The sequence below is a fragment of the Schistocerca gregaria genome, chromosome 10, assembly GCF_023897955.1.
Source record: "Schistocerca gregaria isolate iqSchGreg1 chromosome 10, iqSchGreg1.2, whole genome shotgun sequence".
Classification (NCBI taxonomy): Eukaryota; Metazoa; Arthropoda; class Insecta; order Orthoptera; family Acrididae; genus Schistocerca; species Schistocerca gregaria.
In genome coordinates this window covers 184,432,919-184,505,007 of record NC_064929.1, presented here as the reverse complement: position 1 = coordinate 184,505,007, position 72,089 = coordinate 184,432,919, and the positions used below count along the sequence as shown (strand labels likewise).

Below are 72,089 nucleotides of genomic sequence, written 5' to 3'. Positions count from 1 at the left end.
GATCAAGACTTGTATACATGTTGGCGAGGGAACCCTTCCTCATTGAAGACCTTTGAACAATCCTGATGCTACCCAACAGCAGCGCCTTGGAAAGTTTACTTAAAACATTGAAGGAAAAAAGGGAAGACAAACCTCCAGAATTTTAGAGCACAGATGCCATGACTGACTGAACATGGACAAAATAAAAAATTCGAAATGAGACACGTGATCACCAGATTGGCAATCCATGGTTTCCACCACCTTATTTGCAACAGCACATCATACCATGAACCAAAAAAAAAAAAAAAAAAAAAAAAAAAAAAAAAAAAAAAAAAAAAAGTGAGTGTAAACTGTGTTACCAAATGTGCAAACGTTACCATACAGAGCTCTGTACCAAAACGACACGAACAATAAGTGACTATGCAAATCACAATATGTGAAATTTCTAATTTACCTTATTATTATCACTGTACATTGAATTTGTATGGCTATTTGGCTGCAGTATACTTATTATTAAGAATAAATGCCAAGGAAGGCTGACCAATGCTCCATGGCAATTCACCTGTGACAGCCAAATTGATAACCCTAGGCTTCCAACTAGTAAACCATACTCCCTACTCACATGGTCTAGCCCACTAGGACTATTACCTGTTTCTGAACTTGAAGAAACACCTGAAGGGCAACCATTTTCAGGACAGTGAAGAAGCCAAAAAAGTTGGGGAGACTTGGTTTCACGACCAACCACATGACTTATTTGCACGGAGTAGAAAATCTGCAACAGCAATGTAGGACTATATTGAATAAATGGGTAATATTGAAACTCTGGCTTTGTTTTTTCTAGGCAAAGCCAGAAATTTTTCAGCACCACCTCGTATTATGTGTTGACACCGCACAAGAAGGAACAATCAACCACTAAAATATTAAATGCTTGCACTGCTAACTTCTAAGAAACTACCAACAAAGGGCCTTTCATCTTAGTTGTTGAAAATAGAGACAGAAGCTTAGGAAGGCTCCACCTTATGGCATGAATGTGAGCCATTATTAAAGCACATAATCAATATTATCGCAGAAGTGGAAAACTGTGTGAAAATCAAGACTATATTAGAATTAACTGCAAGTAACCAACATGTATTCAGTGTGCTCATGGTGATAATGACCTGTTTAGAACCTGCCCAATGTATCTCAAACACAAGGACATTAAGAGAATTATGTCTCTCAGTACCATTACCTTTTCACAAGCAGCAACTGTGTTTGAAAACAGGCCTTATGCAAACGCTGTAACCTCTTCCCCAAACATTCCCAGCAGAACACCAAAATGCAGTTACTTCTTCCCTAAACTTTCTGACACAGGAGACAATTCCTGGCCCTTCTGACCCAATAGCAGCTCAATGCAAGTATTAGCACTATCACTTATCATCTGCAGTAACCAACTGGAGTCATGATGACAGTGACACAGACATCAGTAACAATGGCTGCAGTGGATTCATCAGCAATACCACTGCCCTCTCCTGTAGAGCATCATGCCCACATACACCACCAGCAACCCCAAAATTCTGCAGACCATAAAGGGCTACAGCAAAGTGTGGTCAGCCAGGAACAAATGTATCAATCACAATTTTGCCTTCGTCTTGGACGAATGGGTCCAAATTCCTACATCACACACTCAACCAACTGAAATGTTAAGAACTATCTTGTTAACAACATTTTTAATACAATTACGGCTGTGATAAATGATATATTGCACTACCAGACTGCTAATGGGGCCACTCCAGTATTACACACAAATTCAATTAGGATGCCAATCAAAAATATGTTGACCCAGTATTTACACCTCAAAATGGCTTATAAAATAATCCAATGGAACACAAAATCACACATAGCAAACAATGACAGCCTAAGCTATTTTCTGTTTGAGACTCCACAGGAGGAGAGTGTATAGAGTCACATCACTACATAAGAAGAATAAATTAAACAGTGCATCTTGGAATAAATGTCAAAAACAAGTAGTCACAGGAATTCTGTGTACTAAAAGCAACTTCTGGTTGCGTCAAAAGTGTGCCAAAATTTGTCTAAAATTTATCAGTGACAATTTTCAGCGGTCATGTTCTGACTTTTTTAGAAGAAGAAAAAGTGTATTTAGCATTGGTAGTGCAGCTGAAAGGTGATGTTAAGCAATGCTGCATTCTGGACATTGAATAATATCAGTCAACTTCAAACTGCACCAACATGCCAGACTTCACCTCAAAAAGCTATCCCACCTTCTCCTAAACTACCTGAAAAGTGGTATTTCCCTTCCTGTCCCTCTGCAGCTACCAAAACAGCCACACAATCAACCACCACTCCTCTCCTACAAATCGAGCTTGACTAACCACCTTGACATCCCACAGGCATCAACACTGCCTCCCAGACCAAGAATTGCCCATAATCCCAAGAACCAGTGACAACAGTACAGTATCCTTAACCTCTCCTGTATTATCTAAGGGCCTTACTTTCAGCCCTAAACTTGCATTTGATCATGCTGCTTTGATGAAGGACCTGTTTTCTTTCACATGTAATATCCATTGGAGATATCACTTTGCAACCCAATCCCAAGAACCTTTCCAACAGCAAACCTGACACTGGACCCTGCCTTGAACAGTTCAGACTAAGATCCCAATGTGATCCACCACACTACCTCAGAATCATCCCTTACAAGCCTTCCAGGAATTCCTCACCTCCAGCATTGCCTCACAACCCTTCCTCAGGTCCCTTCAACATGACCCTAACCTGTCCTCTGCAGATCTACAGGCTCTAAGTTCCCTAAAAGCTGATGACTCCCTCCTCCAGACAAAGGACCTACCACTGTAGCACCTGACAACAAGTAGTATGTTAGTGAAGGTCCACACCAGCTGTCTGACACCTATACGTACAGTGTCTGCCATCAAGATCCCACCCCTGTGACTCAAACTGACCAGCACCAGCAGTCCCTTCTTAAAACCTCAGGCCCTCACAACGACTAACACATCAATCCATAGAACTTCTCACCCCATCCAAACCGCATACCCCCATATTTTACCTTTGTCGTAAGATCCACAAACCAAATCATTCTGGCCATCCTATAGTTGCTGGCTTCAACGCACCCATCGAACTTATATCTACCTTAGTTGGTCAACACCTGCAACTCAAGAATTCAAAAACTCTCCTCCTAAAACAAAGACACCAACTATTTCCTATACTGCCTGAAATTTGTGCCCATCCCCACTCCCACCTCACATCTTGCTTGTTACCATTGATGACACCTATCTCTATACCAACATTTTCTTAAATAAGCTGCATAAAACAAGGTGTGATGATGTAGTATGTGGTGACTTTAACATAGATTTTCTTAGTAAGTGTAAACAGAAAACTGCCCTTGGCAATCTCATTAAAACACATAACCTTACAGCCACAGTTAAATTTGCAACGAGAATAACACCAACCAGTCAGACAGGTTTGGATTAAATCCTGATTGATAAAGAGAAATTGGAGTGGTCAGTAAGAAGTGTTTAACACAGGATACAGTGACCACAAAGCTCAAATACTTACCACCACAAAGGAAGGAAGACTGGTTAAGAATAACTTACTAAAGGTCAACAGAAGGATCTACAAGAAGAAAAGCATTGACCACTTTAACTCACTATTGCATACTGAAGACTGGTCTGATGTCTATGAAAAGCAAAATCTGAATTCAAAATTCAATATTTTTCTACAAAAAATGGTAAAGCATTTTGATACAGCCTTCCCTCAAAAAATGGTAAATGTAAGAGAGAAGACAAGAGGAAAGGGTTGGATTACTAAGGAAATCAGAACTTCTTGCCAGAAAAAAAGGGAGCTCCACATAATCTGCAAAGAAAATAATGCCACTGAGGAAACGCATACTCACTACAAAACATACACTAAAATCTTACAAAAGGTCATTAAACAGGCAAAAAGAATGTACAATGATTACTACATAAATAATTCTACAAATAAAGTGAAAGCTATGTGGGACATCATTAAAAAAGAAACTGGCAAAAATAAGAGAACTGAGGAGAACATTAGCCTAGAGAAAGAGTAAACATATTCAACAAATACTTCACTGGGATAGCTGAAAATTTAATAAAAACTAATTTTAGTTCAACTCAGCATCAAGTGGTAAACAAGTGCAACAGTAATAAATTTTCAATGTTTGTGGACCAAGTAAGCAGGGAGGAGACACTGAAGGCTGTCAGAGAACTAAAGACAACATACTCAGCAGGAATTGATGGTATACCAAACAGAATCCTAAAACTCTGAATCCAAAATATAATTGACCCTCTTACTCACTTATGCAACTGTTCCCTAGAGTAAGGCATCTTTCCAGATCAATTAAAAACATCAAAAGTCATCCCTATTTTCAAAGCTGGTGACAAAGATGAATTAATAAACTATGGTCCCATTACATTAACATCCTGTTTCTCAAAAGTAAAAGGAAAAATTATGTGTAGTAAGTTGTTAAAGTTTATAAACAAAAATAGTGTGCTATCTAATACTCAACATGGCTTTAGAAGCAAGAAATCAACGGACACAGCAATCTATGAATGCATATCTACTGTATTAAAAACAATAGATGAAAAACAACAAACAACAGATATATTTTTGGAATCAACGGAGACAGCAATCTATGAGCGCATATCTACTGTATTAAAAACAATAGATGAAAAACGACAAACAACAGGTATATTTTTGGACCTAACAAAAGCCTTTGATACGGTAAACCACAAAACCCTATTGAAGAAGCTATGGAATTAGGGTGTTGGCAAATGATTGGATTAGTTCATTTCTCAGCGACCGTAAACAAAAAGTATCCATCAGACATATAGATGATAAAGCACGAATAATCACAGAATATGTATCATCAGAAAGCCCAATCACTTACGGGGTACCACAAGGGTCGGTAATGGGACCCCTCCTTTTCTTGTTATATATCAGTGATTTGGATATACATATTGATTCCCACAAAGTAATACTGTTTGCTGACGACACAACAATACTGGTAAAAGCAGCAAAAAATGAAGATATACAAAAAGAAGTAAACACAGTTACAAAACATCTAAGTAATTGGACAGCAGAAAATCAGTTGATAATAAACTACAACAAAACAGTAGCCTTAAATTTCCATAACCGCCAAAACACCACACTGATATATCCAGAAATGAAAATCAATTAACACCTTATTGCAAAGGATGAGGGTACAAAATTTCTCGGCATCTGGATACAAAGATACTCAAAATGGGATAAACACATAGAACAAATTAATGCGAAGCTGAGCACGGGCTGTTATCTTCTTAGGGTTCTGAAATGATGCCTAAATGAACAGGCACTATTGTGTGCCTATTATGCGTACTTCAATGCCCATCTCAAGTATGGACTCATATTCTGGGGAAATTCCCCAGCAGCTCAAGGGACTTTCAGAATACAAAAAAGAGCCATTAGAATTGTGACAGGGAGTGGTGCTCGACAGTCCTGCAAACCAATATTTAAAGCACTGAATATACTACCTCTACCATGTATGTTTATTGTTGACACACTAATGTACGTAAAAATATACCTGATTGGAAATGAAGATAATACTTCAAAAAACAAAGATATACATGATTATAATACTTGAATAAAATATAACTTGCATGTAACCCCAGCCATTACCAGTTTGTATCAGAAAGGTACATGCTATCTGGGTATTAAACTTTATTATAGACTATGAAATAGTACAAAATGCTTACAAAAATATTAGTGCTTTTGAAAGATCTGTTAGAGAATATCTACAGTACCACTGTTTCTACTCAGTAAAGGAATACTTGGACCAGAATAACTGTTACTTAGTAATAAGTCCAATATCATCCTGTACACTGTACTACATATGCTCAAAGGACTCAATAAATAAATAAATAATCTTCACACTTACCAACATTTACTTTAACTTTGAGAAGCAGACACAGAAACATGTTCAATTCGTATTTTCCTACAACTGCAAATGATTTATTGACCGAACAATTGGGTAAATTGGACGTGTAGGACATTCAGTCACTTGGAAACCTCAGTATCAACAAAAGAATCATGTTCCTTGGTCTTGCTAGTTAAGATGAGCTAAGAAAAATCATACGCCCATTAAAAAATATCAATTCAGCAGGTGTTGTTGAGATCCCTGGCCATATAATAAAACTGGCAACAGAATTTATTTTCATGCCATTTTTAGATATTTGTAGTTCTTCAATGTCGTAGGGCATTTTTCCAGATCAGGTAAAAACTGATTAAGTCGTACCTCTTTATAAGAGACATGTAGCACTGTTGTCTGGCTTTTCAAAGATTGTAGAACAACTCTTCCTAGCTGAGCTAACAAAAGCTTTCACACATAATGGTTTCAGGGCACAACATTCCACTGAGACTGCTACCTTTCATGACATCTTAAGTGCAATGTCAATTACTCCAAAATTTCAGGTATTTTCTTAGATTTAGCAAAAGTCTTTTGATGTCATAGGTCATTTAGTTCCCTTAAAAGGAATTAACTGTTATGGTGTGCGACTTGTGCCAACTGAGATGCTGAAATCCTACTTAAGAAATCAATCTCATGTCACGGAAGTCAAACAGAGACACACTAACATTACACAGAACTACCTGCTGTGCCATCCTCACTGTCAAATGGTGTATTGCAGGACTATTTCTTTTTCTAGTAAACATTTATAAACTGCTATCACATATTGATACCTCCCCTTGTGTTCAAAGAATGCAGGAGCAATACTATCTACAGATGACACCAGGTTATTGAAGCGAAATATAATGAAGATCTTATCACTGCTGCAGATGTCATAATAGATGAAGTTTCACAGTGGCTCTATGGGAAAAGACTTGTCTTAAAAGCAACAAAAAATGGTCACTCTACCTTTTCAACACAAGAAAAATAAATATACAGCAAAGCCATCTACTCACCTGAACTACAGAGAGATTCAAAATGCCACTGCCACAAAATTTCTAGGACTTTGTCTGCAAGAATATCTCAAATGGAACTCTCACATAACCTCCTGAAACTCCCAACTCTCTAAACTAACATGTGTAATCAAAGTATGATCTAGCAACGCAACTCTGAAACTGTGTATTTTACTCGGATACACTTGCTGTTAACATACAGTGCTCTTTTTTGGGGAAATTGTCCTCTTGCTATAACAACATCCAGGAAGCAAAAGAGAATAATCCAAATAATACAAAAACAAACAAGTCTTTTTTCTTATGGATATTTAAATATTCCCCTTCTCCCTCTTCCTTGCATTTATATCCTATAAACGGTGCTTGGGGTGGGGACACTGCTATGAATGAGCACCAGACTAGGTTAAGGAAAAGTCAATGTAAATTATTCAAGCACAAGTCTATCTCAAAATGGTGTTTATCACTAAGCTGCCAAAAATTATTAAGAATGCCAAACATACAAATGCATTCAAAAAAGCTGCTAAAACTTGTTTATTAAGTAAAACTAGAATAGATGCCTAATTTTACCGTAAAATATGTACAAGATTTACTGGACTAATAAAATGAATAAACAAACCAACAGACAGCTGTGCTACAGCTGAAACATGATTAAAACCAAATGAACTGTTCACAATCCTGGGCTACTCTGTCATAAGAGATGATGGTTACGTCTTGCGGCACTGCTGGTAAAACAAGATATCAACTTTTCTGTTATCAGTACTGACACTCAAGTATGATACATTGCAAATGGTGAGTATATGCCTACATATCAAGGGTCCCTATCTGAATTTGGTCTCTGCATACAAAGCACCTATCAACAGGTTTTCTAAACAACAGTTAACAACTATAATAGACTCCACGGGAAAACTGCTTCTGCTACCAGGTGACTTTAATGGCCACAATGTACTGTGTGGGGCTGCAGAAATGCTAATGAAATGGGAAAAATATTGGTGGATGTATTAGATTCGGAAAAATGTATAGTGCTACATGATAGCTCACCGACATGAATAGTCTGACCAAATGAAGCCTGATGGCAATGGACTTGAGGATAGCGTCCCCTGTATTGTCTATCAAAACAACATCAGAGTGACACCAGATGCTTTAAGGTTCATTTAGGTGGGCATATTTTATAGAAATATTTGGCTGCAATAGCATTGCTGTGAAGGTAGCTGCAATAGACAGCATTTTGTGGTGTAGATGGACATGTTGCTCATTTTGCAGTGACATACTGCCAAGTTGTTGCTGTATTCTCAAAAACAAAAAAAACAAAAAAAAATTCATACTGCAGAGAAATATCTCTCTCTGCCGGTGTCTGTAAATTCCTTTCTCTTGTTATCACCTTTGTTTCCTATGCATCTCACTGGCACTGATGTAGTCAAGTGTTTTGAGTGAAAACAATATTGTTACACTTTTGTTCAAAAGATTGCTCATACACAGTGTTTTGTTTTGAGATTCTTGCCACGACAATGTTGTGCGTAGCAATTAAGAAGGGGATAAACAACAAAACTATAATTTCTATAAATGCTATTCGTCTACGTCTGGAGCTATGGGACATGGAAAGTAATGTCTACAAAGACAGCAATGCGAAACAGGATAGTTGCAAGACTGTTTCTGGTGAGTTCAGAATCACAGTTGACGAAGCATACAAAAAATTTCAAAATCTTTGAACCAAATGTGAGGTACAGAAGTTGCATAGTACGAGTGGAAGTGCAGGTGGCTGTTTATCCACATGATTTGCATTTGATGTCATTAGTTTCATACTATCTTGAGGTGTGCCTGAAGCAGGAAATGATAGTGTGAACCCAAGTTCAAAGGTAAGCAAAAACTTTATTTCATGTCAACATAAATTAATTACTCCAAGCAGAAATGTCTACAGCCACAAAATTTGCAAAATGATATTTTGATGGAAATCATATCTTTATGGGTGTTTCCATCATTCTGAGCAAAAAGGTATTCTCTTCAATGTGTGGAAATACAGAAACTGGAGCCTCTTTTTTTTAAAAAAAAAAAAAAAAAAAAAAAAGCAGAAAGGAATTCAATACAGGACTGAAGCTGTTTGTGCTAAGAAACTTCATTGCAGCAAGAAAACTCGAGATTTCACAGGTAAATTCTGTTAACTTGGCTAGTCTGCACTATTTACTCACAGAATCGAAACAGCTGATATTGTACACTGCAGATCTACTCTTTTTGTAGATAATACTTCGTTTTATTTCTGAAAGAAATTGAAGGAGTTATTGTACGGACAAGAAGAAAGTAGACAAAGGAAGAAATGAAAAAGTAATTACCATGTAAGAGGAATATTTCAAAAACAGTAAAGCTAAAACGTCAAGAATATACTGACTATAAAGGACAATGCGTACCAGTTAAAACTACAGGATCTGACTGCAGATATTTTGAACTACATTGAATATTACGGACAGTTTCTTGAACACTCTAACTAGTGTTTGTACTACATACTACTGTATTATAATCGTACTAATTGCTTAACTATATCATTTCAGGTACAAGAGGTTCAAGTGCTTTCAAGGTATTAGTGGAGATGAAAAGGAAGCTATTTTAGTATGATTTCTTAGCCTCCCCTCTACGGATGAACAAGATATTTATATCCAGTCACTTATACTTGACATACACTGAGTTTGACAAGACAATTCAGCTTGACAAATTGACAAAGTTTTTATTTGCCATGTAATTGTTGGTAATAGAAGGAACGTATGTTACAAAGCATTTCTGGCTCTTCTAGCTATGGCTGAAATGACTGAGAAAGCTCTCTATATTAGACGGGAGTCCGCATAATAAATAGAGGGACAACTCCCAGTATAAACGCTTTGTCACCCAAAATCAGACAACTTATCAGAGAACACATTAATAGCTACCCAGTAAAAGAAAACCACTACTCTGTGAGGTCAACAGAAAGTTGATTCATAAAATGTTCTGGGAGAGACAACTTATGTTAAATGTAGCTACCAGACTTTTGCTTTGTTCTTCAATGAAACCTACCAATTGTCATTTGGCCGACTACATGTAGGTGTGCTGCTTGTGTGAAGAATTGAAAGTAAAGATTTGAAATCCCCTTATTAACGATGCGGCAAAAGAATGTGCATCGGCTGATATGACAGTGCACAAGAAAATAGCCAAAAAAATTTTTTTACTAAACATGAAGCTAAAACTTTGATGAAAGATCAACCCCACGTATTATCTCTGGGACTAGATTTTATGCAGAACATTCAGTTACAAGTCACCCTTGTCCATGATGTGCCAGCTGACTATTAATGATTTTTGGATTCATGATATTGGGAAAGATAAAGCTAGAATATACATTAGAGTGACGGAACTGTAAGAAAAGGTGCAATTAGGTGTGTTCTTCCAGGACATTTCTGCTGAAATTACAGAGCTACATTCATTTTCTGACAACTGTACAGAGCAAAATACAGGGTGTTTCAAAATGAAGATACCAGTTTTAAGGCTTTGTAGCATTTATTACATTCAGCTTACATTATTATAAAAATACATCAAATGAAAGAGCAACTCAAACACTTTTCCTTACAACTATTCAATGTGAGCATTATTCATCACACAGCACACATCGAGCTGATGGGCGAGTTCTTCCCAAACTTTGATTGGTGTGTCCGAGGTCATTGTTGCAACAACAGTTTCAGTCCTGTTTCTGAAGTCAGGTACACCAGCTTGTAGCACAGGTAGATACACATGATCCTTTATGAATCACAAATGTAAAAATCCTTGGCATCACAGTTCAGGTGACTGTGGGGGCCATGCGAAACGAGCTCTGTCGTACCACACCTTGCAGCCAACATCATTTAACCAATCGTGTAATGTGTCTTGTCAGTGAGACAGCACACCATCTAGCTGCCAAATGAAGTCATGTGGTCCAGTTTCGTCCAGTATAATGAAAGAGCCATAGTTCTAACATATCAAGATAAGAAGTACCAGCTGCAGTTGCTGCACAGAAAAAGAAAGGCTTTGATCCCATTAACTGCCATGATCCCCATTTGGGGACTGGATAGTTTTTGTCCCATCAGTTGGCAGCAGTGTCTTTGTTTTAATGCTGAGTAGCTTATAATGTTTGTCAACAGTCTAACTGAAGTGAGTGACAGAACATAACCAAGACATTGCATTTGGTTTCTTGTGTAAAGTTGAATAAACTACAAATCATATGGTAAGTCATTTAATATGAATATCATAGATTTTCAACTGTGTTATTTCTGCATTATTTTTATTATTCTGTCAAATGATGCAATCATATTGTAAATTTGTAGGTTACAGTAAATAATGTTTTATTACATGTTTTAAAGCAATACTCATTTGGAGAAACGAAGTACTTTCATACAACCACAATCATTGTATTTTTTTTTTATTAAATTTTTTATGATATGGGTACCGAAAAGTTCCTCAAGCTAGCCAAAATACAAGATACGATAAATGATCCTAACTTTCTCACCGAAGATGATGATGTGATAGATATTGTAGAACTTCCCCCTGACATTGTGTGTGGTGTTTCCGACACTGAAGAATTTGATGACAACAGTTTGGAAGAGCCTTATACTAATGATGTTCATGGTAGGCTGGAAGTTCATTCAAGTGCAACTGCAGTTGCTGATACCAATACAGAAACTCTGGCCAAAAAAGATACTAGTACTTCACGGCCCAATTGGTCAAAGAAGTGAGACTTGAAAATGGTTAAAATAGTTTCCGATTGGCAAAAAGTTCAGCCTGATTACGAAAAGACATTTGGGTATAATGACGATATAAACAGAGCTATGGAACAAGTAGCCTCTCTCAAAGCAGATCGAAATTTTCGAAATGCTATTTCACCAAGATATAATGAAATTTCACTGTCAAAGGAAGTGTCAGATATACTGCAGAGCATAACAGGCATGGATTTACGTTTTTGGTAGACTGTTTTCAAACATTTATGCCTTATAGGTTACCATTCTTTGCCTCAGGAGCAAATGTATTGGTGAGAGGATTAAGGCTTCGACATTAGAAATGTCAGAAAATGTTTCTCCAGGAACAGCTAGCCAATGCAAAACCCCCAAAGGGTAATATAACTGTGGGTGAGAGAAGAGCTTTAAAACTCCTGTATGGCGATGATAGTATTTCGATTCTCCGAGCTGACAAAGGAAGCGCAATGGTGGTTATGGATGTGACCGACTCTCAGAGTAAAATTACTGATCTACTAGATCCGCAAGCATATAGGAAGCTGAATAAGGACCCTGCTAACAACATTCTTAGAACTGTGTCACATTTAATAAAAAAGTCCCCCATTGAAGTGAGTGTACAGAAAGGTCTCTGCAATTCAGTTGCGCAACCACTGAGGCTTTATTGATTGCCCAAAATTCATAAAGAAAATGTGACATTAACACCGATACTAAGTGCCATTGGTTCGCCCCCTACTCATTAGCCAAGTTTTTGACTAAGCTGTTAAAACCACATGTGGGCTGTTCAGGCTCTTATATAAAGAATTTGAATCTTTTCATAAGCAGTTTGAATGGCATAGTGGTCCAGCCGGAGGACATATTGGTCAGCTTCAATGTGGTATTGCTGTTTACCATGGTTCCGCTTAATGATGTATTGGAACAGCTGGATCAAATTTTTCCTGCCGATATTTCAGAACTGTTGAAGTGTTGTTTGACGACCACATACTTCAAGTGGAATGAATAGTTTTATGAACAAATGGATGGTGTGGCTATGGGAAGCCCCTTAAGCCCCGTACTTGCAAACTTCTTTATGGAGAAATTCAAAGAACAGGCCTTAGGTACTGCCAGCAAGAAACCAAATGTATTGTTCCAATAGGTGGATGACACATTTCTGCTGTGGAGACATGACCGGTTCCACGAACGTCTGAATAGTTATGAGAAGTCAGCTTACAATGGAGGAGGAGGTAGACGGCAAATTACATTTCCTCAATGTGCTTGTTTTTAGAAACGAAAATGGTAGTTTGGGCCACTCGGTATATTGCAAACCCACGCACACAGACCGTTATTTGCACCAGGATTCAAACCACCACCCGCAACAGAAGTGGGGTGTCATCAGGATGTTAGCGGACAGAGCTAGAAATATTTGTGAACCTGAGTTGCTCGACACCGAGATGGAACATCTCCACAATGCACTAATGAAGAACAGATATTCGTCCCCCGAAATAAAACGTGCATTGAGACAGCCACGCAGAAACCATAGTGATGTACAGGCTATTGCAAAAATCTAAGGTTTTCCTGCCGTTTGTTAAAAGTGTAACAGAAAGAATAGGGAGGATCTTGACAAAGCGAAAAATTACCGTAATTTACAAACCTGCCAGAAAGATACAGGAATACGTTAAGTCTGCCAAGGACACTCGCAAACCACTGGAAAAAGCTGGAGTGTATAGGATCCCATACAGCTGTGGAGATGTTTATGTGGGTACCACTAAAAGAACTGTTTCAAAATGTTCGGAAGAGCACAAGGGCAACTGTAGAAGAGGAGAAACGGAACAATCAGCAGTTGCGGAACATGCTTTCCAACCAGGTAACCACCATATTCGTTATGAGTAGACACAAGTACTAGCGGCCACACGCGGATATTACGAAACGCTATACAGGGAAGCAATCTACATCACCAAACACCATAATATTTTCAATCGAAAGGAGGAGGGCGTGAAACTAAACGGTATATGGATGCCGGTGTTGAAGAAGATGTGTACCACCCGTACACCACTGGGTGATGGAAACGGCGATTGACGGCAGTGGACAGCAGCCAATTGCACTGACATTTTCAAAACACGTGACATCAAGCTTCGGCATGGGAGCACGCGGACATGGAATTTAGGGTCAGTCCTTAGCAAGCTAGTGGGTGTGTTGGACCTTCCATCGAGCTACAGACCTTCTCGAAGACGTCCTCCGCAGACGGGGACGAAACGTTGGGAATTGACACAAAATTCATCAACCAACCAAGGCATAACAGCCCGGATAATTATAACGAATATACCATGAAAGTAATCAAGGAGATTGCATCGATGTTAAAAGGTGGTCTCAACACCTCATGCAGGAGCTCTTCGGTGAAGTTTTAGGTGTCCACACTCCCAGACTGCAGAACACTAAAAGATTACTTTCAGAGACATAACATCCCCCACCACACAGATCCAATGTAGGAAAGAGAGACATGCAAGGCGGTGATAGAAGGTCTCCCCCATGACACACAGACCAAGCAGAAATCAAGGTGGACCTCATCTTTCGCAAGTTCAAGGTGATAGAAGTCAAACAAGGAATACGCGCCTCTGGCCCAGCAAAACCAGGAGAAGGAAGCAAGAAATGCGCGTCTTTCACAGTCATTCTCCATACCGACCAGAAAAACCGAGAACTGTACGCAATAAAGCTCATGTTGCAATGCGGAGTAACAATAGAAAAATATCGGCAGCCTGAAATCCTCTAGAGTGCCACCAGTGCCAGCAGCGCCAGCAGCTCTTTCATAGTGCTGAAAATTGTAATCACCCGCCGATGCACGTACAATGCACTGGCCCACATTTCAGTAACACGTGCACCAAAAAACGGGACAGGTCGGCTAAATGCACTATCTGCACCACCCTGAGTGTCATCGCCCCAGATGAGCCCACGCATATTCCTGGCAACAAGGACAGAAATTCTGATATATTAGATATTTTTGTCGCAATAAACTCGGATCTCGATGCAGCGGCCACAGTGCACTAAGAGATGGACTCCGACCACAGTCCTGTCGTGCTGGATCTCGCCAGTGTCATAGATGATGCCAGGAAGATGGCAAATACACAAGTAAACACAAACTGGGACAGGCATGTGCTCTCCCACTCACCTGGTGGGAGAGCACGTGGAGGAAACTCGCCCACTCCAGAGAGAAGGAGACGTGGACAAAGCCATTGAGAAATTCACTGGCATTCTTCACGCCTGTGCTCGTGCTCCTAGCGTCAGGATAACCACTGATCTTGTCACCATGGACCTTCCCCCCCCCCCCCCCCCCCCCCCTGACATATGGGACCTCATAGTTGGCAAACACAGAAGGCGTAGGCTGTGGCAACTCTACTGCGACCCACCCGGTCGCCGTCTGCTGCCGAGTCTAGAGGACCAGATGAGACGACGACTACAAGAGCACAGGAGCCACTGCTGGGAGGAGAAACTGAGATATGCCGAAGCAGACATATTCAGACGTAAAATCTGGAAAATAGCGAGGCAGCAGAAAGATCCCACCAGAGAAAACAAGTCACTCCACAGTGAGAACGGCCTTGCATACGACGAACAAGAAAAAGCAGAAATAATGGCAAAATCTCATAAGTCACAATTCCAGATTCATGTCATCCACGATGAAGTGAGCGATAGGCATGAGAGAATAGTTACTGGATGAGTGACTCAGATAACAAACACGTGCCCAATGACAGAATTCAAGCCCGTTAACGAGCCGACAATACGTGCACTCACCAAGGGGCAGGGCAACCACAAGGCTCCTGGCCCCAACTGCGTCCGCATCCCACTCCTAAAACACTTTCCCCTCCTGCAGTATCCTACCTAGCAAGCATTTATAATGCCTGCTTGAAACTCAGATACTTCCGCTCAGCATAGAAAACTGCTAAGGTCATCACCCTAACCAAAGCCAATAAAATCCGGCTCCTTCCTGAAAGCTACAGGCCCATTTCTCTCCTAACTGGCCTGAGTAAAACCCTGTGATTAATAATCCTTTCACCCTGTAACGGAACTGAAATGATGGTAAGCTGCCAGTAATTTGGAGTCTGCGCGTCGGAAACGGGCGTGCTGGCGTGAGACTGCCAGGGAGCGCACCCTGATGCCATCTACTGGCGAAACCAGGAATTAGCGAGAGCTGACACCAGCGGGAACTAGCGGAAAAGCACCACCACGCTATCTGTCAGACAATGCACTAAGCTCTCGGGCTCAAATGTATTCTTTTTCTTGTTAATTATAAGTTATTACTGTATAATTTAATGTAGTTAAGCGATAGTAGTAAATCATTATGACTGGTATGAACTCCAGGGTAATAAATATAAAATTTCTTAAACACTAAATGATTTCGATAAAAATGTGGTAGGGGAAGGCCCCCACTCTTGGTGATACGAGCGTCGCTCATGGTAGCTGGAGACACAGGGACTGAACAGTGGAATGGCCTGGGTAGTGTTGACGTGATCGGACGTGTGTAACTGTGCTCACGCAAAAGTGATTGTGCAACAGCGAAGAGGTGAATATCACCGCCGTTTGTGGAGTAAAACGAAACTAATGGTTATCGAAGTCGCCTCTATCCCACTGGGGCTGATTGCAAGAGTTCCTGCACCCACATTTTATGGCATTAGTGTGGTAGCTTATACGAGTGCTACGGCTCGTGGTTCCAGCTGCCATTAAGGGCATGAGGCATGAAGAGTTGCGTTATCCACATACATCTCACCACCAGCACCGGCACATCTACCCAAGGCAAGACTGCTTGTAATTGTTAATTCAAACTTTATAGAAATGTAAAAGGAGAATACCTCAAACATAGTATAGTGAAATCAGACTGAGGCCACCATCACCTCTTTCATTTACAATTCTTTTTGTTGTGGAATACTTTAGCATACAAGAATGTTCAAAAGAGCAATGGTCACACCAGAATGAGTCACCATTTTAAAGTTAACCTAAATTTTTCTGAGTAACTTTTTAAGTAACGTCACTTAAGTAATTCTATATGAATTGTTCAAAGAGTAATATCCAAAATCATTACATAAAGTTGAAGGATAGAATTCTGTTAACCCAAGTTGCATAAATAGCCTTGGTAGTAATTCCAAGTCAACACACAGAAATTGAGAGAGTATTTGCTTTGTTGAATCACCTTGAATGATCAGTAATAGTAATATTTAAAATTAAGTTTAAATTCAACTCAAGGCATTTCACTTTGAAACGAGCCAAAAATTGATTTATTCTTTTGCTCCTTCAGAGCTGGCGGCTGTAGTTATAAGTATTTTCAGGAGGATTCGACGATAACTCTGCTGCTCTCGTTGTGCTGACAGGATTATCCACTGCTGCTAGCAGTGATGATTGGATACATAAGCTCACTACCAAGTTAAGTGGGTCAGGTAGGCAGTGTTACTGTGTGAACTGGTAGGGCCCTGTAGACCATGGATCAAACCCATTCAATCATCACAGCTCTCTGGGAAATAGTCTGGTTAGGAGTGTGCTTTAATCATTAGGTAAATACTGGCGAGTAACGGTCAAAATGTACACGCAAGTGAATTTAATAGCTTAGCAAGGTCCACGTAGCACATAGTTAATGTTGTGCAATGGCGAGTGCAGGAGCAGAGTAAAAGCGAACTGAGCGTGTGGCAGCTGTGCTGTATTCAAATATTAACAACTTGAATTCACTACTATCTCTTACCATTAGGACTGAGCTATTTACTGTTAAAATACGTAGCAGTAAGCGCGAAGGCCTGACCGCTACAAGTCCGTATCGGTGATATACATAAGGAATTAGGAAGCGGGTCATTTGGTCAGTGGAGGGGGTTAAAACAACTGAGTCAGTTGAGAACATACCTCATTTACTGACAGAAGGATTCGGCGGTTCGGTCGCAACCTCTCCATCAATAGCTGACTGAAGACAACATCCTTATGCCCAAACAGTTTGGTTTCCGTGCTAAGCACTGCACTACTTAACAATCCCTTCGCTTGGTAGAACACATTTGTCTGGCCAGGGCAAGGAGAGAAGCAACAGGACCAGTGTTCCCAGACATAGAAAAAGCATTTGACCATGTCTGGCACAATGGCCTAATCTACAAACTTGATCAAATAGGGTGCCAAGGGCACATAATCAGGGTCATTAATTCTTTCCTTACAGGACGACAGTTCTTCAAAAGGAACGGAGACAAGTCCAGCCAGACATGACAGATTGCTGCAGGAGTCTCACAGGGCTCGGTTTTAGGTCCAGTCCTCTACAGCATATACACACATGGCATCCCTGGGCAGATGGCAGAGAGATTGCTCTCTATGCAGACAACACCGCCATACACAGAAGCAGTCCTCTTCATACCGCCACCTCCAGCAACAGCTCGACAAAACAACCCAATGATACAACCGTTCGAAAATTAAAATCAATCCTGCAAAGTGCTAAGCGATCTATTTCACCCCTAAAATCAAACTCCCGGATCGCCATCTCACAATTGACGGCCAAGAGCTAACTTGCAGAAACTCGATCATTTACCTGGGGGTCGCAATAGATCACCGCCTAACATGGAACAGGCACTTCTGCTGCAAACAAGGGCTGCGCCCTCTTCTGTAGGCTATATCCACTCCTGAAAGGCGATGGTATAACCATCCAGTGCAAACTCCTTCTCTGGTGCCAGCTCATACTTCCAGTCATCCCGTGTGGCTCAGAAGTACAGTCTACGACGTCAGACACAGCACTTTCCTGACTGCAGCGTCTCCAGGACAAAGTTTTCCCTGTCATCTCTGGTGTGTGCAGAAACATTCCTAACACACACATAAGAGACCTCTAAGGCCTACCCACCACCTACACACTTATTCAAGAAAAATCCACAAAATTTTACGAAACAACACAAACTTCAACCCACTTTCTCTTACAAAATTTAGGAAACGAACCATCAGAGGCTTCTCACAAATGCCCATAATTAAACCCTTACACACCTCTTTAGAGACCAATAACACATACATAAAACACCAAACACAAGCTTACACACAGAAAACATGCACACAACTCTAATCCCTCAGTTTCAAAAAAAACCCTAGTGCATTCCGAAGTCAGACAGGCACAGCCCAGTGGTACCTCATATACAACCAGAACACCCATAGCCTCGTATAGAATTGTACAATGGGGAAAGGAACGATGTCACTGATGTGCAAGGTTTGGGTGCATCAGTTATAATGAGCAAAATATCTATGGCGAACAAGAGAAGTGTTATGATTGGAACAGGGAATTGTATCTATGCTTTATAGATCTAGAAAAGGCATATGACCGGGTTCCTAGCAGGAAGTTATTGTCTGTTCTATGAGACTACGGAATAGGAGGCAAACTTTTGCAAGCAATTAAAGGTCATTACATGGATAGTCAGGCAGCAGTTAAGAGTTGACGGTAAATTGAGTTCATGGATCAGAGCAGTTTCAGGGGTAAGACAAGGCTGCAACGTGTCTCCCCTGTTGTTCATATTATTTATGGATCATATGCTGAAAACAATAGAATGGCTGGGTGAGATTAAGATATGTGAACACAAAATAAGCAGTCTTGCATATGCGGAGGACTTAGTTGTGATGGCAGATTCGATTGAAACTTTGCAAAGTAATATAGCAGAACTAGATCAGAAATGTAAGGACTATAGTATGAAGATTAGCATCTCCAAAACGAAAGTAATGTCAGTGCGAAAGAAATATAAACGGACTGAGTGCCAAATAGGAGGAACAAAGTCAGAACAGGTGGACGGTTTCAAGTACTTAGGATGCATATTCTCACAGGATGGCAACATAGTGAAAGAACCGGAAGCGAGGTGTAGCAAAGCTAATGCACTGAGCGCTCAGCTACAATCTACTCTCTTCTGCCAGAAGGAAGTCAGTACCGAGATTAAGTTATCTGTGCACCGTTCAATCTTTAGACCAACTTTGTTGTATGGGAGCGAAAGCTGGGCAGGTTACCTTATCAACAAGGTTGAGGTTACGGATATGAAAGTAGCTAGGATGATTGCAGGTACTAGTAGATGGGAACAATGGCAGGAGGGTGTCCACAACGAGGAAATCAAAGAAAAACTGGGAATGAAGTCTATAGATGTAGCAGTCAGGGCGAACAGGCTTAGATGGTGGGGTCATGTTACACGCATGGGAGAAACAAGGTTACCCAAGAGACTCATGGGTTCAACAGTAGAGGGTAGGAGGAGTTGGGGCAGACCAAGGAGAAGGTACCTGGAGTCGGTTAAGAATGATTTTGAAGTAATAGGTTTAACATCAGAAGAGGCACCAATATTAGCACTGAATAGGGGATCGTGGAGGAATTTTATAAGGGGGCTATGCTCCAGACTGAACGCTGAAAGGCATAATCAGTCTTAAATAATGATGATGATGATGATGAACAATCCCTCAAGCACAATATCTTTTTTGATAATTTTTTTCAGTAGTTTTGATCTAATGAAAACCTTACCAGACTGAAATGTAGCAGCAACAGGAACAGTTCGATCAAACCAGATAAATAAATACCCTCTCAAGTTAGGTAATGAATTCTGAGAGGGGCCTCGTGGATCTATGGATTACAGATTTTATGTCAAAAACAAAATATTCTGTGCTGCATGGAAAGATAATAAATCTGTAGAAGTCTTTTCAAACCATCAGGAAATATATCCAGAGAAGAAAGTAAGTAGATGGTCCAGATTGGAGAAAAAAAGACATGAAAAATACCTCAGCCTCTCTGTATACATCTCTACAATAAATTCATGCATTGAATGGACAAATTAGACTGGTATATTAATATAGAAAAAAAAATGTGCAGAAAGAAATGGTATTTTCCCATATTCACAAACATAATTGCTACAGCAGTAGTTCAAAATGGTTCAAATGGCTCTGAGCACTATGGGACTTATCTGCTGAGGTCATCAGCCCCTAGAACTTAGAACTACTTAAACCTAACTAACCTAAGGACATCACACACATCCATACCCGAGGCAGGATTCGAACCTGCGACCACAGCGGTTCCAGACTGTAGCGCCTAGAACCGCTCGGCCACTCCGGCCGGCCTCAGCAGTAGTGAATGCTTACGTATTAAACTGTCATGCTAACAGCAATACACCTCTTTTAGTGTTTAGGAGGCAAATAACTAGAGGCTACCTACAAACATGGCCTATTTCTAATCCTAGGAGTCTTGGCAGACTATCAGTGCAGAAAAAGACCCAGAAACGTGTTCCAGATACAGTGAGAAAAAAATCCATTGGGATATTATCTAGAAAGAACCTGTGAAACCAAACAAAGAAAATGTTTGATATGCAAGAGGAATGTAAGAAAACAATGTAGAAAATGTAATGTAATGTAGGCTTACATATGGAATGTATGGAACAGTGGCATCAATAAGTTTTTTACTTACACAAATGTAAAATATGAGTTCATACGAAATGTAATGTGTGCTAAATAATTAAAAATAAACAGAACTGCAAAATATTATCACAAATAAAATTTGTTTCCAATTATTCCTTTTTTTCATGTCATCTGCCATGATCCTCATTTGGAGCTTTCTGAAAAAACTGCTATACTTTTGAAAAACATATTCTGTAGATAAAAGTGGTATGTCAGATTCAAATCTCTTACACAAATAAAAAGATTTTCCCAGGAAATTAAAAAAATGGCAGTTAATCGTTAAACTTTCTGCTTGGAGATGACACAAGGAACATTTAATTCAGGGAAGCCTTGTTACAACTATACCATCTCATGAGGATTTGGTGACACCCCCCCCCCCCCCCCCTCACACACACACACACACACACACACACACACACACACACACACACACACACACACATTGCATGTGTGTTCACATTTCTGCTTAGATGAAATGTCGACTCATCACTGAAGACAACATGATCTAGAAAAACTTCGTTACACACACACATTTTGTTTGCATAGTTCATATGTAAATCATAGTTTGTAGGCTTTAGAGCTTGTAAAAGGTTTACATATAAAAATATCTGCACTGCTCTTTCATTTGATGTACTATTTATAATTGTAAGTTGAATATAATAAATGCTACTAAGTATTGAAACAGTATATTCATTTTGAAACACCCTATGAGAACTAAACTTTCGTAACGTGGCTTCCACTTTTAACGGGCACTAGCGCACAAGCGCGCGCACGCTCGCCCACACACACACACACACACACACACACACACACACACAAATAAATAAAAATTCAAGTAATTCTTCCCTGTCAGAGATCATACTTTTCTGCCTTGTGGCAGGGATTTTCTACAATCAAATACAGCCTTAGGAGGTATTACCGATTGTACACTGTGCATGAAATAACCAAACTGATCATTGAAAATAGCACATCTATGGAATTTGAAGTGTGTGATGTGAAAATGGAAGACATTTTTGATTCCAAGAATGGATGGCCAATGATTTATGAAATAAATTGATCATATGGCATTTACTGGCCGGGATATCCCCTTTGGGGTTCGGCCACCATATTGCAGGTCTTTTTAGTTGACGTCACTTAGGCGATTTGCATGTCAATAATAATGAAAGTGATGATGATGGACACACAACACCCAGTCCCCTGTCGGGAATTGAACCCCTGCCCCCTTGCGCGACTGGTGGTAATGTAACTGCTGTGCTACGGAGGCAGACAACAAAGTCGGAACCACAACACAACAAAGTACATTCTGGCATCAGCACAATGATGATGATTTATGTACAGCAGCCAACTCCGATGAATGTATAATAATGCCCCCCCCCCAGCGAACTCTGTGGATGTATAATAACGTACAAGTTTATTGAAGTTTCAACAAACATACATTTCTACGGACTGGAGACACCAACATTACAGTCACCAAGATAGTGGTCATAACGGAAAGTTGCTGCAGAGGGGGTTGGTATTGACTTGTGTTTATTCTACCACACAAATTACACAAGAAGTTGAGTTCAGATAATGTAGTGAGCAGGTAGTGCGATGCAACAATGTGACTTACTGAAGCTATGGCATGGAGAGCCATAGGATGGTTTGAAGCAGGACTGACACAGAGGGAGGTGCCTGCAGCCATTGGAGTGTCCCAAAGTGTAATTTCCAGGACCTGGAAGCGATTTCAGACAACAGGAACCGTTAAAAGAAGGCAAGGCTAAGGTTGTCCATGGGTAGCATCAGCAAAAGATGACTGTTATCTCCAGTTAACAGCATGTCAAGACAGGAGGCCGAATGCAACTCTGCTGCAACACACCCTCCGGGCAGCAACAGGTAGCGCAATATCAACAGAAACAGTCCGAAATCGCTTTCGGGAATGTGGCCTCTATGCACGGAGGCCTATGGTGCATATCTCGTTAAAACCACAACACCGGTTAGCCCACAGAAACTTGGCAGAGGAACATCAAGATTGGAGTCGTTACACATAGTGCCGCATGCTGTTCACAGATGAGTCAAGATTTTCTGTTCAGCCAGACAATCATTGTTCCCTCATCTGGAGAGAACGTGGAACTTGGAGCAATCATGCTTATGTACAGGAAACATCACCACATCAAACAATGGAAAATCCAGGATGGAATGCAACAATACGAGAAAGCAGTGTATTTTCAGCTCTCTGAGACTGCAGACATGTGTGCAAGTTGCTCTTGCATGAATGTGTCACTCGTGCATGTGTGTGTATGTGTGTCTACTGCTGACAAAGGCCTTAACGGCTGAAAGCTATGATTGCGCGAATCTTTTTATTATGCCTATAACGGCTAAACATCACCACATCATGGTGGTGGACGAATGGTGTGGGAAGGAGCCAGTATTGGTGGAAATGCATACTTCTATGACATTCAGAATGGGGCTTTGACTGCCCAGAGGTATAGAGATGAGATCCTTTGACCTTTTGTTGTGCCCTACACTGGTGCCATAGGAGATGGGTTTATTCTGGTGGACAATAATGCTCGTCCTCACAGAGCTGCACTGGTGGACAACCTGCCTGAGGCTGAGGGAATTGAACGAATGGAGTGACCAGCTTGTTCAATGGACTTAGACGTAATTGAGTGTGTCTGGGATGCACTTAGTAGATGCACTGTAGCCAGTCCAGCACATGTCACAACGGGTGCAGAGCTGGATATTGGCCAAATATCCCTCAAGAGCTGACTGATAACATCATACTGTTCACGCTACACAGGTGTACAACTGCACTAGCCGTCTGAGGTGATCACACATCACATTAGAGGGCAATGAGAACGACTGTTTCACTACTGTGGCTGCCTCATGGTGCCTCGCTCTCCGTAAACACCATGTAAACCTCAAGTAAGGAGTTGAGATAGCAAAATATCATACTGTATTACACAAATTGCAATTGCAACAGATATCTGTATAAAATACGTTACCATGTGTCGAAGCAGAAAGAACTTCAGTACAACACTAAAAAACTATTTTTGTAATTTAAGACACTTCAGATTCATTGAATCTTGACAGAACTTTTGTACTCTGTCAATATACAGCAGTGATATTTATTTATTTATTTATTTATTTTTTTTTGGTGCGAAGTGTAGATCACCTCCCCGATGGTGCACCCTGGGCAACGCTGCGTCATGACTCAGCGGCGAAGAATCTACACAAAAACGGCGACCGAACGCACGAGTGCCTCCCGGTCCAAGCAAAGGCGAACGAGAAGTAGGAGAGCCCGCCCCGGCGGGAACAAGCGGGACATTAAGAGATTATGTATATGCCATCTCAATATAGAAGGATACACGAAGACGAAAGGAGAAATCCTGGAAAAAAATCTTAGTAAGGGAAGGAGTAAATGTAGTGTTTTTACAAGAAACACATCTGACGAAGGAAACGATTTCGACACTTAAAATCCCTGGTTTTTCTTTGGTTGAATATAAGGGACATGACAAACATGGCCTAGCAGCCCTGGTCCAACAGAATCTTACAGGAAATGTGAATACAGACCTAGAACAACCGGAACATGCCATAGGAATCAAAGTGAAAGACCTAACTCTCTTCAATGTGTACAAACCTCCATCTGAACTCTGGCCACTGGATATACTGCCAAAAGCCGAACACCCACCTGTGTATGCTGGCGATTTCAATTCGCATCACACTAAATGGAGTTATTCAGAATGCAATACAGAAGGCGAAAGACTGAGTAACTGGGCTGAAGGAAGAGATCTCCATTTCCTGTACGATCCAAAAGACCGAGCGACCTTTTCATCAGCAGCATGGGGATCACAAACAACACCTGACCTTACATTCGTTACAACGGGAGCAACAGGAGACGTGCTCCAAGCGCAAAGAAGGGTTATTACCAAAGTTCCCTAGAAGCCAACACCGACCTGTGATCGTCGAAGTGGGACTGTCAATTCCTGTCATACAAAGCCCTCCAATCCCAAGATGGAATCTAAAACATGCTGACTGGGAGACATTTCGGACGCTTACAGAGAGAACAGTGAACCGTATTCCACCTATACCAGAGAACTATGAGCGGTTCACTACTCTGATATATAAATCTGCACTGAAAAGCATCCCACGCGGTGCGAGGAAAGAATACACTCCGTGCTGGACGTGAGAGTGTGAATCATTATTGGAAGAATACCAGGAGACAGAAAACTATGAGGTCGCGGAACAACTAGTTCAAACAATGAACGAAGAACGCAGGTGTAGGTGGATGGAAACGATGGAGAGCATGGATTTCACCCATTCTAGCCGCAAGAGCTGGAGTCTGCTAAGAAGATTAGGAGGAGCTACAACCCTACACAGACCACAGACGAGAATGACACCCACCCAGATAGCGCTGCACATAAAACAAACCTCGAAAATCCATCTAAGAACATCTGAAAAGAAGGACTTCGATCATATGATAAAAGAGGTAATGAAGAACAAACAAGAGAACACAGATCTGATAAAAGATGTAGAGTTTCAAGAGATCAATAACGCACTGAAAGTAGTGAAAGCTGGCAAAGCAGCAGGAGTAGATGGAATCCTACCAGAATTCCTTAAAAATCTAGGACCAGCAGGAAGAAACTGGCTAGCAAAACTCTTCTCTCAGTGCATCAAGCAGAACAAACTACCTTCTACATGGAAAGAAGCCAAGGTAGTCACTGTCCTGAAACCAGGGAAGACTGGAGAAAACCCCAAACATTTTAGACCAATTTCTCTTTTATGCACTGTATATAAATTATTTGAGAGAATTCTGATGACCAGACTCTCCCCATATATAGAACCCTCCCTGCCAAAGGAGCAAGCAGGTTTTAGGTCTAAAAGAAATTGTTGTGATCAAGTCCTTGCCCTCACAACCTTTATCGAAAAGGGTTATCAGGATAAGAAGAACACTGACGTTGTCCTTTTGGATCTAACCTCAGCATACGATACAGTGTGGAGGGATGGCCTACTTTATAAACTGATGGAAAAAACTCAGAGCAGCCAGACCTATAATCTTATGAAGAACATTCTAACTGGAAGAAAAATTAGAGTTACTCTTAATGGCAGAACCAGCAGATGCGTAGCGCTCAACAACGGACTCCCACAGGGCTCGGTACTGGCCCCCTTATTGTTTAACTTGTACACTGCGGATATCCCAGAAACAGCGTCCCGTAAGTTTATATACGCGGACGATATGGCAATAGCTTATCAAAGCAAATATTTTGAAACAATAGAGCGGAAATTGAACGAAGACCTAAACCTGCTGCACCTATACTACACCAAATGGCATCTCCAACCAAATCCAGACAAGACAGTAAGTGTAAACATGCATCTCAATAACAGAGCAGCCAAGAGAAAGCTGAACATCTGCATGAATAACCAGACCATTAGACATGAAGACAATCCTCGGTACCTTGGAGTGAAGCTCGACCGATCCCTAACGTACAGAGCCCATCTAGAGGACACAAAACAAAAACTGAAAACTAGAAATGCCATTCTAGCTAAACTCACCGGAACCACTTGGGGATGTGATGCAAATACCTTGAGAACTTCTGCCTTGGCACTGGTATACAGCGTGGCCGAGTATTGTGCACCTGTATGGGCCAGAAGTGTGCATGTATCAAAAATCGATATCCAGCTTAAAGAAACAATGAGAATAATATCGGGAGCACTTAAACCTACCCCTATAGATTGGCTACCCGTACTGTCCAACATAGCACCACCTGAAATCAGAAGAAATCAGCTGCTGTCAAGAGAATATAGCAAAATACTGGCAAATCCAAACCTACCCATACATCAGGACCTGACACCAAAAAACCGCCTGAGATCGAGGTCACCTCTATGGCAAATAGGTGAAGAGGTGTTTCCCTTCGACCCAGAAAATGAATGGAAAAGTTTATGGAGTAGAAGCGCAGTAAAGAACAAAAAACTAGTTACTGACCCAAGCATACAAATAGAGGGCTTTAAGCTTCCCAGAAGAGTGTGGACTACGCTGAACCGTGTGAGGACGGGTGTCGGAAGATGCAGGGAGATGATGACAACATGGGGCCTCGCGAACGACCCTCAGTGCGAATGTGGACTCAATCAATCAATGGCCCACTTGATCAAGTGTACTGTGCATGGTTTTAATGGTGAACTGGAGGATATACATAATCTCACGGACAATGCCATTGAATGGCTAAAAAAAATAAGTCATATAATATAAAACTTTGTATTTTGTATTATGTAATTAGGTAAAGCTGAATGTCTCATTTTTAATGCTGTAATGTTCAAATTTAATATTTCGCCTTGTAAATGCCGATCGAGTAAATAAAAAATAATAGTGAATTTTTCCTTCACCTTTGTATTCCTATAAGAGTGTCCAGATATTTTTTCCCCCAGTTATCAAAACTATGAATAATGGACTCAAGCTCTTTCGCATAGGGTGATTCAAATATGATTATACACTTTTCTAATATACCTGCTGAAGCTGATGACGGTATTGAGGGAGGTGACACCAATGGTGACAAGCAAGGTGTGTAGTGGAAGTGGGATGGTGATACCAACATTATCCACGTACATGGTCTGCCCATTGCTGAACTTTCCTCAAACAGTGCCCACCCGATTCCAAACCTACGACTTCCTTCCTGCTCACTTTCATGAACTTTATGCTTACCAACATTTACTTCACCTCTGACAAAGCAGACAGAGAAACAGCTCATGAGCATGGCCATGTGAACCAGGATGGCTCCTCATATGCCACCCTTTTCATGGTTCGCTAGAAGAGGCTTTCCTGGGATCCATAAGCCTTCAGCCTGTGATATCTTTGGCTTATTGTCTCCTCATGAGGCCGGCCAGTTAAAATTCTTGGAATCTATAAATACATTCTCCCAGTATATCACATGGTCCTATCCGGAATCCCATGCCACTTTCCTTGATGTTGATCCGATCCTCACTGAGCATCAGCTACACAGTTCGGTTTCTATTAAGTCTACTAACAAACAACTATACTTACATTTTGACAGTCACCATCCTTTCTGTGTCAGATACTCCTTTCCGCAGAACCTTTGAATCTGATGCAAATGTATTTGTTCAGGACTCTTTAAAGCAATACGTAACCATTCTTACCACAGCCTTCACTGGACTTAATTACCTCACCAGCCCTAGTCCATTAGCACATTTCCCATATCCAATACTGATACCTCCGAAAAACATCTTAGCCATACACCTCCTGTCTCTCAGTATTATCCAGGTCCGGAATGCATTAATCAGTTACTTCAACAAGGCTAGGACTTCCTAAGAACACGGCCTGAAATGAATTCCATTCTGTCTGACACTTTTTCCCACAACATTTAGAATAGCTTTTTGTCACCTTCCCAATCTCCGCAATATCACTGTCAGACTCTCTACACCTTTTCCACCCATTTCCCTACCCTGTGACTCCTACCCCTGTGACTGTAAGATTTGTCCTATCCACCCTCCTACCACCACCTGTACCAGCTCTGTAATTGGCAAAACATATACTTTCAAAGGAAGAACCATCAGTGAAACAACCAACATGTCATGTAAACAATGTTTGGCCATTTACATTGGCATGACTACATCAAGTTAACGGCTGGGACGAATAGACGTAGGCAAAAGGTGTATACTGGCAATGAACAACTCTCTCATAGTTTTCTATATCCTATAGTTTCCCACCTGTCTATATTTTCTCCACCCCTACCACATACAGCACAGTTAGCTTTCCACTCTTATTTACTCATGCCTAAAGTTTTACCAGTAATCTCAGTCTTTGAGTATTACCATATCTTCTACCCTTAGAGTCTCAGATTTTAAAATCTCATCTGATGGTATTTGCAACAATCTCTCTCTGCTCCTCATTTCGTCTGAGGAGTCTCCCTTGACCCAAGGCTACCGATTTTTCCAAACTTTCCCCAGTTCCCTAATTGCAGAGATATCCTCATATTTTGCTAAATGTACATACATAATTATATCACTGACCACCACATGTTTCAAGAGACATGACATCATTAACACTAAGATGCATGAAAAAATGCTGCGTCATGCATGACATTTTAATTTATTACATCCTCAATACTACAAATTTTGCAGAGAGTATCCAAAGGAGAAGGACCCAGATATAGGGAGGAGGATAAGGAGAAGGTGTACAAATAGAGGAGAGTAGGAAATGGGTAAAGAAGGGAAAGAGGATGAGATGGACAGAGAGAGGGGAGAGGAGATGGACACAGAGAGAGGAGATGAGGAGATGGACAGAGAGGGAAGGAGGAAATGGACGTACAGGACTAGAATACATACCCGGGCAACAATGGGTACTCAGCCAGTTTATAGTAAACTTGCAAGCTGCTGCAGCTCCCATCATTTTCATTTTTCTCTATATTCGATTACATACTATGAATGTAAATATTTTAAAGATAATCCTTAGTATTAGACAACAATATACTTTTCAAGGTAGCTCCTTGCAATGTCACTGGAACCTGAACTGTGGTAAATTAAATACAAATTGAATGCCGCCTCTCTTTGAAGGTTCAATCGTTTCGGCGACTGCTCAATTAATGGTGAGACATTACACTCCAGCGCATTACGGTAGTTAAATATAGCAGCAGGTAACAGGCCCAACTGGTGGAAAGCTCGACCTAAATTGTAGGACACTTCTTGGAAACCCTCCTGACCACGGTATTTCCTGTACAGACTCATAAATGACAGCCCCTGGACGACAAGTGCATGTTTTTTTGCCGAAAACTTTTGACACGCGACCTGAATAAGTGTCACTCCGACAAGGAACGCAGTCATTGCTGACGGCCTGGCACGGTAAGCTGTGGTGTACTCACTCAGGGCGTACTTGTACGTCCCCGCCACGAGGCAGTTGTTGGCGTGCAAGAGGGTGAGGGCCTCGTGGTTGGGTTGCCTCGCAAGAAGCCTCATGAGGAACCTATTGTGACGCACGTCATCAGCACGCTGGATGACCAAGTTGAACAAATTCCAAATCCTGGGTTTGGAGGAGTCTTTCAACACATTATCTCTCGCCAAATTGTAGCCGTAGTATGCGTCGGCATTGTAGAAGCACGCCAACAGGCACATGAACTCGAGCTCCCGTAACATTTCTGGATTGGATGTCAACTTCTTTGAGCCCAGCGCCGAAAATGTCAGTCTCTGCAGGAGATTGAACCGCTCAAGTTGCATACACGTGTTGCACATTTCTTTGAAGAGTGCCCACTCTTCTTGTACCTGTAACAGAACAAGATGGGACTATCGTAATTTTCCTTAATACCACTCCCAACATTAATATTGTTAAAAGCATCAATAATTACACAAAATAGCTAATGTCTTTGTAAAGCTGTAGCTCATTGGACATTATTATTCCCTGCATAGGTTTTTACAATTACTGATGTCTATATTATAGCTAATGCAAATGGAAATACTTTTTCGCAAGAAATATCCATGATTTATGATCCTTACTAAATGCAAGGAGGTGAAATTTCATTGAGCAAATAGCTGTTTATTTCTAAATTTGGTTACTTCATTTGAAAACTCGTTCTCCTCTTCTCAACAAACAGTTTATTCTGAAAACTTCCTATTTAAAAAGTTATGCATACTCAAAATTTTGATGTACCGTAAGGTTGAATTTTAAATAGTGATTATTGCCAGAATTCAGTACCACACTTCTACAGTCAAAATTTTCCAAAATTAGAAAAATATCTGCTTCCATCAGAATAACTTTTTACTTTGTTAATTATTCAATTTGAAAATTGCACTTTTTTTTTTTTTTGGACTTCAGGAATCGTCGCATAAGTATGTTGGTCATTTCAAACTATGCATGCATGACCATTACGGTGGTGCAATGAAGTTGAAATTCATGAGACTTTAAGGGTGATGGTCGTATACATGTCTGCTGGTTCACGTAGTTGTCTTGTGAGTAATTCAGGTTTAAAATGGAAGCAGAAACCTAATCAGGTCAGATTACACGTAGTGACCAAACAGAAATTTACAATGCTTTGAAAGAGGTGTGTGGAAATAGTGTGGTGGACCACAGCACAGTATCACAGTAGTCTGCTCATTTCTGTTAAGGTGCCCTGAGGGCAATCCAAGAAGGAAGTGCCATCAACTGCAACACACTAAACCTCTCAGTTTATTGTCAATGACACGCTGAGAGAGGGTCAACAAAAAGTATGAGAGAAAATGAAATATGAGGCCAGAGTATGTCACTTGAGTTTACAGAATCATAACTGAAATGTTAACGATAAGGTAAGTTGCTGCCGGATGGGTTGCACATGATCTGAGTGAAGAGCGGACAGCAGGTCGCAAAAGAATTGCTTCAATGTTACTGAACAGAATGAGCACAGTTTCTGACATGGATTGTTGCATTTAATGAAACCTGGATACAAGATAATGCACCAGAACTGAAGTCTCAGTCATCACAATGGAAAAGATCTGTGTCTCCACATCAGAAAAAAATTCTGCAACCAACAATCATCATCAAAGGTGAAACTCATGATTATCTTTGTGTATGACACGAATGGAGTCATAACTATAAATAAAACTGCCCCATGGGACATCTGCAGCAGGTGTGTACTACAAGCTGTTTCTGCAATATGTTTTATACTCAAAAATTCATCAAAGAAGGCCTGAAGTTCTTGCAGCTAGTCTCCTCACTTTGCACAATAAAGGAAGCCACATATTGCCCCAACAGTGAGTGAAACAATCAACAAATGGATGGGAAATCCTTCCCCACCCACCACACAGTCCTGAAATTAGCCACCCCAGGCTATGACTTGTTTCCCAAATTGAAGGAACAATTCTGTGAAAATATTCTGATACAACTGAAGAAGCTTACAGTCAGGTGACCCTAGTAATCACACAATTCAACAATGAAGGTGCTCCATCTGGAACAAAGAACTTGCCAAATTGTTGGGAAGCTGTCATAAGCAAGAATGGAGATTATATTGAATGCCTGTAAAATTATTCTCTAAAATAAATTATTTGCTTCAATTCTATCTCGCAGTGCACAGAACTTTTGAAATGATCTTTGTAGAAAACTTTTTTCATAAATTAGCGCCTGTAATTTTGGTTTTTTTCTTGTTATACGGCTCTTGCTCTTTTACTAATGTAATTGTGTGTCCTTATTTTTGCTATGTTTTTTGTTGGTAATAACAATATAACACTATTTTTTATTTTTAATCTTATGCATATCTAAAGGCATCAACATCGTGTACTCTGTGTTGATGTATGTCTATGGTCAGTTATTTAAAATGTAAACTTAATTGTGATCAAGTCTTTAGTTTACAGCCATTTAACGCACAATGCTTTTTAAAACAATTCCCATTTATTCTTCAGTCTCAGTTGCATACTTTTAACTCATGACACGTTTTGATCAATCTTGATCATCTACAGATCTAGCAAGGTCCCCAGCAGTGGGATTGACTTTTTTACTGCATTTATTACTTCTATTCCTCATCTTGCTTGAATTTTGTTTCACTTATAATCTCTTCTTTCATTTAAATCTTCATCTTCATTGTTTTGTCCACCGTGTAACAGAAATTTGTGTGTTCAACGTTTGTACGATGATTATCATCTGAAAAATGCACACCTGATAAACTAGAAACACATTTTTGACATCACTGCACAGTCAACATGAATACATTTATTTCGTCTTTTATTTCTTAACCAATAGATCAGCATTTTCAAATGTTTACATATTGTAACACATAAATAAATATAAATAAATTCGGTACAGATATAGAAGTTTACATTTAAGCCAAACTGAATAAAAGTAATGAAGAATTTCATTATGATTTAAAAAAAGCAAAACAAAATAAAGCACCTGACAAGATTCAGACCCACAACCTCCTGCAAGATGGGCCCTTACACTAGCCATTACGCTATGCAATCAGTATATACCATGATAATTTCATGAAGTTATTGATCGTCTCGTGAAATTCCAAACTTTTTTCGTCGATTACTTGCAAACAAGGTGCTACCAGGGCGACGGGCTGCAGGGGTACTCTGATATGAGGTTATGAACAGACAAGCCACAATGCTGATGGAGCTACTTAGAGTTGAAGATAGTCCAGAATGACTGAAACATATCGTGTAATTACAAATGTACAACGGAGACCGAAGAATACATGGAAACTGTTTTAAATATCAATACAGTTGCCACTATCTCAGAATGAATATGTTGGCTGAAGTGAACAACCATTATGTCGGCAAATTGTGCCGTTACTATGTGAAAATATCTGGGTAAAACATACTGTATCCGGCCACTAATATTTATATATATTCCAGGACCAAATAGCGAAAATTATTAGGTTAATCAGTAGCCAGATTATTACATGATATAGGGTCAATGAACGTAACTATTTACCTAGTTTATAAGCTTGGACTACGGCTTGTGACAAAACTGATCATCGGCCTGTGAACACTGATTATAAATTGAAAATGTATTACTCCAGTGTTACGTATGAGGGCCACTTCCCCCCCCCCCCCCCCCCTCCCAACCTCCGCTTGCTCAGTATAGAAGCTACACAAGCAGCAGAAAGTGGACATGCACTGTAGGCAACTTCGCAACTCTCGCACTACACACTCCGCCACTGACGACCTCAAGGCAAACATAGATGTAGATGTAGATGTAGAAGGCATAAGTCTGCATTGCATTACAGCCACGTAAACATGGCTGTCATCACTGTTGCTCCCGCCAAGTGTAAATTACGAAGTGTAATTTGGTTTCTCCAAGCAGAAGACAATAGTGCAGCAGAAATTAATTGGAGAATAAGCTGAGTGTAAGGTGATAACTTCATGACTAACAGTGTTGTGCGCAAATGGTGCTGAAAGTTTAAAGATGGCCAAAATGACGTGCATGATGAAGGGGGCTGAGGACACGTCTGTCATTACATCTGACCTTACTGAACAAGTTGACAGAATGGTTAGAGGAAATCGTAGGTTCACCATAACTGCTTTGTCTATGGAAATTCCGGAAGTTTCAAGATCTGTCGTACACTCTATCGTGCCTGAACATTTAGGCTACAAAAAATTTTGTGCTCATCGGGTTTCAAAAATGCTGACGGATGCCATCGAATGGCATCAGCTTTGAATTTCCTTGACCGTTATCATGATGAAGGCAAAAATTTTATGAAATCAACTGTTACTGGAGAAGAAACTTGGATCCAATACGGCACACAAGAAAAAAAGACGACAATCACAACAATGGATGCATCCAAATTCAACGAACATTCAACAACAGAAAGGTTATGGCTACTATGTTTTGGAATCAAACAGGGGTGTTGCTTGTAGAGTTTATGCAGCCCAGAACCACTAACAATGCAGCTGCTTATTGTGAAACTTTACGACGAAGAGGAATGCTGACTTCAGGAATTGTGTTGATCCATGACACTGCTCATCCACACACTGCTGACACAACCCAACGGATCACTAAACAATTGCAATGGGACATTTTCGATTATCTGCCATGCAGTCCTGACCTGGTACTCAGCGATTTTAACCTTTTCCCGGAACTGAAGACTTGGCTAGGATGGCATCACTTTCAAACCAATGAAGATCTTCAAAACAATGTCAATGTTCATTTGAAATCAATGGCGGCAACATTTTTTGAAGAGGGTATTGCAAAGCTTGTCCACAGGTATGATGTATGTCTCAATCTTTTCAGTGATTATGTTGAAAAGTAATTGTTTTCTATGAACTCGTCTTTTATTTATAGCCTATCAGACGTTGAAAAAACGGCCCTCGTACATTACTGCATATCTGTAAGAATTTCCACGACAGGAAGATCATGATCATTGTCGACAGTGAAGCTACTACGAAAGGGGGGAAAACTAGATGACCAAAGTTACATACCGACGGTTCTCCTTTGCCAGAATGGAAGTCCGGAGCGTCAGGGTCATGGGATGGCTCTCCACGGCTGGCACGTATTTCCCTGAGCGCGTCGCGTTTCTTTGTAAACCTCCTCATTCGGGTGAGTGCGTACATTTCCTCACGGTTCCTGATCCGCGTCCAGTGCCTGGACAGCAAAAGCTGACCTACAGCCAGGAATTCTTCGGTTTTACCCTCAGCATCTTTCAGAAGCAAGCACCGCTCATACAGCAGTCCTGGTTCCAGTACTTCCGACTCTTCATCCTGTGTGAGAACCACGAGTGCCTCCTCCTCACGGCCCACGGCTTTCAGAAGGTCCGAAAGTGTCAGCCGCGCGTCCAGGTGCTGAGGCGCCTGTGTGACCACCTGCTTGTACGCAGCAATTGCCTCCTCGGTTCGGCCGCACTGCTTTAAGCACTCTGCATGCCGCAGCCACACCGCAGGCAGGCTGTAGTTTTCTGTCTCTGTAAGAGGTTCTAATAGACGCAGAGCTTCACGGTGCTCGCCTTCCGACATCAGGGCCTCCGCTACGTCAAGGTACAGGTCGCCCGACTGCTCTGGGCTTTGCCCATTCAGGAGCAAGTTCAGCAACTCGTCAATCAGGTGAAACGTTTTCATATGGATTAGTACGACTATAACTTTAACTTTGAGGTCAATCACCAGTGTCTCCGGGATATTGCACGAAATTATCTTCAAAACTGGTTCTTGGCCAGACGCCTGATTCTCAGATATTGCTTCCACTTCCACTCCACAATACTGAACGAGGATGTTGATGCATTCCTGGTAGTGTTTCAGGCTCAAGAGAAGTTCCAACATCAAATTGACATCTTCTGTAGTGACAGACTGAGGACTTTTGGAAAATGCGATGTCCATAACTTCCTTCGCACGGACCAGTTCATTGCGCTCGTGGTACTTTGTGGCCACAATCTTCGCTATGTGGAACAGGACCAGACCCTGGTCATGACGGAGGAGTGTCATCAGCCTGATGAGGCCCCTGAGCCCAGCCTTCGTTTCACCCACCTTGTCCAGGAGCTCCCAGCGTTTCATGTATATACTGACCATGTGCTCTTCCGTATTGGCCGAATCAGCTGCAATGGCCTTGGAGTAGCAGGTTGCCGCTTGCCTCAGGTTGCCCTGCTCTTCAGAGATTTCAGCTAGGCGTACCCATTGGTCTACATCGTTTGGGTTCAGGTGGGCCGCAATCAGTGCAAACTGTAAGGATTTCTCCGGGTAGCCCTTCTCCTCATACAACACCGCGAGCGTGTGGAAAGGCTCGGGGGCTGTCGGCACCTGCCTTATTATCTCAAGGCACATTTTAATGGCCATCTCGTGATCGCCTCGAGCATACCTTAAGTTTGCCTCACCCATCAATCCCTTCAGGGCGGGAGGTAGGTGCCGTCTGACACGTTTGGTCTTTTCCGTAGTTGATTTCCTCTGCCTCTGTGACGGTCCAGCTGCTAGTTCTTCAAATTCTTTAACTGCTGCACTTGAAGGTTTAGGCTGGATTGATTCGTCTGGGCGGTCTTGTACAGTACTGTAACCATCAATAACATCGTCGTCGTCACCATCGTCGTCCTCATCGCCGCCCATCAAACTCGCGTACTGACTAAATGTCAATTCCCCATTCAGAAAACGATTTGTTAGCTCTGACTCTTTAGCATCTACCAGCAAGTCACGTTCCAACACATCTAATTCCATCGGTTCCATATCATTGCTAGAGGACGAACTTTCATCCATTGTGACCATAGGAACTAGGTTACTCGGTGGTGGGCTACTACCTTCATCCCAGAAGCTGAATGATTCGATGATCTCAGCATTGTTCAGGGCTTCACTCAAGTTTTCAACAGCGATGATGGTGGTGATGCCACTGTCCGATGTATCGTGTTGTGCATTTACACTTCCAGAGCTGGTGTCCTCTTTAGCATCCATTGTCTGCAACAAGTATTTCAGTTCAAGGCACTGTTTCTATAATGACTAGGTAAACAGTACATTATTAAGAACTTAAGTGCAGTCTATAAAAAACAGAAATTAATAACAAAATGTAGGTACTTTACCATCAACCTGCTATGCACTATTAATAAGTCATGAGGTGTATAAAACAGCATCTCCCCTTCTTATTAATAATCTTCAACTGTATAGTGTAAAGTGACTACAAACATCTAATAGTACTGAAGAACACAATACACAAAATAATACGTATCCTAATACAAGGGTTGGAACTCAAATAGTGGCAACTATTTATTCACAACCGATACAAAATAGTTAAATGTTTGCACCTGTTACTGTCCTTCAAGGTAGTCACCAGAGTTGTGTAGAACCTGTTGCCAGCGATGTGGAAGGCTTAGTAAACCGTTAGCAGAGCCTGTTCTGCTGATGGTGCGAATGGAGCAGTCTGACGTTATGTGATTCTTGTGTATGACTGTGATGGTGTTATCCTAATGCATTACATTCCTTCACGGCAGAGTGTCAATGCACAGCATTACTGTTTGTTTTTGGAGCATCACCTGCGACCAACTTTGCGAAAGAAGCAGCGACACTTTCTGCATAACCCACCCGTTATTTTGCAACACAGTGTGCCGGCGCATACAGAGCAAGCTGTGGATGCTCTGTTCTGTCGAAGGGACTGGGAAGTACTGTACCATCCACCAAACTCCCCGGACTTCCATCCTTGTATTCACTTCGGAACTGTTCCAGAGATTCGACAGGCAGTAGACTGCCCCATTTGCACTATCAACAGAACAGGCCCTGCTAATGGTATACTACGCCTTCCATATCACTGGCAACGGGTTCTACGTAACGCTGGTGAGTACTTTGAAGGACAGTAACAGGTGCAAAGATGTAACTCTTTTGCATCAGTTGTGATTAAATAGTTGCCAGTATTTAAGTTCCAAACCTCAGATAAATTGCATTTTTTGCTCACTTACATAATTTTACTACCAAAAGATGTTTTGTTTCACAACTGACTTGTAACTGGATGTTTTACATTTATTTTGTGTCAATTTCAGCTCTTATAACATTTTACATTTCATTAATAGTTGTTGTTGTTGTGGTCTTCAGTCCTGAGACTGGTTTGATGCAGCTCTCCATGCTACTCTGTCCTGTGCAAGCTTCTTCAATTCCCAGCACTTACTGCAACCTACATCCTTTTGAATCTGCTTAGTATATTCATCTCTTGGTCTCCCTTTTCGATTTTTACCCTCCACGCTGCCCTCCAATGCTAAATTTGTGATCCCTTGATGCCTCAGAACATGTCCTACCAACCAGTCCCTTCTTCTTGTCGAGTTGTGCCACAAACTCCTCTTCTCCCCAATTCTATTGAGTACCTCCTCATTAGTTATGAGATCTACCCATCTAATCTTCAGCATTTTCTGTAGCACCACATTTTGAAAACTTCTATTCTCTTCTTGTCTAAACTATTTATAGTCCATGTTTCACTTCCATGCATGGCTACACTCCATACAAATACTTTCAGAAACAACTTCCTGACACTTAAATCTATACTCGATGTTAACAAATATATCTTCTTCAGAAACGCTTTCCTTGCCATTGCCAGTCTACATTTTATATCCTCTCTACTTCGACCATCATCAGTTATTTTGCTGCCCAAATAGCAAAACTCCTTTAGTACTTTTAGTGTCTCATTACCTCAGCATCACCCAACTTAATTTGACTACATTCCATTATCCTCATTTTGCTTTTGTTGATGTTCATCTTATATCCTCCTTTCAAGACATTGTCCAGTCCGTTCAACTGCTCTTCCAAGTTCTTTGTTGTCTCTGACAGAATTACAATGTCATCAGCATACCTCGAAATTTTTATTTCTTCTCTATGGATTTTAATACCTAATCCAAATTTTTCTTTTGTTTCCTTTACTGCTTGCTCAATACACAGATTGAATAACATCGGCAAGAGGTTACAACCCTATCTCACTCCCTTCCCAACCACTGCTTCCCTTTCATGCCCCTCGACTCTTATATCTGCCATCTGGTTTCTGTATAAATTGTAAATAGCCTTTCGCTCCCTGTACTTTACCCCTGCCACCTTTAGAATTTGAAAGAGAGCATTCCAGTCAACATTGTCAAAAGCTTTCACTAAGTCTACAAATGATAGAAACATAGGTTTGCCTTTTCTTAGTCTAGCTTCTAAGATAAGCCGTAGGGTCAGTATTGCCTCACGTGTTCCAACATTTCTACGGAATCCAAACTTATCTTCCCAAAGGTCCGCTTCTACCAGTTTTTCCATTTGTCTGTAAAGAATTCGCGTTAGTATTTTGCATCTGTGACTTATTAAACTGACTGTTTGGTAATTTCCACATCAGCACCTGCATTCTTTGGGATTTGAATTATTATATTCTTCTTGAAGTCTGAGGGTATTTCGTCTGTCTCATACATCTTGCTCACCAAGTGGTAGACTTTTGTCAGGACTGGCTCTCCCAAGGCCATCAGTAGTTCTAATGGAATGTTGTCTACTCCCAGGGCCTTGTTTTGACTCAGGTCTTTCAGAGCTCTGTCAAACTCTTCACGCAGTATCGTATCTCCCATTTCATCTTCATCTACATCCTCTTCCATTTCCATAATGTTGTCCTCAAGTACATCGTCATTGTATAGACCCTCTATATACTCCTTCCACCTTTCTGCTTTCCCTTCTTTGCTTAGAACTGGGTTTCCATCTGAGCTCTTGATATTCATACAAGTGGTTCCCTTTTCTCCAAAGGCCTCTTTAATTTTCCTGTAGGCAGTATCTATCTTACCCCTAGTGAGATAAGCCTCTACATCCTTACATTTGTCCTCTAGCCATCCCTGCTTAGCCATTTTGCACTTCCTGTCGATCTCATTTTTGAAACGTTTGTATTCCTTTTTACCTTCTTCATTTACTGCATTTTTATACTTTCTCCTTGCATCAATTAAATTCAATGTTTTCTTCCGTTACCCAAGGATTTCTACTAGCCCTCGTCTTTTTACCTACTTTATCCTCTGTTGCCTTCACTACTTCATCCCTCAGAGCTACCCATTCTTCTTCTACTGTGTTTCTTTCCCCCATTCATGACAATTGTTCCCTTATGCTCTCCCTGAAACTCTGTACAACAAACTCTGTACAACCTCTTGTTTAGTCAGTTTATCCTGGTCCCATCTCCTTAAATTCCCACCTTTTTGCAGTTTCTTCAGGTTTAATCTACAGTTCATAACCAATAGATTGTGGTCAGAGTCCACATCTGCCCCTGGAAATGTCTTACAATTTAATATCTTGTTCCTAAATCTCTGTGTTACAATTAGATAATTTATTTGATACCTTCTAGTATCTCCAGGATTCTTCCATGTGTACAACCTTCTTTCATGATTCTTGAACGAAGTGTTAGCTATGATTAAGTTGTGCTCTGTGCAAAATTCTACCAGACGGCTTCCTCTTTTTTATTATCCCCCATCCACATTCACCTACTATGTTTCCTTCTCTCCCTTTTCCTACTCTCGAATTCCAGTCACCCATGACTATTAAATTTTTATCTTCCTTCACTACCTGAATAATTTATTTTATCTCATCATACATTTCATCAATTTCTTCATCATCTGCAGAGCTAGGTGGCATATAAACTTGTACTACTGTAGTAGACATGGGCTTCTTGCCTATCTTGGCCACAACAATGGTTCACTCTGCTGTTTGTAGTAGCTAACCCGCACTCATATTTTTTTATTCATTATTGAACCTACTCCTGCATAACCCCCATATGATTTTGTATTTATAACCCTGTATTCACCTGACCAAAAGTCTTGTTCCTCCTGCCACCGAACTTCACTAATTCCCACTATATCTAACTTTAATGTATCCATTTCCCTTTTTAAATTTTCTAACCTATCTGCCCGATTAAGGGATCCGACATTCCATGCTCCGATCCGTACAACGGCAGTTTTCTTTCTCCTGATAACTTACTTGTAAATAAAAGATATGCATTGTTCCAATAAATTTTGAACACACTTTCAGGAACAATGAAAAACATTCGAAAAAATGGTATGGGGAGAAATGTAAGGATGACGTAAGTTCCTTCAGGAAATGTTGGTACTAAATATGGAATGGATCTATATGTACCACATATCAGCAACACAAAAAAGTGATCTCTAACTTTACCAACTTTTGGATATTCACAAACTGTTGTACTTTCACACATGTAGATTGAAATTAAGTCACACAAAAATACTACAACAATTTGTAACACTTTGTAAAATAACAGTTTTCATCTTATTTTTACATTTCAACGATGAGATATGCTTCCATAAAATTAAAACATTTATGATAGCTCCATGCATATGTAACTGTTGTTATTGTTGCCATGTAGATATGTGAGTTGGCGTCTGAACTGGTTGGCATTGTACCTACGGCTGTGACAATACTTTTTAACTATGTCTTGGACTGTGGTAAATAATTGAAAAACTGCAAAAGAAGTGTGTTGGATTATTGCCAAATAAGAATCCAAGACCTGTTAATCCTTGCCCTTAGTTCATTTAAACCATGATTACAATATGTCTCTCTCTTTATTGACCTAACTATTTCCACTTCATTTAAAGTATATGCTGATGTTTTTTTGTTTTATCTGACAAAGTACATCCCCCTCTCAATTTTTATGAAAATATAAAATTTTTGTAATTTTTTGATGAGGTACCATACATTAGAACAAGAAGTGGGAGAACTGTGGAAATCTGATGTTCCAAATATCTGCATAGAAATTTCCTTTTCAGAATAAATGTTATGGGGAGGGGGGGGGGGGGGGGAGGGGGCAGCAAAGGAGACATACTTCAGTAAATCAAGCAGAGCCTTGCAAAACGAACATGCATAAATTGAGGAATGTTCAAGTGCTACACATACCAGTGTTTAACATACAGCAATATGGCAGACATAATGTGTGCATGGCCTCTATCTTTATCATCTGCAAGTGGACTCAACATTTTCAAAAAGAAATTGAAGGCTGTCGTTCGGATGCAGCTCTCCATGCTGTTATATCGGTGCCAGCTTCTCCATCTCCAAATAACTACTGTAACCCACATCCTTCTGAATCTGGTGACTATATTCATCTCTCGGTCCCTCCACAATTTTTACTCCCACCCCCCATACTTCCCACTAATACTAAATTGGTAATTCTTTCATGTCTCAGAATGTGGAAGACTCTGCAGGAGAGACGCTCAGTAGCTCGGTACGGGCTTTTGTTAAAGTTTCGAGAACATACCTTCACCGAAGAGTCAAGCAGAATATTGCTCCCTCCTACGTATATCACGTGAAGAGACCATGAGGATAAAATCAGTGAGATTAGAGCCCACACAGAAGCATACCGACAATCCTTCTTTCCACGAACAATACGAGACTGGAATAGAAGGGAGAACCGATAGAGATACTCAGGCTACCCTCCGCCACACACTGTCAGGTTGCTTGCGGAGTATGGATGTAGATGTGTCCTCTCAACCAATCCATTCTTTTGGGCAAACTATGCCACAAACTTCTTTTCTCCCCAATCCTATTCAGTACCTCGTCATTTATTATGTGATCTAACCACTTAATCTTCAGCATTCTTCTGTAGTGCCAAATTTCAAAAGCCTCTCTTCTTGCCTACACTGTTTATTGTCCCTGTTTCACTTCCATACACAACTACACTCTAGACAAAGACATCCCAACACTCAAGTCTCTTCTTCAGAAATGCATTTTTTGCTGTGACCAGTCTACATTTTATACTCTTTAATCAACAATGGAAAAAATACTCTTTCTATTTCAGCCACCATAAATTACTTTGTTGCCAAAATAGCAAGACCTATCTAGTGCTTTAACTTACTCGTTTCCTAATCTAGTTTCCGCAGCATTACCTGGTTTAATTCCAACTACTTTCCATTATCCTTGTATTGCTTTTGTTAATGTTCATCTTATATCCTCCACTCACGACACTGTCCATTCCGTTCTTCCAAGCCTTTTGCTGTCTTGGACAGAATTAAAATGTCATTGCGAAACCTCAATGTTTTAATTTCTTCTCCCGAACTTTTTTTTTTTTTAGTTTCTTTCGCTGCTTGCTCGATGTACAGACTGAATAACATTACAACCCTGTCTCTCTCCCTTCTCAACCACTGCTTCCCCATGGAATAGAGCTGGATGCCCTCGGCAAAATCAAAATCACAGTTGTAGTTCCCCTCGCTTTCAGCCATTTGCAGTACCAGCGGCTGTTTTATTTGGTGTTACTACATCAATCATCCAGACTGTTATCTCTGCAACTACTGAAAAGACTGCTAACCCTCTTCAGAAACCGAACATTGTCTGACCTCTCAACAGATAGATACTCCTCCATTGAGGTTGCATGTACTGTACAGCTATCTTTATCACTGAGGCATATTTGTAGGATGTATTTTTTTAATTTTAGTACTGTTTCTAATGATACCTTGAGTCATAGTAGCAGCTGGTTCACTATTGGCATTGTAAGAATTGGTAGTAGTGCCCCTGCTGCTGCTGCTGCTGGGTTGGAGAGTTTGAATTCTCATAATGTGATTGCTTGTCTCACCTATCATATTGGTGAGGTATCTAATAACAATTTTGGGAGTAAAAATGACGGTAGATAATTGTAACTGTAAATTACTGATTAGTCCAATTGATACTAGTAACTGATGAAGCCACTTTCATTCATGATGGTACCACTAACTTTTAACTCACACCATGGCCCAACAAAAACCCCCATGTCTTTGTGAAGACATTTCCAAGAATGCTAGTCTGTAAATGAATAGTGTGGTATGGTGGAAAATACGCTGACTGGGTCTGTCGTGTTACTGAATCGGATTCAATGGCTGTTATCTAACCTTCCTCAAAAACCAACTTCTAGCATTATTTGATGAATTTCCTTTGGTTACAAGAATGGGTATGTTCTTTCAGCATGACGGAGCTCCAGCACATTCTAATGACTTCACCTAAGCCTGACATTCTCCAGAAAATGAACAAGCAGAAATGGTCACTTGCTTGTCCAGCAAGGTCTCTAGACCCCCACTCCTTTAGATTTTTACCTGTGGGAACGGCATAATCCACAAAGGAAAAGTAAACACAAGCGAGGAATTTATCATTCGCGTAATGAAGAGTGCCGTCCTCATAAAAAGAGTGCCGAGAGGACCTCAGAAGAGCTACTTGTGCTGTTATCAAGAGAATTCAAAGCTGTACTAAAGTTGAAGATAGGTTTTACAAAAATCAACTCTGAACTTAATCATCTGCCTTTGCTTAATACCTTCTTTGAGTATTTGGGTTAGATTCTAACAGCTGTATCTCTGGAAACATACATTATATGGAACACTTTATTGAAATTAGTCTACACTAACACCTCCTAAAAAAGTTACTATTCCTTCTGGAAGACCCTGTATGTATGCATGTATTGGGCACCAAAAAACTTTGAGATTTTTCTGCTTTACAACACAGTGTTATTTAATTTACTTTGCAGTTTTAGTATTTATTAAGAAAAATGCATTTAATATGAAACGAATGTTGGCTAAGACAGCATACCAAAATCAGAAATGGTTGAACCAATCACAAAACAGAGCCAACATATTACAATGACGTACATTAAACATGGATAAAATATAACCAGTGACACACATATGCCTCTAGATTACAGTACAGGCCAATATGTCACCACAGGCAAGATTTTTGCAAGAGGGAGGTAAGACGGGAGGAGGGTGGTTTGACGTTTATGGAGGATGGTCCTATCACACTTGTGCCACAACTGTGGGTTGTCTACAGATTAAATAAATAATGGTGTGCCTGACGATACCACGTAGTATGAATTAGCTGGCAGTTTATGCAGAATTTAATACTCTTTTCATTGTGATTTAAAATCAGTAAAAGATACTTGAATCTTGAGCCACACAATACACCCTCTAAATTATAGTGGCACGGGTGTTTCTATTTATCAACTAAAGACAAGGAAACTGCAAGAGTGCAATGTTCCAAGTTAAAACTTAAATGTCAGTTACCCAACTCTGTAAGTCACATACAAGGCATATCAAAAGGAATTATCTGAATTTAAAAAAAGTCACAGCTATTCTGTTGTTTGAGATGTGTGTGCGAACAACATACTGTTGGAAAGAGCAAACTCACGAACTTTACATGGTCCCACTAGGTAGCAGCAGGGCACGCCCACCTCAGTTCTACTAAAAATGGTGTCGGAACAACAGAGATTTGTGCAGTGCGGGTCAATAATACTCTAGACTCTCATTAATCCGGCCCTCAGTACGCTGTCCTCTCAGAACTCCAGCGCACATCAAAAAACACATGCACAATGAATTATCATGTGCAACAATGTTTAGTTAAACGATGCTGTATTTACCGTATTTGAAATTGTAGCTTTCTTTAAGGTTTGGAATCAAGTCACTAAAATGAAACACGTTACGCTAGACCTCAAGCAGAAACTCGAAATTTTAGGTAAGTTAAATCGAGGTTCTTCACAGAAAGCCATTTCTGATGAGTTCAATGTTGGACAGGCAACTATTTATGACATCACAACACAAATGGATAGTGAGTTGGGAAAACAGAAGATTATGCGAAAGTGTGAGAATGAAGAACTGGATGTAGCTGTTTGTAGATGGTTCATACAACAATGCAGTAAAGGAATTCCAGTCAGTGGCCCAATTGTAAAGGAAACAGCAGCTGCATTTAACAAACAACTTGGCAGTAGTAACTTGTTTGCAGTGAGCGTAGGCTGGCTATCAGAAAAAACGACATGGCATTCGGCAGCTGACAGTCACCAGGGAAAGTCACTCAGGTAATGATAAGGGATGCTGATGAGTTTGTAAGCAAGATATGGAAAATAATAGAGGAAGAAGATTTCGCTGCTGATGACTTGTATAATGCTGATGAAACAAGACAATTTTACAAGATGCTTCCTTCAAAAACATTAGCTCCCAAGAACAAGAAGGAAGCTCATAGTTACAAGTAACAGAAACAGTGTGTAACATTAATGGCGTGTTGTAATGAAAATGGGAGTCATAAACTATCACTTATGATAACTGTAAAATCCCAACATCCATGTTGTTTTCAACACACTGACATAAATACTTCACAAGCACAGTACTGCACTCCGAAGAAAGCACAGATGGACAGACAAATATTCTCTTTGAGGTTCCATGAAATGTTTGTACCAGCAGGGAGAAAAGAGCTAAAGAAGAAGAATCTTCCACTGAAAGTTATCCTTATAACTGACAATGCTCCTAGTTATCCTTCAGATGTTTCTCTAAAGTCCAATGGTATGCAAGCACTCTTTTCCCACCCAAAGTAACAGCCCTAATTCAGCCCATGGAGCAGGGGATTTTGGAATCAAACATCATTATCAACATTTGTGGCGTCGCAACTAGTGCGAGCGCACAGTTTTCTATCAAATATTTACTGTGAAATGTAGACAGACTGTAAAGTAGCCATCAGATTAGCATATGTGCTGTAGCGGGCAGATTACCGGTGTCCGTTCGTCTGACGTCACGACCATATGGCATGTCTGTACCGTGAGAATGTAAGACCTGTGCGCTAACTAGCCGCGTGTATAACGTGGAACTTTCATCTTTAATAACTTCTAACTGAGGAACCTGAGGAAATTAAAAGTTAATATACTAGTTTCTGTTATGAATAAAAATAAGTCATCCAAATTTGAGCTTTGAAACCTGCATATTTTGGAAATTAGAAAAATCTTACAGAAAACGCAAATTTCTACAATTTTCGAGTCTAAATAAATACCATTATGTATAGATCACCTTCAGTGACCATCCAACTATGAAACAAAATCACCTTCCGTGCTTTTGTATTTATTTTGAGAATTTTACTTTTAGAAATTCACCTATAACTTTGTTAAAACCATAAATGTTTTGAATTTTTGTGAACAGTTATTTTATATGAGTAGGTGAGAGTGAATGAGTGTGCCTGAGTGAATGAAAGAGGGACATTCGCCATTCTTTGCAAGTGTATAAAATCTAGGTTGGAACTCGCAAGTGTTCAGACGATGTAACCGTGGGAACAGAGTCGCCAGTGGTTCCCCATCTTAGTGAATGTCGGATGTCCAAGAGTGTATGGTATTGTACAAGCAGCCAGAACGTTCGCGAGTATTTAAATAATTTCTGGAAATAAAGTAAAGTCTAGTTTTCCTTTCGGTTTGTTAAATTATACAGTAAATTTTGTGTAACAAGAAATCATGACGTAAATGATTCAGAAGTCATGACTGGTGCGTGCTAGATTTTGGCGCGAGGCGCACCCAAAGAGTTAATTCTGATTGGCTGTGTGATGTGTGAGCCAATGAGATGCGAGGACGGTTAGCAGACTAGGAGAGGGAGTCGCGAGTGGATGAAGGGTCGCGAAGGAACTGTGATCGAGAAGAGACATGCTTGATGTGTCCTCGCGAATAATGTGTAAAATGAAGTCATAAAACGGCTTCATCGGTTCGGTACTGTGCGATTTGAGACTGGAAGAGTCCAGTAACGCGTAGTGTGAGTTTGAGCGAGTTGTGACTTTTCGTTCCGCGAAAGACGCGAGTAACTTTAATAATTAAAAGCGTGGCGGTACTTCGTAAACTTTTACTAAGTGCTTATGGCGAGCATTAACGTTAAAAAACGAACTATTATTGAACATCGACTGCAAACGTGTATGTTAGAAAATCGTCTGTGTTGCAGTTAAGTAAATTCCGTAACTTTGAAAGCTAATTCTGGCGGGGTTTGAGTGTGGATAGAATTGTGAACTGAACTTTCTTCAAACGTAGATTAGCGGGCTGATGATCAGGCTTAAAGACAATAAAGAGCTTAAATAGAATTACCAACTTCGCGTTCTCGTTTGAGTAAACAATTACTACCATTCCAATAACTCAATTTATTTAGGAAGATTGCTCATAGATTGTATTTCAGCAAACATGTATCGCGGCCTCCGGTGAGCGGCTATTAAATTGCAGTTTCTTCAACACTGCTTTTCTGCAATTTTTCCAGTAGCTGCTATCAGGAGAGGCGAGTGCAGCAACTACCTAAGAAACGAGGTAGGTGGATTTTCTTTCAGGGAAAGGAAACTGCGCGATAAGAGCCTGACCCGTCGCAAGTGGTGCATCGGCCGGGAAATAAAAATAGTAAATTCCAGTGAATTTCAAAAAAAGCAGTAGTGACAATTACCGGACAATACAGAAGTGCTCGCTATGTGTAGGAACTGTGTAGCGTACAAATTGATATCGCCACGTGAATAGGAAGGACAGTGAAAGTGTCCGTGAACTGTAATGTGTTGTACGGAACGGAAGAATTTTTCGGTGACTACGCGCCGATTGGAATAGCAGTCTACGACGGCGTCTGGCAGACGACGAGCTACGGAGACTACGCAGAGGCGACGACAGCAGTGGCAGTTGGCAGCGCTGATTCGAGCGGGGGCCCGGAAACTGGTACAGCATTGCAGTGTATGGTGAATGGACCCGCAGTTTCATCTAGCAGCAACGCAGCACGCCGAAGCACAAAGTTAAGTACAGTGCTTTTGAAAACTTTGTGTGTTTGTGGAGTCAAACTGAGAAAAATGGCTGAGTTTCAACCAAGTGACAAAAAGGCGGAACTAAGTTGTGATAGTGGGATGGAGACAGGGGAAAATGACCCCATGAATTTTAGTTTAGACGTGTCTCAACCCAATTTCAGTAGTAGTTTGACTGATTCATCCTATGTTAATTATAGTTTGGAGTCAGATCCAAATATGTCAGTGCCCAGTGAGTTACAGTTACCCATGCCGGTAGTTAATGTTAATAGGGACATTGTATCAGCAAATGAGGGGGTGAAGGATAATGTCGCCAGTATGCTGATGAATCTATTAACTAAGATGAACGTGTTGGATTCCAATATGTCAAGTAAGATGGATTCCAGTATGTCAAAATTGGAAACTAATATGTCAAGTAAAATGGATTCAAAAATGTCTAAATTAGGATCTGATTTAAGTAATGAGATGACTAAAATGGGCGCTGATTTAGATTCCAAAATATCCGATCTCAGAGACTGTTGGAAGCAAGATTTAGCAGTGCTCAGTAGTAAAGTAAATGTTGAAATACAGCAGGTTAAACTAGAATGTACAGAAAATATTGTTCAAGTGCAAAGTGAATTGACGACACGAATCGAACAGGTTACTGAGGATCAACAGCAATTTAAATCCCATGTTGATGCAGAATTAGATAAAGTATGTGAGCACATAAAAGTGGTAGAGAATTCCAATGAAATTAATCATGCCGCCTTAGAATGTAAAGTAAATGATACCAAAATTCGGTGTGAGAAACTTGGAGAGCAAGTTGTAAATAAGGTCAATAATTTAGAGACTCACATAAGCCATTTCAGTGAAAGTGTGAATGAGCAACTTTGTGGGCATGAATGCAGACTAACCAAAGTAGAACAGTGTGTTTCTAACCATAGTGGTAGTATAATTTCCAGTGGAATAATTGAATCTACCGAGGTTGCGTATGTTACCCACAGACAGTTTTTAAAATTTGACCCAAGTAAGAACATGCACCCCAGAGAATTTTGGAACGATTTTGAAGACGTTTTGCCGAAAGTATGGAGCGATAAACAAAAGATAGGCTTTATCACTTCAAATTTGATGGGAGAGGCCAGAGTATGGGGGAATTTAGCCTCTGAAAAATACGCGAAATTGTCAGAATTTAAATTAGCGTTCTTTGAGGAATACTGGGGAAAGAGAAAGCAGATGGATGTTCTTAATCGGTTCTGGTCGGGAGAGAAGTATGACCCCAAGAGAGAGGGCATCAAACGATTTGTTCAAAGGTGGGTAACAACTCTGTCCTACCTTAGTAATAAGTTAGAAACAGAACAGATCATATTAGGGGTAGAAAATAAGCTACCGTGGAACTGGAAAACTAAGATCATATCTGCGCCCCGAGATAACATTGACAAGTTCGTACAGTATTTAGAAAGGGTTGAATCCGTCCAAAAAGAAGAAGAAAACATGAGGAGGGAGCATCGCCCGCCTGCTAGGCAGAATGACAATCGCGCGGATGTAAACATTAATAGGATGGGTGTTCAGAGAGGCGGCGGATACCGTGGCAGTTCACGTGGTAGAGGAAGAACATATGTTAACAGGTTCAATGAACGCGAGCAGTATGACAGCGGCCGACAGATGTCAGGAGGTGAGGCGGTCAGCTGGAGGCATAGTGATGACGCACCGCGCTCGGAAAACCATTAATTGTCTACGAGTGTGCTGGCGATCGTAGGCAACAGCGTTTAAAGTTAAATCCGCTGGCAAAACCATTCATAAGAAAGCAGCCTGAACGACCACCTAACATAAATGTTGTTGCTACAAAATTTAGGGAGGATAACGTAAAACAGACAGAGATAGTAGTTTTAAGTCAAGTGGAGGTTAATGAACCAATTAACTGTAAGAATAATCATAAGAAGCCACTTATTGAAGAACTAAGTACTAGTTATAAGGGTAATAATCAGAAAGACATTATGCACAGTAAAACTAATGAAGAGCTGTCGGATAGGGGTGAGAACAGTAATAATGGCAGGGTTGTGACTGTGCTTGATAAGATAATTGATGTTGTAGATAGTTACGAAGAAGAGGATAGATTAGAGGAGGAGGTAGAGGTTAATGACGACGCCTTGGATAGGGTCGTAGAAAAGGAGGTTAATGAGAAAGAGGGGGAAACATTGGAAAAATGTTTTGACTTAGCAATAGTGGATAGGCTAATAGGAGCTGCCACTAGAATTGAGGGTGATAATAAGCATGAAATAAACCCTGTAAGTGTGAATGTGATTGCCACCCAAAAGACAGGCTTCGAAAGGAGAGAAATTGTGCAAGATTTATTGGAGGAAGCAGAACCCAAAATAAATAAAGAGTACTTAGGGCAACCGATAGTAGAGCTAAGAGTATTAAATGAACCAGTTAAATGTTTGATAGATACTGGATCGGAAGTCTGTGCAGTATCCCAGAACTTGGTAAATGAACTCCCTTAACAGTAAACAGATTGTTAAGATGCCAGTAAGTGGCTTGAACATTGTAGTAGCAACCGGTAAGACTAAGAAGACAGTAAAACAGGAAGTGTTTCTACCCATAGCATTTAAGGAAGTAGAAATAAGACAGAACTTCTTAGTTATAAATGGACTGAGTGTAGACATATTGGTGGGGGCTGACTTTTTGAATAAATATGAAGGATGGGTGAATTTTTCTACCAATGATGTTATGGTAAAAATTAAGGGTAAACTAATTACTATACCTTTCATCGGTAAGCAGCTATGTGAGGATCCTGAGCAGAATGATTTTCCTATATGTATTTGTAAAACAGAGAAATTCTTGGAGGGCTATAATGAGTACGGTGGCAAAAAAGTAGAGGATCCGTCTGAGCTTGTGAGTGTCAGAAATAGGATCGAGGAGAAATTACTAGAATTAATTGATATTGATGAAGCAAGGAAAAACGATTTAAGACAAATACTAGTCAAACATGCCGAGGTTTTCTCAGATCAACCAGGGCTAGTAAAGGATTATGAGTGTTTTTTGACAGTGCAGAAAGACGCTCATTTCTTCCAAAAACCATTTGCAATCCCAGAAGTACATAAGGAGGCAGTACGTGACTTAATTCAAAATATGTTAGAGTGGGGAATTATTGAAAGGGCTGTTAGTGTGTACAATAACCCGCTAGTCATAGTTCCTAAGAAGGATGGCTCAATTAGACTAGTGTTGGATGCTCGAGCATTAAACAAAATAGTATACCTCAGAGAGCTTTGCACTCTTTGCAGAGCTAAGTGCGTGACGAGCACTAGGTCTCGAGTCGTTTGACAATATTTCTTCCACTTTCTTTTCCGTATTGTCAACCTACCTCTTCTTTCATTCAGAACTAAAATTCTATCGTCTTTCCTTCTTCTCTATCGTAGTTTTTAAGTGATAAAGTGTTTAAGTAATGAGTAGGAAAGAACCTCAGTGCAGTATAGGTTAAGCGTAAGGAATGAGTGTAAGAGAAAATCAAAAAGGATTAAGATACCTCAGATAAGTAATAAGTCTCAGTAAAGTAAATGTTTGGCCTAAGGTGTGAGTAATGCCCTTAGAAAGGTAAAATAACTAAGAAATGTAAGAGCCTCAGAAAATATGGTGACGAACATTGAAGCTGTTTGTTAAGTAACAGAACGATATGTTAAGACGTAGCATTAAGCTAATGTTTAGGAAAGGAAATGGAGCAGTACAGCAAAACTGTCTGTTCAATGAAGTCAGAGCCTCAGGAGGTGATTTAGTGGTAAAATGAGTAAAGGTACAGTGCAACAAGGTTGACTGTCAAAGGGGTAAAGGAAGTTAAGTTAAAGGGACAGTGCAGCAGGACTGACTGTCAAATGAAGAGAAATATGTGAGAAAAGGAGAAAGAATGAGCATAGTGTTTGGCTAGCTCGATATTAGGAAAAAGTGAGGCTACGAAGGTGAGTAAATAAAAAGCTTAATGTTGGTAACCAGAGGTGGCGTTTGTTGGTAAACAGAGGAGATGTTTGTAAACAAAAGGAAGTGAGGCTACGAATGTAAACAGAGCTGAGGCGACGTTGGTAACTCAGGAGGTGGATGTATGTTAGAAAGTATGGGTAACGAGGTTTCGCAGATTAGTAGGAAACGCTTTAACAAATACTAACCTGAGTGTGTGAAGTATGAGTATGAGAGTTGTAAATTAAACCCGAATGTGACTAGAGAAAACCTGATGTTGACAAGAAATTGAAGTAACTCCAGATATGTGAGATGAGGAAAGTACCCATGACATCGATTCCATTTTTGACCAGAGACACACAAAGCTCCCCAAGTTTGTCGTAGAGATTAGTATAAGGATTGTAGTGTTGATAAATGAATAAGTAAATATGTATTTTTCAGTGTTTAATTTATGATACAGGACTACAGGAGATTGCCTGGAGACAGAATTGTAATATTGATAATTTTGTGTATATTTTATATTGTTGTGTATTGTACAGGAACTGGAGAGTCACCAGTGCTGGCGGAGATTTATTATGTATTTGTGAACTATTTGTAGGAATTGTTTTTCTTAGTATTTCTTATGTAACCATAACTTGTTTGATTATGAGATGAAGAAGTAATTAAAGAGTAAATGTGCCACTTCGGTACTGCATTAGGAAAGTCAATTCACTTTTCACTTAAAAATAAAAAAAAAAAAAAAAAAAAAAATTTGAAAATTGTACATACTGTAAAGTAAATTTTATCAAAAATATGAGACTTTAGAGTCAAGCAGATAGCGCCATTTATCGCTGCTGTAGGTTAAGACGTAGCAGTTAGAAAGGGAACTGAGGCCAGCTGATGTTTCAGGTGCGCCGAAGTAAACAGAGGTGGTAGCACGAGACTTGAAATGGACCTCCCAAGCAGGACCCGGTCGAACTACGAGTGCTATCAAAATCTTAAGTGTAAGTGGTAAAAAAGTGAAGCTCACCATAGCGATAGTAGTGTTAGTGTGCGTGTGACGTACATCAAGATAGTATTTAGGTTTGTTTTCTCTTTCAGGAATTTGTAAATAGATTTTTGTAATCTGAAAAATTTTTTTTTGAATGATGATAAAAGTGCATGTTTAGATATAAGATGTTTTGTAGGTCGTCAGCCCTAGGTATAAGTGGATGATTGATGTACAGGAACTATAAATGTTAAATAGCTGTTTGAGTAAATCTTTAATAGAAATTTTTTTTAGAAAACTAAAAGTTTGTCATGAATGAAAAAATTTAGTTTCCTCAGGAGGTGTGTGGCGTCGCAACTAGTGCGAGCGCACAGTTTTCTATCAAATATTTACTGTGAAATGTAGACAGACTGTAAAGTAGCCATCAGATTAGCATATGTGCTGTAGCGGGCAGATTACCGGTGTCCGTTCGTCTGACGTCACGACCATATGGCATGTCTGTACCGTGAGAATGTAAGACCTGTGCGCTAACTAGCCGCGTGTATAACGTGGAACTTTCATCTTTAATAACTTCTAACTGAGGAACCTGAGGAAATTAAAAGTTAATATACTAGTTTCTGTTATGAATAAAAATAAGTCATCCAAATTTGAGCTTTGAAACCTGCATATTTTGGAAATTAGAAAAATCTTACAGAAAACGCAAATTTCTACAATTTTCGAGTCTAAATAAATACCATTATGTATAGATCACCTTCAGTGACCATCCAACTATGAAACAAAATCACCTTCCGTGCTTTTGTATTTATTTTGAGAATTTTACTTTTAGAAATTCACCTATAACTTTGTTAAAACCATAAATGTTTTGAATTTTTGTGAACAGTTATTTTATATGAGTAGGTGAGAGTGAATGAGTGTGCCTGAGTGAATGAAAGAGGGACATTCGCCATTCTTTGCAAGTGTATAAAATCTAGGTTGGAACTCGCAAGTGTTCAGACGATGTAACCGTGGGAACAGAGTCGCCAGTGGTTCCCCATCTTAGTGAATGTCGGATGTCCAAGAGTGTATGGTATTGTACAAGCAGCCAGAACGTTCGCGAGTATTTAAATAATTTCTGGAAATAAAGTAAAGTCTAGTTTTCCTTTCGGTTTGTTAAATTATACAGTAAATTTTGTGTAACAAGAAATCATGACGTAAATGATTCAGAAGTCATGACTGGTGCGTGCTAGATTTTGGCGCGAGGCGCACCCAAAGAGTTAATTCTGATTGGCTGTGTGATGTGTGAGCCAATGAGATGCGAGGACGGTTAGCAGACTAGGAGAGGGAGTCGCGAGTGGATGAAGGGTCGCGAAGGAACTGTGATCGAGAAGAGACATGCTTGATGTGTCCTCGCGAATAATGTGTAAAATGAAGTCATAAAACGGCTTCATCGGTTCGGTACTGTGCGATTTGAGACTGGAAGAGTCCAGTAACGCGTAGTGTGAGTTTGAGCGAGTTGTGACTTTTCGTTCCGCGAAAGACGCGAGTAACTTTAATAATTAAAAGCGTGGCGGTACTTCGTAAACTTTTACTAAGTGCTTATGGCGAGCATTAACGTTAAAAAACGAACTATTATTGAACATCGACTGCAAACGTGTATGTTAGAAAATCGTCTGTGTTGCAGTTAAGTAAATTCCGTAACTTTGAAAGCTAATTCTGGCGGGGTTTGAGTGTGGATAGAATTGTGAACTGAACTTTCTTCAAACGTAGATTAGCGGGCTGATGATCAGGCTCAAAGACAATAAAGAGCTTAAATAGAATTACCAACTTCGCGTTCTCGTTTGAGTAAACAATTACTACCATTCCAATAACTCAATTTATTTAGGAAGATTGCTCATAGATTGTATTTCAGCAAACATGTATCGCGGCCTCCGGTGAGCGGCTATTAAATTGCAGTTTCTTCAACACTGCTTTTCTGCAATTTTTCCAGTAGCTGCTATCAGGAGAGGCGAGTGCAGCAACTACCTAAGAAACGAGGTAGGTGGATTTTCTTTCAGGGAAAGGAAACTGCGCGATAAGAGCCTGACCCGTCGCACATTCACTTTTTGTCTCCTTGCTGAACGAAAGTGAAAACGACTCTATCGAGACTATGTTGAAGGCATGGAAAGCAATTAACAAATGTGACGATGTTTTCCAAGCAGCCAAAGTATGGGAAAAAGGGAGAGCGCTACCATAATGAAGAGCTGGAGAAAATTGTGGCCATCCATTGATGCCTAGTTGGATCCAATAGGCAGTGACAGCGATGAGTCAGTCAATTCGTAACTATCAATAACTTTCTTCACTGACATGTTCCACAACCTTTCAGGAGGAGAAGAAACTGATGGCGAAGATGTTATTACGTGGCTGAATGAGGAAAACTGTGACATGGATCAAATTTTAACAGATGAAGAAATAATCAAGAAAGTAATGATGAAAGTAATGAAGAAGAGGACACAGGAGGAGAGAGGATGAAGATTTCTCACAATGCTGGCGCTGAAGATGCTGAGGTCTTCCTGGAGTACATTATGCAACAACCAGATACATACATTACCAATGTAATGCTTGCAAAGCAGTTGTGTAATAAAGCATGCCACCATCACGTATCATCATTGCAAACAAATAAAAATTAGGGACATGTGTCACAGTGAGTGATACGACTGTATAATTATGTACAGTATACACTCAAGGACTGAGTTTCCTTTGAAAATTAATGTGCTTTTGGATTTATTAAAGTATATCCTCTATGTTTTAAAATTGTATCCTTCGGTTTAATGAAGTTTGGAACAATATATCCCCTATGTTAATGCTTAAAGTAGTAAAGAAGTTTTGCTATTTCGGGAGCAAAATAACTGATGATGGTCGAAGTAGAGAGGATATAAAATGTAGACTGGAAATGGGAAGGAAAGCGTTTCTGAAGAAGAGAAACTTGTTAACATTGAGTATAGATTTAAGTGTCAGGAAGCCATTTCTGAAAGTATTTGTATGGAACGCTGTTGCAGAGGCAACGGAAAAAGCATGCGAAGTTCAGAAGAACGCGAAATCCTGAAGATGGGCTAAAATTTACAGACGCGCGAAATTTGGCATGTACTTCGATGCGAGATGCCTTTAATAGGTTCCACAACGAAACACTGTCTCGAAATTTGGTAGAAAATCCGAAGAAATTCTGGCCGTATGTAAAGTACACAAGCTGCAAGACGCAGTCAATACCTTCGCTGCGCAGTGTCGATGGTACTGTTATCGACGACTGTGCCGCTAAAGCGGAGTTATTGAACGCAGTTTTCAGAAATTCCTTCACCAGGGAAGACGAATGGAATATTCCAGAATTTGAAACACGAACATCTGCTAGCATGAGTTTCTTAGAAGTAGATACCTTAGGGGTTGCGAAGCAACTCAAATCGCTTGATACGGGCAAGTCTTCAGGTCCAGATTGTATACCGATTAGGTTCCTTTCAGATTACGCTGATACTATAGCTCCCTACTTAGCACTCATATACAACCGCTCGCTCACCGATAAATCTGTACCTACAGATTGGAAAATTGCGCAGGTCGCACCAGTGTTCAAGAAGGGTAGTAGGAGTAATCCATTTAATTACAGACCTATATTATTGACGTCGGTTTGCAGTAGGGTTTTGGAGCATATACTGTATTCAAACATTATGAATCACCTCGAAGGGAACGATCTATTGATACGTAATCAGCATGGCTTCAGAAAACATCGCTCTTGTACAACGCAGCTAGCTCTTTATTCGCACGAAGTAATGGCCGCTATCGACAGGGGATCTCAAGTTGATTCCGTATTTCTAGATTTCCGGAAAGCTTTTGACACCGTTCCTCACAAGCGACTTCTAATCAAGCTGCGGAGCTATGGGGTATCGTCTCAGTTGTGCGACTGGATTCGTGATTTCCTGTCAGGAAGGTCGCAGTTCGTAGTAACAGACGGCAAATCATCGAGTAAAACTGGAGTGATATCAGGTGTTCCCCAGGGAAGCGTCCTGGGACCTCTACTGTTCCTGATCTATATAAATGACCTGGGTGACAATCTGAGCAGTTCTCTTAGACTGTTCGCAGATGATGCTGTAATTTACCGTCTAGTAAGGTCATCCGAAGACCAGTATCAGTTGCAAAGCGATTTAGAAAAGATTGCTGTATGGTGTGTCAGGTAGCAGTTGACGCTAAATAACGAAAAGTGTGAGATGATCCACATGAGTTCCAAAAGAAATCCGTTGGAATTCGATTACTCGATAAATAGTACAATTCTCAAGGCTGTCAATTTAATTAAGTACCTGGGTGTTAAAATTACGAACAACTTCAGTTGGAAGGACCACATAGATAATATTGTCGGGAAGGCGAGCCAAAGGTTGCGTTTCATTGGCAGGACACTTAGAAGATGCAACAAGTCCACTAAAGAGACAGCTTACACTACACTCGTTCGTCCTCTGTTGGAATATTGCTGCGCGGTGTGGGATCCTTACCAGGTGGGATTGACGGAGGACATCGAGAGGGTGCAAAGAAGGGCAGCTCGTTTTGTATTATCGCGTTATAGGGGAGAGAGTGTGGCAGATATGATACACGAGTTGGGATGGAAGTCATTACAGCATAGACGTTTTTCGTTGCGGCGAGACCTTTTTACAAAATTTCAGTCACCAACTTTCTCTTCCGAATGCGAAAATATTTTGTTGAGCCCAACCTACATAGGTAGGAATGATCATCAAAATAAAATAAGAGAAATCAGAGCTCGAACAGAAAGGTTTAGGTGTTCGTTTTTCCCGCTCGCTGTTCGGGAGTGGTATAGTAGAGAGATAGTATGATTGTGGTTCGATGAACCCTCTGCCAAGCACTTAAATGTGAATTGCAGAGTAGTCATGTAGATGTAGATGTAGAGTGTAGCCATGTATGGGAGTGAAACATGGACGATAACTAGTTTGGACAAGAAGAGAATAGAAGCTTTCGAAATGTGGTGCTACAGCAGAATGCTGAAGATTAGATGAGTAGATCACATAACTAATGAGGAGGTATTGAATAGAATTGGGGAGAAGAGGAATTTGTGGCACAACTTGACTAAAAGAAGGGATCGGTTGGTAGGACATGTTCTGAGGCATCAAGGGATCACCAATTTAGTATTGGAGGGCAGCGTGGAGGGTAAAAATCGTATAGGGAGACCAAGAGATGAATACACTAAGCAGATTCAGAAGGACGTAGGTTGCAGTAGGTACTGGGAGATGAAGAAGCTTGCACAGGATAGAGTAGCATGGAGAGCTGCATCAAACCAGTCTCAGGACTGAAGACTACAACAACAACAAAATAAATTTAAGACACTCAATAATCTGACACTTCTGCTAATTTGGCACCCATAGGTGGGAGAAATGTCAAGATTAGCAAGAGTCTAGTCGTGACTTTAGGTATGGTGTGGGTCCTCCTGTAGCACAGAGCATTAGACATTGGCCTGATCAATTCCAAGGAACAGGCCGTCCCCAAGTGTCTGATACAGACACCGAAAGCATATGCCACAGTTTCACAAGGAGTCCACAGAAATCCGTTCACCGTGCAACTCGACAGCTCAACATGCCCCCAATGTCTAATGTGTGTTGCATAGACATTTACACATGAAACCATACAAAATTCAACTACTGCAAGCTGTTTGTGAAGGTGAGAAACAACAACGTGTGGAGCTCTGGAATTTTGTTCTAGCCAAGGTGGAGGATAACAGTCTTATTCCACACTTACTGTTTAGTGACCAGGCAACATTCCATTTAACTAGAAAGGTGAACCATCATAATGTGAGAATATGGGGTATGGAACAACCACATGATGTTGTACAACATGAGCGGAACTGTCCAAAATTTAATGGCGTTTGTGCGTTTTCACAGGAAAAGGTGTATGGCCCTTTTTCTTTGCCAAGAATACTGTTATGGGAAGCACATATCTCAATATACTTGAGAGCTTTCTTTTCCACAGCTAAAGACTTATTCGAATGACTTCACTTACCAACAGGATGGGACACCACCACACTAGCATCTCGAAGGGCGGGAATTTTTAAATCAAAGGCTTACTGATTGGTGGGTCGGTTACACTTCACCAAATACTTCAGCCTTACAGCATTGGCCTCGAAGGTCACCAGACGTGACTGTATGTGATTATTTTTTGAGGGGATTTATAAAAGACAATGGATCAACTGAGACATCGCATAACAGCAGCTGTGGAAGCTGTAACTCAAGATACGCTCACTGCACTCTAGAAACAAGAACACCCCATTGACATATGCCACGCATCTCAAGGAGGGCGTATTGAACACATATGAAAACAAAATTTATTGAGCTTCCCATTCATCAAAAAACAAAATTCACTGTATATGTTTATTAGTTTCAAAAATATAGACGTGCCAAATCGAATGATTCTTTTTTAATACACACTGTATAATGGGGCTAGATTCCCCACCTTTCCACCCAACTGTTCCAATCCTTCCATCCTATCAACTCTCCCATATTCTCATCTCCCACCCTCTTTGTGTGCTGCCCTCTGTCAACGCACCCACCCATCTTTCCCTGATCCTCTCCTTTTCACCCTGTTTTCATCCCCCCTCCCTCCCCCAGCTCCATCTCACTGCCCCACAGCTTCCCGATGCTGCGCCGGTTGGCAGTTTAGTCCCTGCACACTCTGCCAGACAGTGCTATTCTCTCTCGCTCTCTCCCCCACATACTGTTATCCCTTCACCTTTCCCAGCTCCTCCGGACTGCTGCTCCAGTTTTATGTGACAGTTGCATTCTTGTCTGAGCTCCCAGAGATGGAAGTCGTGTGTGTGTGTGTGTGTGGGGGGGGGGGGGGGGGGGGGCAGTCAGCCACTCATTTGTAAATGAATGTGTCTCCTTTTTTTTTTAAGAACGGCTGTGGCCAAAAGCTAATGTGTACTTGTCTTTTAGTAGAGCTTGCCTGAAACTTAACGAGTCATCTTTACCGAAAGTAGCAATCTGTCTTTTCCTTAAATTTTTGACATTCCAACCTGCATCCTTCTGAATCTGCTTACTGTATCCATTGTTTGAACTACATTCGGAGGTGGCCGTCCCAAATCCTATGAGGAGGGAGTTTCTTTCAGTATATGGTCAGGAAGGAAGGAAAGGCGGTCGCCTAAAATTTCTTATCATCTACCTTTGTGCCAATGTCCTGGGTTAAATTGTCAACCACAATGTAATGTCTCATGAACTGAGGGCAGATAAAATGGTTGATGACCAGTCCATCGGATGGCAAAAATAAACTTGGTAATTCCCTTGGTGATATCCAAGACAATTGGGTTATGGACCTACAATGGATTTCAGTCACTATTATCATCATCATCTCAAACATGATAAAGAGTTATGTAGTGCAATGTCTTCCTTCACCACCCTCCCCTCTCCTTCTGTGTTTTTCATATTTAATTTATAACATGTACATAAAATGCACCAATAAATTCATATTTGTTTGCTATATAAAACAGCTTTTCTGAATTTACATTTCAGTTTTAGTTACTTATAATGGAAAAATGAAATTAGCACTAAAGCTATGCTACAAATCAGAATGGTACCACAGCCTTTATTTCTCACACACATTCACTGACTCTGCCAATGCTCAACCAAATTGTCCTCTTACACCCTAATCTAAACGAACTGATACATCACAGATTACCACAAGAAATATGCTGAGAGGAATACTATCACACTTAACGACACAAACATATAACACTGTACACATACTCACCACTCACCTTCTTAAAAAAGCTAAATTTACCACAATAATGCTAGACTACACACTACAAGTGTTGTTCACAATCTGAAGTACACCCGAAGAAGCAGTTAAATATAGTAATCAGTATATTATTAGAGTGTGGGAAATGCATTACAGCCGATATGCACAGAGTATCTGTCTTTGTCTTTGAAATTATGCAGAAAAAAAATTCTCAACTTCCAAACAATGACATTTGGACAATAAATTAAATTCATAACACTGGCAAACAGACCTACTCACCAACAAATAACAATGAGAGCACTTATTTTTGTCAGGAACAAATTTCCCAATATAATTCAAGTACCTGAAGCTGCCAAGCTGTACAAGCAGACTACAGAAGGCACCAACACCAGCCCGCAGAAGATAATTTATGCCAGTGGCCAGAAGGCACACACATTAAATTACTTTAATCTTATCCCATGGATCACAAAGAGAGAGATCTCCAGGATTAGTAAATAAGTCAAGGACATTCGTTTAAGTGCAATACAATGGAATAACTTCATGTTATTGTGTCTGACCTTAGAATTTATCGTAAGAGATACACATATTTATACCATTTGTAAATGCTTTTTGCAATGGTACAAGATTACACTCTTTAAAATTCTGAAGGCAGCAGGGTAAAATGCAACAGTGAATGATCATGTATGCAGCTTGTACAGAAACCAGGCTGAAGTTATAAGAGTTGAGGAACATGAAAGGGAAGGACTGGTTGAGAATGGAGTAAAAATGGTTGTAGACTATCCCCAATATTATTCATTTATCGCACTGATAAAGCAGCACAAGAAATCACAGAAAGAATTAAAATTCTACGCTATAATTTTGTCAGGGACAGAGAAAAATCTTGAAAGAAAAGTTGAGCAGAATGGATGGAGTCTTGAAAGGACGTTGTAAGATGGACATAAAAAAAGTAAAGTAAAGATGGAGGAATCTACTCGAATTAAAATCAGGCAATGCTGAGGGGATTAGATTACAAATTGAGACACTAAAAGTTGTAGATATGTTTTAGTACTGCATTTAAGCAGCAAAGTAATTGATGATGGCTGAGGTAGGGAAGACGTAAAATGCAGGCTGACAATGGCAAGAAAAGTACTTCTGAAACAGAAATTTGTTAATACTAAATGTAAATGTTACAAAGTCTTTTTTGAAAGTATTTGTCTCAAATGTAATCTTTCACAGAAAAGAAATGTGCTGACAAAAAGTTCAGACATGAAGAAAACACAGGCTTTTGAAATGAGGTTTTACAGAGAATGCTGAAAATTTTATGGGTAAACCAAATATCTAACTGAACTGCTCTCTCTCACTAGTCATTTTACTCATTGCTGAGTGCTGTGACCTCATTTCCTCATTATTATTCTTACATAGTTGAAACTTCAGACAGATGTCTCCATCCACAGCGATCTTCGGCTTTTCTTAATATGATGCGAAGAGGCAGACTCGTAATTTTCTTCTCTTGATCCAACTATCTGTTTGCTGCTCTCCCATGTGGTCCTCTGTTCTCAATTTCTCCATGCACTATGGTCTTCTCTAAATTATCCCCTTGTACAGGCAAACCAAGGGCTGCATACAATAAACAGGTTCAAATGGATTTAAGTTACTGTAGTTTTGCAGAGAAGAAGGACCTAACACAGGCTAACACGGAGAGCTGTATCAAACCATTCTTCAGACTAAAGACCACAATAACATAGTGCCAACAATTATGAAACAAGCTAAACACCAGTTATAAGATTAACATTTGTTACCAGCTGGCATACTTAATTTATAAGGGAAGGATACTAAAAAAATCAAGGAACATGCATACAATGTCAGAAGTTAGTAATTCTGACAACAGACTTGATGCTATATGGAATTTAGTTGAATGAGGGGCAGAACAATAAGCCACAGAACAAGCTAGTCTCAGTAGTGAACTGACTAGAAGGACTATAAATCATGAGTCACAAGTAGCAAACATTTTAAATCATTTCTTAAAGATACTAGAAAGCATAGGGACAAACAGTTCAAGAGAAAATCACAGCAGTATATTGAAAATGTAACTCACACAAAACTGAATCATCTGAATGCATCACCAACTTATCCTTCTGGAATTAAGAAAATTACGAATTCTCTCAAAAATAAAAGCGCATGTGGTTTTGACGGTGTTTCCAATTGAGTACTGAAGATTTGATACTATATAATAAACCCGGTCTTATCTGAAATGTGTAATGTCTCGCTCACTTCAGGCATTTTTTATGAGGTAGAAATATGCTGTTAAAAACATCTTTAAGAAAGATGTCAATAACTATCTACACATTTCACTTTCGATCTCATCTTCCATAATTTTTGAGAAGGTAATGTATTCTAGAAAAATATCTCACCTTACAAACAACAATATCTTCAGCAAATCACAGTTTGGTTCTCAGAAGGGTTGTGCTACTGAGAATGCCGTTAACATGTTCCCTCCCCAGATATTACATCCATTAAATAATAAAATATCACCAGCTGGTATTTTCTGTGACCTCTATATGGCATTTGACAGTGCAAATTGATATAGCCAACTAATGGCTAATGTCATATATAACCAAAAGAATGGAGAAATTAGTAATTTAACCAAAATAGTGCCGAGTCTTAATTCTGATTAGGGAGAAATCATGTATGGGAGTTTCCCAATCTTACGTTCACTGTTGTTCCTCATATATGTAAATTATCTTAAGTCTAATACACAACAAGCATAATTAGTTCTTTTTGCAGATGACACTAGTATTGTAATCAATCCAAGAGCACATACAGAAATGGAAAAAATGGTAAACAATGTCCTAAAAGTTACACAGACGGGTGTCGCCCTCAATTTTAAAAAGATGCAACATACTCATATCTGCACATCTAGAGGTACATCAATGATATGTGAGACACATGGTGAGGAAATAATAAGTAGTGTGGCAACTTCAAAATTCTTAGATTTCCATATCATTGAATATTTAAATTGGATAATTTTTGAATACTTTTAACAATTTAGTTCGGCCACATCTGCACTTAGAATCATTGCAAATCCTGGGAGACAAATCATTAAGCAGACATATTTTCATTCAGTAATGTCATATTGAATAATGGTCTGGGATAACTCATCTATAAGAAAGAAGTATTCAATGTGCAAAAATGTGCTGTAAGAATAAAATGTAGTGCTTGCCCACGATCATCCTGTAGACATCTGTTTAAGGAGTTGGGCATTCTGACTTCTGCTTCAAAGTATATTTATTCCCTCATGACGTTAAGGATAAATAATCCACTACAGTTTAAAATGAACAGCGATATACATAATTACGATACCAGAAGGAAAAATTGCAATCATTACTCCACATTAAGGTTGTCTTCAGCATAAAATAGGGTGCAGAATGCTGCAACAAAAATTTTTGAACCCAGTGATACAAAATGTCTGACAGACAGCAAAGAAAAATTTAAAAAATTTTCCTTTGACGATTCCCATTCGATAGAAGAATTCCTTTCTATTAATGTAATGTGTAAAAAGTGATGGATGGAAATTACTAACTCACACCTGTGTACCTTTTCTTTATGTAATATAAACAAAAGCCTTAGAGATTTTCAGACTATAAACATACGCAAAATGTTCCTCAGAAGATGTAACCAACTATTTTTGTGGAGGTATATGTTGGTCCTATCCGTGCAAGTTGCAAGTGTACATCAAATTGCCACTCTATTACAGTCTAACTTCAAAACACTAAACACCACTGTACCTGATTTCCTGTACACCAGAACCAAACAAAAATTACAGATTAATGCAAAATACTGAACTATATAACAAAAACACCACTCAGGGATTAGGCCTGTTCCAAATGGTGGACTGGTGCATACAAAGCAGTATGGCGTGCGATCTATGATTGTCAGACACGTCATCAGCATGTCGACAGATCCTAGAGCAGTCACTGTCACTAGATGAATCCTCATGATGTTGCAATTTCTTGATTCAAGTAGCTCCTCATCGGCCTAATAAGGGCTGAGACCACCCTGCCTCAAAAAATCTGAGGTGGAACTGAGAGCCAAACCCGGATTCTTCTACACCGAAGGCTACAGAGGCTGTCTACAGAACTGTTGCCCGTAGGCGTTTAAAGGTGGACACCTTACTGCATGTCTTTGTGTAATAAATACCTTGTGTCTAAATATGGAATTGCATACAAAATTATTCAGTTACATCAGTAAATGAATGTATGCAAAGTAAGTTAATTTTCTAATTGTCTCAAACCCAGCAACTTATGTAGAGCAATTGTTGTGAACTGAAGCAATTGATACTAACTTGGGCCTCACATTTTGTCGGAATTTGATATGTAGAAGCCAACAATTAACTCTTGATGTACAATACTTAGGATGATATACTCATTTGTGTGAGGATTGTCAATGAGTATGCAGCATTCTGAATTTTATCATCTTTGCCAAATGATTACATAGTACCAATACCTAAGAGTGATCTCCCTGTGACAGTTGCTGCATCACTTCACTGTAAACTGTGCTAACAAATTTAAAAACTGCAGAATTCAAGATTGAACAGTCTCGTTATCAATGCCACTTTAAAATTGAGAAATAATTAGCCAGGTCAAATACCTTATAAAGTATCGTCGATATTTTTTTCTAAACTTAAAAACCTTAGGAAAGCCTCTGTTGTAAAATAATAAAGATCCTTACGATTAGCTAAGTTACCAAGTCCTATGAATTACAATTACTTAGTTTAAGAATATTTTGTGGTAAAGATGGTCCAACAGATTTTGAATATTTTTTTCTCTCTTTTGAAGCCCTGTATGTCATAAAAGGGACATCTAAACTCTTAGCTTAATCTATAATTTGAAAGAGCTCATTGTTTTGTACGAGAATATGTAATATTTTAAAAATGTAATTTGTTTTATGGAGACACTTTGGGACTAGTCCTTAAACAACAAACGATAATGCCTACAAAAATGCTTATGATAGTTCCAGATTCAACTGATACTTTAAAAGAAAATTTCATGTAATGTTTGAAACATGTTTTCCTAGGTAGACTGGTATTTCATTTTGTATCCAGCAGAGAAGTTAAAAATCACCTGGAATTTTTAGTTAAGATATTCATGAATTAAGGTGCAAAAACTTCTCCATTCTAGGATATTCAAAAATTAGCATTCTATAATGCAAGTATTACACACATTTATGAGCATTTTGTATCAAAGATGTTGTGGAGAATAGAAAGTGTTAACACTGTTTCAAGATCTCCAAGGCATTGTTAAACATGATTTTGTTGCTGAACTGCTCACTTTGGCTGTAAGACAAAGATTCCATCATGGACCCATGTAACAATGTAGAACTATCGAAGAGTATTACTGGAATTCATAACAATTCAGTTCATCTGTTGATACAGACTTGAGGAACAAAATTGAAATTCCTGGAAAAGGGAAGTATCGGATTCCACCTGTCTGCTTTGACCTTTGGCATAAGTGTGTCGTGTTTTTTGATGGAATGTTGTTGTATTTGGTTGCGTGTGCCTGTAGTGGATGTTCGGTTCTGATGATGTTTGTGTCGTGTGATATTCCGTCATTTAACTTTGTGTAATCATTCTGTGAAGTAGTAGTTGGAAGTGTGTGCTGTGTCGTGAGTGAGCTGTGTTGATTTATTGGCTCTGAGCACTATGGGACTTAACATCTATGGTCATCAGTCCCCTAGAACTTAGAACTACTTAAAGCTAACCAACCTAAGGACAACACACAACACCCAGCCATCACGAGGCAAAGAAAATCCCTGACCCCGCCGAGAATCGAACCCGGGAACCCGGGCACGAGAACACTACCGCACGACCACGAGATGCGGGCTTGATTTATTGTTATGGGGGTTTATGCACGACTGTTCGTGTAAGGTATGATTACTGTTGTGTGTTTTTATGGACTGAAATGTAATACTGTTTTTCTTCGTTTTTGCCTAAGACAGATATGACAGAAAAATTTAATAGTTATTCACTTTGATTTGGCTTGTTGACAATATGATGATAACATTTTTGCAACAATTCGTTTTGATTGGTGCCAACATGAGGTTTCATGCATGTAATGAAAGTACAAAGCTGACAGGATCTGGCTTCTTGGATCAGGGACCTGTGTATGAGGCGGTGTCACCATGACAATATTTGACGATTGGTCTGATGGCGAACCTTGTTCAAGAGATCTAGGTCGGTCATCAGGGAGATTGATTTAATAACATATTTTTGATATCATTCATCTTTACATCTTTGAGGAGTTATTTTGTTCTCTGAGTACTATTTTGTGTGTGTGTGTGTGTGTGTGTGTGTGTGTGTGTGTGTGTGTGTGTGTGTGTGGACACGCAGGTGCTTCGACTCACTGAAGCAGCTCCTCACGTAACATCATGGGGCTGAGTGCGTCCTTTTCCAGGCCTCCCAGAAAGGAAAAATTCCTAACAATGCTGTTAATCAAACCCAAGTCCTCTGCATGGCAGTTGGAAATACTGATCACTTACTTATGGAGGTGCACTGGAGAAATTTTACAACTTTTCAATTTTGAAGACAAATACATGCTGAGTAGAATTTATTATTATTATTATTACTATTACTACTGTTTTTTTGCAGCGATGTCAATGGCACAGCAAAGCAATTAGGTGCTAGAGCAAGGTTGCAATGTACAAATGAGAATCCCATTCTCACACAATTTGGCCTCCACAAATTTTGTGATAACTTGTGAAATGTCAAATATATTTTCGTTGAAAAAATAAACAGAATGTGATCAACCTGCTCCAGTGCAGTTTGCATCCATTTCCGTTGTTTTTGGAATAATGGAAAACCATCAGTTTATTCCTGTTGGTTTACACAGGATCTGGAAACAACCCGGTCAGTACATTTCCCATGTTTAGGATGGCAATTGGTGGGTTAGAATTGTATGCAAAATCTCAGCTGAGCATCATCAAGGAACAATAAATTTTTTGCACCTCAGTGGACTATCATATTCTTTCCATTGGTCATTGGGAGAAGATCCAAGCTGAATTTTGAACAGCCTCTTTTAGCAACTCCTCCTGCAGCTGCTACAACCCGATTGGGCCAGCAGTATTTAGATGCTATTGTCTAATATGTGGACAGTAAGTTTGGTTTTTTTGTAATGATCAGTTTCTTACTGTGTTTTGATCAGGCAGGCTGTGGAACCTGTAAGACACCCACCAGAGGCTTCGGATCCTCAGTTAAGACATTCGCTGAATGCTTATGAACCTGAGCAAAGTTTTCCACCAGTTCTGGACTTTCCTTGGTATCAGGCGTACCCACTAGCTATGAGAACATTAAGTTTCAAAACGCTGTAGTGGCCAAAGTCACTGTGAACCCACTCCAGTTTATTGTCCATGCACAGAATGAGTTAATAAAACTCTAGAAAGCATTTTGGTATGCATTACTCTGTCATTTAAAGACTATTCCCAAGGAAACCCTACGAAGCAAATTACACAGTCCTGCATGAACAAATGAACCCTTTCATATGGTGCTTAAAGCCAAAAAAGTCGAACTGTCCATTTTGTGATATAGGACTTCGAAAAGGAGTATAATTTGGTGCAATGGTCTTTGGCATTCTCTTTACCTTACACTACATATCTGAAACTGTTTAGCTGTAAAGCACAGAAACTGGTGGCTTTGCTACTCATACATTACTTTACATTATTACAAAGCTTTCTGACTAGGAAAAATTTGGCAACAATTTCACAAATATTTGACCTGGTGAATTTTTTCCTTAACTTTAAGTGGCCATGGTACCCTATCAACATAACCTTGAACCCTGCAATTTGTAAGCTGGTTACTACTCTTAGCAGTGGGTTGATGTAGTACTCAAGAACACCCATAACTACAAAGTAATCCACCGTCCAAAGCTCTGAATGCCACATTCATTGTGACTGCCCTCATATGAATGTGTGCAAAACCTCCAGAATTGCACATCAAGAGCTAAAACTCTGTAGTTTAAGTTTTGGCAAATTTTGGAAACTACATATCAAAATCTGAAATACTAAATTGTGAATGGTAGATTAGTTGCAATTTCCATTTAAAATCCACTTTATGAACGCCTACAAATTTTTAGCAATAAGTTTAATGTATTTTCATGCACTACATTACCCATAAGACAGATCACTTTGTAAAGTTGTTAAATAGATGTGTTCTCAAGTATTTGGCTTCTTTCCATACTACTGTAAGTCTTTTGAGAGTCTTTTTTTTTAAATCCTAACACTATATTTACACTTTGCACTACTTCTCAAGAGAAGAGAAACATTTGCAACAGTTAATAACATTTGTGAACATACTTGCTCTTAACCCATTGTTTAAAATTGGAAAATGTTTAAGCAGGATGTTTCTAACACCAGATACTGATCTGCAGCACACCCCTAGTTTATTTATGTTGGACATGAGATACTTATAGACTGATCTGCAGCATGGCCCTAGTCTCTTTATTATGTATTTGATAATTCACAGAGCCCACAAATGTCATTGCAAAATAAGGGTTATGTAAACACACTTGTCTGTAGTGTAATTTTTGTCTATGTTTGTGCAATATTTCATGCCTTTTATCATGTTTAACACACTTTTCATCATGAACACTAAAACTGCATTCTGGAAATCAATGTAGGTGCACCACCTAACTTTTACTTCTATGTTCTGAGAGTAATATCCATGTAAGTCCAGTTCCCATAAAATGTCACTCCAGAACTCAATAATGGGTTTATTTGTTATAGTTTCTCCTGAACGCATAGAAAATGGCAAGCATCGTCAAATTAGTTTGTAACAAAAACTACCTGTACTATCTGTAGGTCTGCATTAAGGACTATGAAGCCAAATAGCTCCTAGTACGAAACTCTTGCGGAAAGTTTACAGATACAAGGGCACTACTGAACTCTTAGGGCAGTGCAGAAATTTAAACTCATGTTCAGGATTACTTTGAGCACTGTATTCTGACGAAACTATCTGGCACGAAGGAACTTCAGTGAAGCAGAACACAAAAATTTTGTTCGTGTTCAACAAAGAATGAGGTGTATTGTTAATATTTACGTTCTAAAATAACACAGAAATATATACAATAGTGAGATTTGATATCAAACAGATTTCACTAACACAAGACGTAAAGACGATTAAGTTAACGTAACATCAAGTAATATCAAGAAGTTAATTTAGCACTCTTCGGAATGTTCTTGGCTGTTTCATTCTCATTACAAATTTGAGCAAATGAAAATAAGATATAGCAATATGTGGGCAACTGTGGAGATGTAAGGATGGGAGGGCAACACATTACAAAAGCCCAATGACAGTTGCATATCAGAGCCATTACAAAGACTGCTGCTCACAACAAATAAATTCATTAAATCATTTTTCACTATTGGAGTTTCATTGCATTATCATTTGTTGGTTTCAGACATTTTAGTTTGAAGGGCTTAATACAAGGAATGCGACTTTTACAAGTTTCTGCACTTTTCAGCATTACATCACGACTGCTGACACTAAAATCCAACAACAGACTTCAACAAAAACTAAATAACTTGGCGAACACATCAACAGAACGCTCAAGCCACATGTTAGCAGCACTATAGTGGGGATATTCACTTGTACGCAACAGTTTAACATGATGCACCCACAATTTAGAAATAAACTTACAGTTACAGAAACGGGTGAATCGGTTGTTGTCTATGATTTTAACGAAATATTTACGATGAGAATGTAAACACGCACTCTGTGTATCGTCTTCAAACCTTCCCACTTGCAACTCTACAATCGATATATCGATCGATGTGCAGTTTCATTTTCGATACGCTCTATTACAATTACTACTGGCGGAACTTTCCAAAGGCACGCCTCCTTTTGTTTATTTATTCGTAGATTTATTTTGTTTATTTATTTGTCCGTTTACATGCAGTCGATGAGTAATTTAAACACAACTTTTACACTGAGGATTCATGGAAATCTTTGACTCTCGTTCGTTTGCTCAGTTCCCGGAGAGCGCCAGAAAACAGGCAGTACTGTGCATGCGCAGCTACGAAGACGTAGGCTGCCCTTGCTTGGTGTTTGCTCTTCTCATTCGTTTTTCGTCGCATTTCTGTTTGGAATTTCGTGAATGGTGGGGCATCACGTTGCCATGTGCGGCCATGCTCCATATTGCTGAGAGGACATAGCGAGTTGCCTCGACACACTCTCCACAGTTCCTGTCCCTTTACCACACGGTGCCCTGCTCGTCACTATTGATGGCACCTCCCTGTACACTAACATTCCTAATGCCCATGGCCTTACTGCTGTAGAACACTACCTTCCCAGACACCCTGTGGATTCCAAACCAACAACCTCCGTCCTAGTCTCCATGACCAACTATATCCTCACCCACAATTACTTCTCCTGTGAAGGCATTACCTACAAACAAATCCGCGGTACGGCTATGGGCACCCGCATGGCACCATCCTATGCTAACCTATTCATGAGCCATCTAGAGGAATCCTTCCTAAAAACGTAGAATCCTAAACGCCTCACTTGGTTCAGATTCATTGACGACATCTTTGCTATCTGTATTGAAGGTGAGGACACCTTATTCACATTCCTCCAGAACCTCAACAACTTCTTCCCCATCTGCTTCATCTGGTCCTACTCAACCCGACAAGTCACCTTCCTAGATGTTGACCTTCACCTCAGAGATGGCTATACCAGTGCCTCCGTCCATATCAAACCTACTAACCACCAGCAATAGCTCCACTTCAACTGCTGCCACCCATTCCATACAAAGAAGTCCCTTCCGTACAGTCTAGCCACCTGTGGTCGTCGCATCTGGAGTGACGAGCAGTCCCTCTCAAAATATACTGAGGGTCTCACTGAAGCCTTCACTTAGTGTAATTATCCTCTCATCCTTGTACAAAAACAAATCTCGCGTGCCTTATCTTTCGAGTCTCCCACCACCCCCCAAAGTCCCACAGTCTGGCCGCAAATGAGCATTCCCCTCATAATTCAGTACCATCCAGGACTGGAGAATTTGAATTACATTCTCCACTAGGGATTACCTCTCATCATGCCCTGAAATGAGAAATGTCCT

General features: G+C 40.0%; 1 protein-coding gene across 1 annotated transcript; it reads right to left on the bottom strand.

Moving 5' to 3' along the window:
- Positions 1 to 24,135: 24,135 nt before the first annotated feature.
- LOC126293314 (general transcription factor 3C polypeptide 3) lies at positions 24,136 to 70,790 on the bottom strand. The gene is made up of 3 exons (XM_049986460.1): positions 70,673 to 70,790; positions 34,899 to 36,845; positions 24,136 to 30,275 (listed from the first exon to the last, which is right to left on the bottom strand). Exons 2-3 carry the CDS (start codon positions 36,840 to 36,842, stop codon positions 29,475 to 29,477), a joined length of 2,745 nt encoding a protein of 914 aa, XP_049842417.1. The 5' UTR covers positions 36,843 to 36,845; positions 70,673 to 70,790; the 3' UTR covers positions 24,136 to 29,474.
- Between the last annotated feature and the right edge of the window lie 1,299 nt (positions 70,791 to 72,089).

Bases quoted from the DNA above. Each gene is read 5' to 3' on its own strand.
- LOC126293314 (XM_049986460.1), bottom strand. From the start codon at position 36,842: ATGGATGCTAAAGAGGACACCAGCTCTGGAAGTGTAAATGCACAACAC. The intron at 30,276-34,898 runs GTATGTAACTTT...GTTCTGTTACAG, and splicing joins CTGGCAAAGGAGAACCGTCG to GTACAAGAAGAGTGGGCACT.